The 72089-nt window shown below is 42.2% G+C and overlaps 1 protein-coding gene across 1 annotated transcript; it reads left to right on the top strand.

Annotated features, from left to right (window-relative positions):
- Positions 1–49662: 49662 nt before the first annotated feature.
- On the top strand, positions 49663–50559 carry LOC308290146 (nudC domain-containing protein 3-like; the record flags this gene model as incomplete). Its single annotated transcript, XM_080731921.1, has 1 exon — positions 49663–50559. One exon carries the CDS (start codon positions 49663–49665, stop codon positions 50557–50559), a length of 897 nt encoding a protein of 298 aa, XP_080588047.1.
- Between the last annotated feature and the right edge of the window lie 21530 nt (positions 50560–72089).

The raw sequence follows: 72089 nt of genomic DNA, 5'->3' as shown, positions 1-72089 counted from the left end.
CGCAACGAAAAACATAGCAGTGTGCAAAGACCTTTAGTCAAGGAACAAATGCCACACTGTTAAAGCGCCACCAGCAGGTCGACCTTTGCCAAACTAATTTTTGGAAGAAAATGCCTCAAATCATGCATGCAGCGTCACAATGGCTTTAAAGGCCAAAGAAGACATGGCACCCTTTTCACATTTAGCGCCACCAGGACCTACCTGACCCGGTGGAGACCTGTGCTCGGAAGAGCACTGCTTCTAGTTGTTTCTGGTTTGAAAAAAAGAAATACAGTAACAAAGTTACTGACCACCACCAATAAAGAACCCCAAAGATATTTCTGTCCTGTGCCACTCCCTATAAGCCAGGTTACACACATATTAGGAGGTTAGTATGAGTCACCAGAATAAATAATGGGTGTAATTGATTAATCAGTCTAATGTAGACTAATTAGCACAAAATTACCATTCTATCTCCCCAAGGCCTCCGACTAATAGGTTTTTTGGGCGGATTAGGTTATGGCATTTACCTGTTTTTTAAGCCTTCTGGCTTGTTTTTCAAGTTTCCCAAGGTAGGTTTTGAGGTCATTGTTGAAACATTTGGTGAATCTAGACCTAATTTCTTACATTCTGATTCATTCTTGAAATACCTTTCAGTATTTGGACTATTTGGACTATCCAAGATAGCGCCGCCCATGGCTGCTGTGGTGACTACGTGTGTTACGTTCTGTCGGTGTCGTTTTTGTGTTTGTTTGTTTTTGTTTTTGTTTGTTATATGTGGAAAAAATTGATTTGAATGCAAACATGTAGTATGCCAAAGCAAATTCCTATGTGTATTACACAATGGTTAATAAAGTAATCTGAATCTGAATCTGAATTTCCTTAATGCAAAAAGATTTCCTGCGGTTTGAAAAGGAGCTCTAACCCCATCATGCCAAGCCAAGCCCTTTATCACAGTATCCCTCAAAACCAATAACAATTTCACTCACTCTTTAAAGGAGCTATAGTCAACTTTTTCTTGAAAAACGGATGCTAAAATAAAAATAATGTTTCGAACATATTTTATTAAAAAAAAGCTTCATATATCTGTTTCTATTCCAAAATGACCACAAAAAGCGTAAAATAATGATAAAATAATCATTTTGGCCATTGTCAGACCGACACTTTGTTTACATTCTAGTCTATAGCCTAGGATGTAAACAAAGTGTCGGCCCTACAATGAAAAAGTTGACTATAGCTCCTTTAATTCTTTCTTACCAGTAAACATGTCACATGATATGAGAATACATTTGAAGTTGAATAAAAAGTATATAAGCCTAGAAAGGTAAAATAGTAGTTGTTATTTGATGAAAGGGACAGTATACAGCCTATATATACAGGTGTATTCTGTGTTCGTGTGCCATGTGATACAATTATAACACCAAATACATTACGACCGAGGGCTACAGAATTTGCCACCTTTTTTGTACAGGGGGTTTACTCTTGCTAATTTGGATTTACTCATGGCATGTGGCCTTGTGTTGTTGTAGGTGCTGCGGGCGCTAAATGTTTTAAACACCTCATCACCATGGCGAGTTTAAAATCATCTTTGCGTTCACCTATATTACTGTAGAACGCTTTTATGTGCTCTTTACTAAAAATCCCAGATTGAGAAGTTTGTTAACCAGTGTTGTAGATATGGTGTAAAAAAGATGTTAAAGTGATTAGCCACATAAAGCTTGTCTGTAATAAGAGTGTTGTCCGAAATAATGTTGATGTTATTAGTTATAGAATAGTTTCTGACTGCAGCCCAGTTGGTTGTTAAATCGAGATATAGCCGGAGGCCTTAGGGATATTTCACAAAATTACCATTCTATCTCCCTAAGGCCTCCGACTAATAGGTTTTTTGGGCGGATTAGGTTATGGCATTTACCCGGTTTTTAAGCCTTCTGGCTTGTTTTTCAAGTTTCCAAAGGTAGGTTTTGAGGTCATTGTTGAAACATTTGGTGAATCTAGACCTAATTTCTTACATTCTGATTCATTCTTTAAAGGTCCTACACCATGCATTTAAAAATAATTTATATAACACTGTTTGTGTCCCAAAAACGTTTTTGAAAAGGTTTGAGGCTAAATTACCACTCCTGAATACAGAGCCCCTGTTATTTCTGCCTAGCTTTCAGAGCATTTTCAGCTGCAGTACCACCTTGTCCTGAGTGGGAGGACTGCGCTATTGAGCCAGTTTTGGCCCCACACTCCTCCCCACCTCCTGCTCAGCAGGCCTGCCCACCCCTCCCCAACCCTCTCCCAGCTCCTCCTGCCTCCTTCTCAGGCCTGCCCACCCCTCCCCAACCCTCTCCCAGCTCCTCCTGCCTCCTTCTCAGGCCTGCCCACCCCTCCCCAACCCTCTCCCAGCTCCTCCTGCCTCCTTCTCAGGCCTTGTGACATCACAAATCTGACATTTCACAATCAGGACCGTTCTGAGACATGCTAACATAGATCTGCCCATAAACTGAGAAAGACACAATGGTCAGAAATAGGACTTTGTGAGGATAGAAGTTGCTTGTGGGACACCAAGAAAATACATAAAAATTGGAAAAATGAAAATTCATGGTGTAGTCCCTTTAAATACCTTTCTGTATTTGGACTATTTGGACTATCCAAGATAGCGCCGCCCATGGCTGCTGTGGTGACTACGTGTGTTACGTTCTGTCGGTGTCGTTTTTGTGTTTGTTTGTTTTTGTTTTTGTTTGTTATATGTGGAAAAAATGTATTTGAATGCAAAAATGTAGTATGCCAAAGCAAATTCCTATGTGTATTACACAATGGTTAATAAAGTAATCTGAATCTGAATCTGAATTTCCTTAATGCAAAAAGATTTCCTGCGGTTTGAAAAGGAGCTCTAACCCCATCATGCCAAGCCAAGCCCTTTATCACAGTATCCCTCAAGACCAATAATAATTTCACTCACTCTTTAATTCTTTCTTACCAGTAAACATGTCACATGATATGAGAATACAGTTGAGTAAAAAGTAAATAAGCCTAGAAAGGTAAAATAGTAGTTGCTATTCGATGAAAGGGACAGTATACAGCCTATATATACAGGTGTATTCTGTGTTCATGTGCCATGTGATACAATTATAACACCAAATACATTACGACCATGTTCCTGTTAACTACTTGTTATGGTCCAAGTGATTAACAAATATTTAGTTCACTGGCTCCCTTTAAAATAGCCCTGAAAATTCAGCGTGGGGGAGGCCTTGGGGAAAGTAAGAGGCCGTGGGGAATGTAAGTAATAATTACCTCCCCCAGGGAGAAGTGATCTGCATAACTACCTGGAGCATAAAGAATTGTCTACATCAAAGTTTTAAAGCCATTTGTACATGGTTGATTGTCAGTTTGTGTGTCTGCATCAGTGACAGCAACAGCCTTTGCGTCAGAGGAGTACAGGTAAAAATAAACACATTTTATATGTATTACATTTCTTACATAATATGTTGTTGTATCTTCAGAATGACATGTAAGCCCTGAATATGATGTTGTTTGAGTGAACTATTGAATATGATGTTTGAATGAACTATTGAATATGATGCGAACTATCACAGGCAGATTTGTACTGCGTTATTACTATTTGATGACACTTTTAATAACAGTTGCAGGAAATCGTCAATTGAAGTCGGGTATTTATGTAAACAGTGCATCTGATGGATCTGCAATGGACTGCCGATCTCTGGAATCGAACTCAGGACTTACCGTCAGGCTGCATCAGAGCCAATACGGATCCATCTAAAAAAAAAAATACTGTGTAAAAGTAAATTTTCTTCTGTAATATTTACTATTTTTAAACTTTCATATATTCTAGATTCATTGTGCATCTAGTGAAATATTCAAAACCTTTTTTTATTTAGAATTTTATGGCATACAGCTCATGAAGATCATATCTCAAAATATTAGAATACTACACGCAACCAAGGATTTATAATACAGAAATGTCAAACTTCTGAAAGGTTATGTTAATTTATGCACTCAGTACTTAGCCTGGAATACTTTTGAATAAATGTCTTCGTCAATGGGGCATGGAATGAAGTTGGTCAGCCTGTGGTGCTGAGGTGTTATGGAACCTCAGGTTTGCTTTGATAGAGGCCTTAAGCTCATTTACTGCCACCATAAATCGACTTTGAGGGTTCCCTGCCACGATTTTCTTACCTTTTGACGTGGGCACGTGCATGTCCATCTTGCACAATCCTTATGCACACCACGGTCAGTTCGCAGCGCGCATACTTCATTTTTGCTACAATGCTTGTCTTTGGGCATTGCACATAGGAGTAAGCGACTCATTGCGCTGAATTATTGTTATATACCTGTAGTCCTGGAAATTGGGTTAAATATTCTGGAAAAGTTTTGGAAATTCATTGGTAAAAAATGTGTGGGAACCCTGATTGTTGTTGTTGTTGTTATCGTTACTGTTCTTGTTGATGGTGCTGATATTCAATATCAGCTATGCCACATACTGTAGATAGTTGTTAATCATTGATAGCGCTGTCAAATAAAACTATGAAGCCATCAAAGCTGCTGCAGCATCACTTGGAGGCAACCCATTGGCACAAAGGTGGTATAAGGGATATTTTGCGGTTAAAACAAAAGTTTTTTGTTAAAACGTCAGAGCTCTATAATCTGATTGCATTGCAGCGTCTTTGTTCAGTCTTTTCAGGAGAGGCTACCCATTTATCAGCTTAAATTTTATACAGTTCCAGTTCCAATTTTGTCTGCTTATTTCTTTGTATCATCACTTCCATTTTCTATTGTTAGTCCTGTATCTCGTTTGAGTTCTCTCTCCTGATTGGAAGAATGAGTATCCCAAATTGCCAAAATGCATTTTCTGTTTACTAAAGAGCTACAGAGGGGTTTGTGAACAAACAACTCTGTATGATTATTAACAAAATATATAGTATGTAACAATTACTTTAACAAAAATAAAATCTCTTGCACCTAACTTTAAAAGAAAAAGAAAAACTGAATACTTTAAAGATAGTCTCAAATCTCTCAATGTCAGCAGACACTGATGAAACAATTACCTAAATATGGTGTGCTAGAAAGCCTGAGAGATAGAGAGAGAATGTCTTTGGCCTGAGAAACGTTGAAGACCCCTGAACTAGACAATAAGATCTATAATAACAAAAATATATATTCAAATAATTTGACCACTTATTATGTTCTGAACAGGCTGGTGAATAGGCTGGAATTCTACCATTCTATGATGTTGCCTGTGTTGCTTTTTGGGATAATAAGTAAGTACATTATTGACTATTCTCTAAATGTAAACCGTATAACTAAATTCTGTGGTTAGTGGTGTGTATATTATTTTCATTTATTAATTTGTTTCTTTACTTTGCAGGTATGGTGGCCGCTGGTAAGTTGAAATGTATACAGCCGAACTATGTGGGATAACATGGCTAAAAATGTATTAAAGAAATAGACATGCAGGGAATCAAACAGTAACGTTACGAAACATTATGGAAAGGCCTTTCGATAAGATAGTTAGATCAAAATAGAGGTATTGTGTATTGTGTGTGTGTGTGTGTGTGTGTGTGTGTGTGTGTGTGTGTGTGTGTGTGTGTGTGTGTGTGTGTGTGTGTGTGTGTGTGTGTGTGTGTGTGTGTGTGTGTGTGTGTGTGTGTGTGCGCGATAGGTATTGTGTGCATTCTGTGACCAATAAAATAGATTATAAATAAAAATAAACTTAAAGACGTAAAGACTGACATGGCTGTCTGCACTTCGAGTCTTCGACTGACATGAGGTTTGGATTATATGGTACAGTTTTTGCAGATATAAATATATGCACACATATCATGTGCAATATATCAAGTTTAAAGTACTTTTTTTTTTACATCAAGGGTTCGTATTTTAGATTGTAATTAGAGAAAAGCCCCCATGCACCCACTGAAATTAAAAATGCTAAAACAACAGATACGGTACAACTATAAGACATCTTTTCTTTTCTCTAAGTACAATCTATATGTACCCTTGTTGTAAAAAAAACAAAGTTGTCCTTTAATGTCTTCTACACAAAACAACCACCAATTTACATCCCATCACAGAGCTAGCTTACATCACCAATATATTGAGTTTGTTTTAAGATGTGACCAAAAAGACTTTAAGCTTGAATTATTAAACTAAGAATTATTAAGCTTGATGAGCTCCTCAGACAGGTTATTCCAGAGCAGAGGAGCCCTGACCGCACTGTCTAATTATTGGTATTCAGCTTCGACCAGTAACAACCAGCAGGATACTGCCTCAAGCTGGACCTCTGGCTGCACATACTATTAAGTATAGTTAATTACGTAAAAGTGTAATTAAGGCTGGGGTGTTAAGTAAGGCTAGTTGTGGGCTCGCCTGTAATGACCTTATAAAGAGAAAAGACAACTCCCTGTCATTGTAGCAATTATGCATAGAAATGCAGTGGAACAATAAAGCTAAAGATATGTTTAGAAATGTTGACAGGCATATATTCATTGTAGCCTTCTTCAAACCAAGTTGTGCACTTATAGTAGTGCTGTGCAACACTGACTAGTTCTCTGAAGGCAACAGACTCAAAGGTTGCGATGGAAAGCATCATTGATCAAGCATGTTTCATATCTAGCTAGCACTTGCATTACATAGCTTGGCAATCAATAAAATAAAAGTCCATATATGGTCATTCCCAGAAAAAGATTTAAAAAAATGATGTGTGACATGACTTCCTGTACTGACAGTGAGACAAGCTACGAGATTTCTCAGGGTATAAAAGTCCATATATGGTCATTCCCAGAAAAAGAAAAAACTTTTATGCCCATACATGGAGAGTCTAGTGGACTCTGATTGGTCCGTGAAAACTGTCATGGCGGAGTCAGACTTGACTCGTATTATTTTAATAAACTATGAAATAGTGCCGTTTCTTCACGTTTTAATACCATTTTGCACTAACGTAAACATGCAGACATATAATATGTTATGAGAAATAACGTATTTTTGCAATGTCACGCCACGTCGCCGTCGCGTGTGTGTGTGTGTGTGTGCAGTGTGTGTGTGTGTGTGTGACGTCAATAGGCTTTAGCCCCCCCCCGCCGAAATAGATTGTCTGCCCGGAATTTCAGACTCTCTCCCCCCACGTAGTGTGGTGTGAGATGTCTGGCGCAGTCAGGCAATTCTAGCGCCACCTTGAGGCAGATGTTTGCAAAACACATTTCTGTACACTACTCCTACAGATTTTGACCAAAAATCACGCAAATCGGTAGACAGTGTCTCTACAGTCATGTGATCGACACAGATCTGTCTGATTGTCCATATTCCATCCTGATTGGCTGATATTGGCTTTCAAAGTTTGTAAGATTGGTCCATTTTGGACAAAATGCCTCAAATCACAAACGCAGAGTGCAATTAACATGAAATCGCGCACACACGTTCCCACTAGGCCGAGGAAGAAATACCACTTCAAATTTCTTAAATCAGCCTCATGGTGGCGCAATAACTATTCGTGGTTTTACCTATAACTCCACCGATCAGTTTCAAACTTTGTAAGCGCACTCCCTATAGGGCCAGGCCAAGGAAAAACCCTTTCCTTGTATTTTTCACATCAGCCTTTTATAGCGCCACCAGGAGGCCGACTTATGTAAGACACATTTTTGGATATTACTCCCTTCAGATTTTACCCAAAATTAACACAAATCAGTACACAGTATCGCTACAGTCATATGATCAAGACGGATCTGTCCCGTAATAAATATTCAATCCTGATTGGCTAAGATTGGCCTCCAAACTTTGCAAGATTGATCCGTTTCGAACAAAATGCCTCAAATCAAACACAGCGTGCAATTGTAATGAAATTGTGCACGCACAATCGCAAAAGGCCAAGGAAGAAATTACACTACAAAATGTTCAAATCAGCCTCATGGTGGCGCCATGAAAGGTCTAAGATTGGTGAAGAACACATGCCACCCTTTTTACATTGGCCTATTATAGCACCACCAGGACGCGTGGCTGGTGGAGACCTGTGCTCGGAAGAGCAGTTCTTCTAGTTTTATTTTTTTCTTCTTAAAAATGCTAAATATAATGCACAAGTAGGCAGTATCGATACAATCGATTATTTGCACTACCGACTCGATACGATACAAAATGAAACGATACGATTCGATTTTAGCTGTTTTCATTTCGATATACTTCGATTTGTAGCCTTTAACCTCTAGTTCCTGTCCTACCTCAACCCTTCCCTCTATCATTCTCTCTCTTTGACTGAAACCCGTTGGATCGCGACAACTCTATCCCCCTCCATTTTCCACCCCCCTCCCTCTGTCTCTACCCCTTTCTCACTCTCTCTCTTTCTGTATCTCAACATGGATCTGTCCCATTTAGCACCACCATCAGGCCGATTTTTGCAAGACACATTTTTGGACACTGCTCCTACAGATTTTGCCCTAAAATCACATAAAGCGCTACACAGTATGTCTAGAGTCCTGTCATCAACATGGTTCTGCCTATGTGTGTATATGTCACGGTTAGATAGAGAAACTGTTAGATCGAGAAACGGAGCGCTCGTCATGCGGCGCGGGGCGGAACAAGCGGTCGCTTTAAGCCACAACAACGTAGCGTCAGCAGGAATGATAACGCCTTACCCCACGGAGGTTCGGGTTAGGGTTAGGGTTAGGGTTAGGCATAGTTTTACTGAGGTTAAGGTTAGGGTTAGGATTAGAGTAAGGCATAGTAAGCTAATGGCTAAACACTGCCGAGCTAGGCTAGTAAATAAACGAAAGAGAGTCGCAAACGAGTGACGTCAGCGACTATACTAGTGAATGCAAGTGAATGGCTGTTGTCGCCATCTGGTGGTGATTGGTGTGTGGTGAACGACAAAACAAGTGCTCTTACCATGATTTAACTGAGTTACCCAATCTAACTGTAACATATACATGTGACCTGACGGTCGCTTATCTCCCGTCGGGAGTCTTACTGGTTATGTTGTCTTGAGACCAGCTTCGGCCGAGATCAAGCTTTCATCCCATCATATGAAACCTAAAGGTCTTTAAACACCCAGGACAAATAGTCAAAATGTGTCAGCCAATAATGGGCACTAATGAGATTGATGCAGGCCTAATGCTTTGTGTGTATAGTTGCACGCTGTGTGTGTGTGTGTGTGTGTGTGTGTGTGTGTGTGTGTGTGTGTGTGTGTGTGTGTGTGTGTGTGTGTGTGTGTGTGTGTGTGTGTGTGTGTTTTCTTTACATTTTGTAATGTCATGAGAGGTATAGAGCGGGCCAATGTGAGGCAGTGCAGAACAAACAAACAAACTCCAGGATTCCAATGCATAAAGTTTACTTGAATAAATCAGGTCAGGCCAACATCAGGCAACTTCATAATAGAACATAAAGCTTTCCCAAAGGGAGAATAATGTCTTTCAAGTCCCAAAAGCAAAGTCCGTAATAATACTCAACAAAATTATAATCTTGACCGCTTTGAGGCCTGGGGTCCAATCCCTTCCTTCCAGTTCCTCTTTGTCCTCTCTTCTCTGTGTCCTCTGTCTGTTTGTTCTCTCATGTAATCTCCCAGCTCTGCCTCAATTAGGTGCCTCACACACCTGCACCTGTCTGTGTGCTGAGGCACCCTGGGAGATGTAGTCTTCATTTCGGCCATTTTGTGAGAGGGAATATAGCACCCATCTACAACCTGTCCCCTCGTGATGCCACAATTTGTACATAAAAAGATGGAAGTCAGGTTTAATGTGGCTAATCAACACTAACGTGTAGTGAACTGTTCATACTGACTGAAATGTTTCTTGTGCCACAGATGCAGAGCCCACAGTCCCCACACCCACCCCGGAAACAACTATGATACTGCCAATTACCATGTCGCCTGAACCAGGTGAGCATAAGTGTGCGTGCGTGTGCGTCTGTGCGTTTTAGTGGCCAAGCCCAAAGGGCTATCCACTATTGTATTGCTATCTTTTATTATTATTCTGCCACTTTCGCAGTTCTGGCTTGACCGTGCAGTCGCTTTTCACAAAACTGGTCAGTACTCTATGGTAGAGGGTAATACCAAACGGTGAAAACACAAAACTCACAACCATTGGCCAAACCTTTTACACATGAACTTTGGACCAATATAAACAGTTTATATAAACAGTTTTATGCTTTTTTCAATATAAACAGTTTTATGCTTTTTTCTTTTTCATTCTGTCTGTTAAGTTTCAAACCGAAACAAACACTCTGAAAGTAGGCCATAGGCAACACACTATAGTACCTGTCCGACTTTATTGTGGGCTCGCTGAAAGCTCCTCCTGGGATTTTTGGCGTTACGCGCACAAAACTTTTTTTACATGAACTTTGGACCAATGCGGTCAAACTCCAGATTTCATCTCCAGACATCAACCAGATTTTTTTTTAAAGTGAAACAATATTTTTTAATAATTAAATGAATATTGCAGTTTTATGCAAATTATTCTTTTGCCTCTAAATCATACATGCAAAGTTACACGTTCACGGCATTTGGCAAAGATGTAGAGGGTTAGTCAAAATATCACTGACACCAATCTTGTTACAATTGGCCAAAGGGGGGCGCTATACAAAGCGTTTGAAAATTCAAACTTTAAACGGGCATAATTCATGACTCGTTTCGTTTGAAGACATGCAACTTGGTTACATGCGTGCTTTGACTCAAGCGGAAGACATCTGTGTCTTCGTTAAAGGTCCTACACCATGCATTTAAAAATAATTTATATAACTCTGTTTGTGTCCCAAAAACGTTTTTGAAAAGGTTTGAGGCTAAATTACCACTCCTGAATACAGAGCCCCTGTCATTTCTGCCTGGCTTTCAGAGCATTTTCAGCTGCAGTACCACCTTGTCCTGAGTGGGAGGACTGCGCTATTGAGCCAGTTTTGGCCCCACACTCCTCCCCACCTCCTGCTCAGCAGGCCTGCCCACCCCTCCCCAACCCTCTCCCAGCTCCTCCTGCCTCCTTCTCAGGCCTGCCCACCCCTCCCCAACCCTCTCCCAGCTCCTCCTGCCTCCTTCTCAGGCCTTGTGACATCACAAATCTGACATTTCACAATCAGGACCGTTCTGAGACATGCTAACATAGATCTGCCCATAAACTGAGAAAGACACAATGGTCAGAAATATGACTTTGTGAGGATAGAAGTTGCTGGTGGGACACCAAGAAAATACATAAAATGAAAATTCATGGTGTAGTTCCTTTAAGTTAGCTCCGCCCTTAGATTTTCCGCCATTTTGAGCAGTTCGTAAAACGCTTAAACCCGCTTTTATTCTGGAATATTCACGTCACGTGCAGAACACCTTTTTTACATGAACTTTGGACCGATATCTAAAGATCTGGCAAATCGGATTTTTTTAAAATTGAAATGTGCTTTTTTTAATAATTCAATGAATTTTACAGTTTTATGCAAATTATTCTTCTGCCTTTAAATCATACATGCAAAGTAACATGTTCATGGCATTTGGCAAAGATGTAGAGTGTTAGTCCAAATATCACTAAAACCAATCTTACCCCAATTGGCCAAAGGGGGGCGCTAGATCATTTTGAGCAGTTTGTGAAACGCTTAAACCCGTTTTTATTCTGGGATTTGTTTTAGCAATTTGCATGAAACATTCTACACACAATCTAAGGACCTTTATCTAACATGCCTATGAAGTGCACACAAAAAATAATGAAATAATAATAATAAATATAGCTGCAAGCAGCGATAAAGTGGCCAAAAACACCTCAAATCATGAACACAGCCTGCGATGTGTGTGAAATCTTGTAAGCACATTCCCACTAGGTCAAGGAACAGATGCCACCCTTCTCACATTGGCCTGTTACAGCGCCACCAGCGAGTCAACTTTTGCATAACACATTTTTGGAACAAAATGCCTCAAATCATGCATGCAGATTCCAATTGTGTCAGTAACGTCAAAGAGAGCACTGCCTGCGATCTTGACATTTTGTACTTTTATAGCCATTGTTTTCTGGCTTGAAGCGAGCCCACAATTGTTTCGAAGGAACAATATTTTCTAGTTTTTCTTTGATTTCTTCTTTGCTTTCCCTTGTTGCTTTTTTGCTTTCCTGCTTTTTATGGCTTGGCCACTTTATCGCTGCTTGCAGCTATATTTTATTATTAACTTCAAGGCACCGAGTGCACACACACACACACACACACACACACACACACACACACACACACACACACACACACACACACACACACACACAGACCTGGCCTTGCGGCCTGGCCGAGATAGCAAAGAGGCAACAGACAGAGATTGATACAAAAAAGTGACACAGATTCTGAGTGGCTTTCAAACAAAACATGAATGCATGCTAACCATTTGAATTGGTCGTGGTCGTTGACAGGTTGCGGTGGGGAGCTGTCCGGCCCCAGCGGCTCCTTCAACAGCCCGGGTTACCCTAACAGGTACCCAGACAACAGAGAGTGCCTCTGGCACATCACCACAGCCAACGGCAGCAGTATCACCATCACCATCCATGAGTTCAACGTGGAGTATCACCCGGACTGCAACTTTGACGTGCTGGAGGTGAGACCCAGTGGTGGAAAGTAACTAAGTACATTTTCTCAAACACTGTACTTAAAGGTATGATGACAGCCAAAGAAGATTAACATTATGATACAGTAGGTCACATGGTCTTTCTTCAAACGATCTGAAAAGGAGGCGGGCCGTATCAGTTAGTAGTGAATGTATACTTCGTCCGTTGTGCGGTGCTGCGCACAACGTGATGCGTTGTTTTTAGCTTGTAGCCCGGCTAGCGCCGCACCGCACGGCTATTTTCGAGAGATATTGTGTGTGTACACACACACACGCGCGCACGAACGCACACACACACTGGCTACACACACAGAGTTTATGAGCCACGGACCTCAGTCCTCCGCTGTGCTCCGGTGAGACAGCAGGAGCTCTGGTCGGTCTGGTGCTCCAGTCAGGTTTAGGGGAAGAGACAGCAGGGTATGGCCGACAAAACCGTCTCAGGGACGGGGAGAAGTGTGTTGACCCTCGTAACTAATCTCTGACACCTTTTTTGAAGAAGACTTGTACTTTTTTACCGGTATAACCATTGATTTTATAGCGAATGCTATATAATTTTTCCCCCTAGAACTGATAGTTTTAAAGTTGGTTTAGAAAGTCGGAAACACACCTCGGACAGCTTTTTTTGGGGCAGTTTCAAAAGATAATGATATGGATGCTCGACTCCGCACCTCCCCCCATATTAGCCCAATCAAATTAATGTATTGCCGTTACTGTACAGAAAGTACTATTTTCAGTACAGTAACTACAATAAATTAATTTGATTGGGTAATTTAACAATTTTGCTGCCATTTTAAACATAGCTGTAGTAAGCAGCTGCCAAATTGTCCTTACCTTTTAACGTGGGCACGCGCACGATTGTGCACGACTCATCTAGTAGACGTGTAGACTCGGTTACAGCTTTCGATTAAAAAAACCCCATTGAAATAGTGATATCCGTTGCCACGCGGTATCCCTGCTTATCCGTCAGTGTTTACATGAAAAAACAATGAAAAAAGCCAGCTGTGCGCTATGGTAACACGTGGACACGTTCGCGCACAAAACGCACGATATGTGCGGGGATCATAATCCAGGCGTGTAGAGACTGGATCAAAGTTTCCAAACGCAAAAATCTGATTGAAAAACGAGCTTTCCATCGCCGAGTAGCTTCCTCTGCTGTTACAATGTAAACCAATGGAGGCGGGACTATGGCCCAGGCTCAGACTGGATACGGAAAGCTAGATCCGGTCCAGACCGGAAATACGGCAGGATACAGTTAGGGGGCGGGCCTAAGACTCCGAAGCGGCCATATACAGCGATCATACTTTTAATTGTTTCATAATGATTAAAGCTAATTACATTTCCGGGAACGACGGGCATCGCAGAGAGGTACAGCGGGAAATCAACGGTTTCGACGGGGATCGCAGAGTATGAGTTAACATGGGGGTACATGACATCATTAAAAAATTGGCTAATTTGATAGCCATAATTAGCTGTTTTGGCCATGTCACCCGACCTTCAAGTACAATTTTGAGGTACTTTTTCTTTAATGGAGTATTTCCAATTTTCAATACTTTTCCTTATACCCCTGCTCCCAAATACCCCTCACTATGGGACACATTGGGAGCTCAAAGACTGGCATTCTCACTACTTTGGCGTGACGCTCTTGTATGAAGTAGGGCATTAAAAAAACTAAAGATGGAGAAATTAGGTTTCAGCCCAAAAGTGACGATTTACATAACCCATATCAAAATGGCTTAATGTGAGACGTGAAGTTATCGTTTTCCATCGCTAGTCTGCGCCTGCACTAAAGCGGCATCCTCAGTTTGTGTCACCAACAAAACACCCACAAACACCCTGTCTCTCTTGACCTTTGCCCTCTAGGTATTCGGTGGCCCTGACGTGACGGCCCCGCGGCTGGCCCAGCTGTGCACCACCACCACCAGCCCCATGCAGGTGTCCAGCACCGCCAACATGGTGACGGTGCGCTTCAAGTCCGACGCCTCCATCAGTGGAGAAGGGTTCAATGCCAGCTGGGCCGAGGCCCAGGGAGGTGTGTGGCTGGACCTCGCACACACGCGCGCGCACACACACACACACACACACACACACACACACACACACACACACACACACACACACACACACACACACACACACACACTCACACTCACAAGCGCGCACGTACACACACACACACACACACACACACACACACACACACACACACACACACATACTCACACTCACACTCACACTCACACTCACAAGCGCGCACGTACACACACACACACACACACACACACACACACACACACACACACACACACACACACACACACACACACACAAAACACCTGGATTGTTGCTCAGTGACATGCACTGTTTGTGTCTAGACATTTTGTGAGAAAAGAGAAAATCATTCCTCTCCTCTCCTCTCCTCTCCTCTCCTCTCCTCTCCTCTCCTCTCCTCTCCTCTCCTCTCCTCTCCTCTCCTCTCCTCTCCTCTCCAGGCTGTGGGGGGCCAGTAACTGCTCATTACGGGGAGATCCACTCCCCCTTGTACCCCAACAACTATCCCCACAACGTGTACTGTTCCTGGGTCATCAGCGTGGACCCCGGCCAACGAGTGCTTTTTAACTTCACTGACCTGGATCTCGAGCCTCACTCCAGCTGCAACTCGGACTATGTGGCCGTAAGTGAAGCTTTTCTTTTTGTCGACTTTCATACTTAGTCAAGAAAGTTTTTTCCTTTTCTTCTGGTCACGATAAAGACTCACAGACAGAGTGTGAAGGGCTTCTGTGATGCATAACAAACCAGTACTGTCTTCAACCGTGTCCTCATCTCAGAGTGACATGACTCATGGCTCAGACATGGCTCACACACGCGCGCGCGCACGAACGCACACACACACAGGCTACACACACAGAGTGTATGAGCCACGGACCTCAGTCCTCCACTGTGCTCCGGTGAGACAGCAGGAGCTCCGGTCGATCTGGTGCTCCAGTCAGGTTTAGGGGAAGAGATAGCAGGGTATGGCCGACAAAACCGTCTAAGGGACGGGGAGAAGCGTGTTGACCCTCGTAACTAATCTCTGACACCTTTTTTGAAGAAGACTTGTACTTTTTTACCAGTATAACCATTGATTTTATAGCGAATGCTATATAATTTTTACCCCTAGAACTGATAGTTTTAAAGTTGGTTTAGAAAGTCGGAAACACACCTCGGACAGCTTTTTTTGGGGCAGTTTCAAAAGATAATGATATGTTTCTGTATACTACAATTTTTATTTCTCAATAATGTAAATGGTCTGCAATGGTCTACTGTACTGTACTGAAGTGTATAATGCCTTTTATCAAAGTGCGTTACATTCAACCAGACAGGACAGGCTGCAAGACACCAACTTGGTCATCAGGAGCAGTTATCAGTCCAGGGTCTTGCTCAAGGGCACTTAAGTTTGAAGCCAGGAGGAGCTGGCTGTGGAATCGGGCGGGAACCTTCAGACTTCCGCACTACGCTTTGAACAATTGCCACCCAATTATGTTAGAAATGGGGAACGTGATTTCAATGGGTCTATATAAAGAATTTTAAATTGCCCTCTCTCACAGAACGTTACTTTTATTTTCCATTATGACAATACTTACTTTGTCTCTCTTTTCATGCCTCTCCCTCTCTCTCTCTCTCTCTCTCTCTCTCTCTCTCTCTCTCTCTCTCTCTCTCTCTCTCTCTCTCTCTCTCTCTGTAGATCTATGACGGTCCAACATTGTCATCTCCTCTGCTGGCAAGTGTGTGTGGCTCCACCATCCCCCCTGCCATCAACTCCACCCAGAGCACCATCTACGTGCGCTTCCGTTCAGACTCCAGCAACGCTCACCGGGGCTTCAGCGCTCGCTTCTCTGAGAGTGGGTCTCCTCCAATATCGATCATATATAAAATGTGTATTGAATGTATCAAAATCCATCTCTGCATAATATAACACAACTAGCAGTAAACAGTGAAACATGAATATATCACAGATGATTAGCACACGTGTGTCCACATTGCTCACAGCTTTCAAACAAAAAAATCCGAATGGAAATGAGATAGCAGCCATTATGTTTTCCTAAAATGTAAACAAAGATGGCTGCCATGTTTGAAAGATGGGGTTGCTATGGGGGTTAAACATGCAATTTCGCGATTGCTATCATGCCAACTACATTTCAATTCTTTTTTTTTTTTTTCAAAAACGGGACATTCTCGGGACTATCGGGCCTGGCAGGTAAAGACATTGAAATATTCTCGAGACTATCGGGCCTGGCATGAAATGAGTTAAACCCGTTTTTATTCTGGGATTTTTTTTTAGCAATTTGCATGAAACATTCTACACACAATCTAAGGACCTTTATCTAACATGCCTATGAAGTGCACACAAAAAAATAATGAAATAATAATAATAAATATAGCTGCAAGCAGCGATAAAGTGGCCAAAAACACCTCAAATCATGAACACAGCCTGCGATGTGTGTGAAATCTTGTAAGCACATTCCCACTAGTTCAAGGAACAGATGCCACCCTTCTCACATTGGCCTGTTACAGCTCCACCAGCGAGTCAACTTTTGCATAACACATTTTTGGAACAAAATGCCTCAAATCATGCATGCAGATTCCAATTGCGTCAGTAAAGTCAAAGAGAGCACTGCCTGCGATCTTGACATTTTGTACTTTTATAGCCATTGTTTTCTGGCTTGAAGCGAGCCCACAATTGTTTCGAAGGAACAATTTTCTAGTTTGTCTTTGATTTCTTCTTTGCTTTCCCTTGATGCTTTTTTGCTTTCCTGCTTTTTATGGCTTGGCCACTTTATCGCTGCTTGCAGCTATATTTTATTATTAACTTCAAGGCACCGAGTGTACACACACACACACACGCGCGCACACACACACACGCACGCACGCACGCACGCACGCACACACACACACACACACACACACACACACACACACACACACACACACACACACACACACACACACACACACACACACACACACAGACCTGGCCTTGCGGCCTGGCTGAGATAGCAAAGAGGCAACAGACAGAGATTGATACAAAAAAGTGACACAGATTCTGATTGGCTTTCAAACTCTGAATGCATGCTAACCATTTGACTTGGTCGTGGTCGTTGACAGGTTGCGGTGGGGAGCTGTCCGGCCCCAGCGGCTCCTTCAACAGCCCGGGTTACCCTAACAGGTACCCAGACAACAGAGAGTGCCTCTGGCACATCACCACAGCCAACGGCAGCAGTATCACCATCACCATCCATGAGTTCAACGTGGAGTATCACCCGGACTGCAACTTTGACGTGCTGGAGGTGAGACCCAGTGGTGGAAAGTAACTAAGTACATTTTCTCAAACACTGTACTTAAAGGTATGATGACAGCCAAAGAAGATTAACAATGATACAGTAGGTCACGTGGTCTTTCTTCAAACGGTCTGATAGGAAGGTGGGGCCGTATCAGTTAGTAGTGAATGTATACTTCGTCCGTTGTGCGGTGCCGCGCACAACGTGATGCGTTGTTTTTAGCTTGTAGCCCGGCTAGCGCCGCACCACACGGCTATTTTCGAGAGATATTGTGTGTGTACACACACACACACACACACGCGCGCACGAACGCACACACACACAGGCTACACATCGAGTGTATGAGCCACGGACCTCAGTCCTCCGCTGTGCTCTGGTGAGACAGCAGGAGCTCCGGTCGGTCTGGTGCTCCAGTCAGGTTTAGGGGAAGAGACAGCAGGGTATGGCCGACAAAACCGTCTCAGGGACAGGGAGAAGCGTGTTGACCCTCGTAACTAATCTCTGACACCTTTTTTGAAGAAGACTTGTACTTTTTTAACGGTATAACCATTGATTTTTATAGCGAATGCTATATAATTTTTACCCCTTAGTAAAAAAGGTTTAGAAAGTCGGAAACACACCTCGGACAGCTTTTTTTGGGGCAGTTTCAAAAGATAATGATATGGATGCTCGACTCCGCCCCTCCCCCCATATTAGCCCAATCAAATTAATGTATTGCCGTTACTGTACAGAAAGTACTATTTTCAGTACAGTAACTACAATAAATTAATTTGATTGGGTAATTTAACAATTTTGCTGCCATTTTAAACATAGCTGTAGTAAGCAGCCTCCAAATTGTCCTTACCTTTTAACGTGGGCACGCGCACGATTGTGCACGACTCATCTAGTAGACGTGTAGACTCGGTTACAGCTTTCGAATAAGAAAACCCCCATTGAAATATACATATCCGTTGCCACGCTGTATCCCTGCTTATCCGCCAGTGTTTACATGAAAAAACATTGAAAAAAGCCAGCTGTGCGCTATGGTAACACGTGGACACGTTCGCGCACAAAACGCACGATATGTGCGGGGATCATAATCCAGGCGTATAGAGACTGGATCAAAGTTTCCAAACGCAAAAATCTGATTGAAAAACGAGCTTTCCATCGCCGAGTAGCTTCCTCTGCTGTTACAATGTAAACCAATGGAGGCGGGACTATGGCCCAGGCTCAGACTGGATACGGAAATCTAGATCCGGTCCAGACCGGAAATACGGCAGGATACAGTTAGGGGGCGGGCCTAAGACTCCGAAGCGGCCATATATAGCGATCATACTTTAATTGTTTCATAATGATTAAAGCTAATTAAATTTCCGGGAACGACGGGCATCGCAGAGAGGTACAGCGGGAAATCAACGGTTTTCGGCGGGGGATCGCAGAGTATGAGTTAACATGGGGGTACATGACATCATTAAAAAAATTGCTAATTTGATAGCCATAATTAGCTGTTTTGGCCATGTCACCCGACCTTCAAGTACAATTTTGAGGTACTTTTTCTTTAATGGAGTATTTCCAATTTTCAATACTTTTCCTTATACCCCTGCTCCCCAAATACCCCTCACTATGGACACATTGGGAGCTCAAAGACTGGCATTCTCACTACTTTGGCGTGACGCTCTTGTATGAAGTAGGGCATTAAAAAAACTAAAGATGAGGAAATTAGGTTTCAGCCCAAAAGTGACGATTTACATAACCCATATCAAAATGGCTTAATGTGAGACGTGAAGTTATCGTTTTCCATCGCTAGTCTGCGCCTGCACTAAAGCGGCATCCTCAGTTTGTGTCACCAACAAAACACACCACAAACACCCTGTCTCTCTTGACCTTTGCCTCTAGGTATTCGGTGGCCCTGACGTGACGGCCCCGCGGCTGCCCAGCTGTGCACCACCACCACCAGCCCATGCAGGTGTCCAGCACCGCCAACATGGTGACGGTGCGCTTCAAGTCCGACGGCTCTGTCAGTGGAGGCGGGTTCAATGCCAGCTGGGCCGAGGCCCAGGGAGGTGTGTGGCTGGACCTCGCACGCACACGCACAACGCGCACACACACACACACACACACACACACACACACACACACACACACACACACACCACACACACACACACACACACATCACACATACTCACACTCACAATCACACTCACACTCACAAGCGCGCACGTACACACACACACACACAAACACACACACACACACACACACACACGCCGCAACGCACGCACGCACGCACGCACGCACGCACGCAAGCACACACGCACACACACACAAACACCTGGATTGTTGTAGAGAAAATCATTCCTCTCCTCTCCTCCTCCTCTCCTCTCCTCTCCTCTCCTCTCCTCTCCTCTCCAGGCTGTGGGGGGCCAGTAACTGCTCATTACGGGGAGATCCACTCCCCCTTGTACCCCAACAACTATCCCCACAACGTGTACTGTTCCTGGGTCATCAGCGTGGACCCCGGCCACCGAGTGCTTTTTAACTTCACTGACCTGGATCTCGAGCCTCACTCCAGCTGCAACTCGGACTATGTGGCCGTAAGTGAAGCTTTTCTTTTTGTCGACTTTCATACTTAGTCAAGAATGTTTTTTCCTTTTCTTCTGGTCACGATAAAGACTCACAGACAGAGTGTGAAGGGCTTCTGTGATGCATAACAAAACCAGTACTGTCTTCAACCGTGTCCTCATCTCAGAGTGACATGACTCATGGCTCAGGGATAGAACTGCTTTTCAAAAAGAATCATGTCACATTGTTTTATCTTGCATTGGCACTAGTTCATTATTATCAAGTCCAAATACAACAACATCACTTATAGCCCTGTGGCCGATACATCGCTTTCTTCCAAAACTAGCGGTTCGGGACACTACTCGGCCCTCACATCATGTCACCAATGACGCACTGTCGATCTGACCGATATGTTTGAGTACTAGCGTCAGGGGCTTTGTCTGAGTACCCGTTGTACCTGTATCTTATCTGTCCTAATTGTGCCCATATATGGAGAACAATTCAATTCAAAGGAGCCTTATTGGCATGAGAAAACATACGTTTACATTGCCAAAGTTAGTGTCAAAATACAGTATAATAACACTATAAAAAAAATAGGGTTGAGTCTGAGTGAGATGGCCGTGGTCGCTGGCCTGCAGCCAGTCCTCCCTTAAAGGAGTAGTTCACCCCCAAAATGATTTTTTTTTTCTATTGATTAGTCATGCCATGGATACTAGAGTTCAATATTTTTGTTTTGTTTTTTGTTGCATTCCTAAGACAACAATGTGATAACAATAAATTTACCCCCATTCATTCCGGATGGTGAGCCGTTTCAAAACGGGTCACCATCCGGAATCAATGGGGGTAAATTTACTCGAATCAAATTTTTTGTCTTAGGAATGTGACAAAAACCAAAAAATATTATTGAACTCTACTCTCCATGGCATGACTAATCAATAGAAAAAAAGTCATTTGGGGGTGAACTACTCCTTTAAGCCTTATTTTAATATGGAAAAATATGATCCCTTTCCAGTAACTTTTAAACCCAATGTTTGTGTTCATTCTTATTGTTTCACAAGAGCCTGTATGTGTCACTTCTCGGCACAGACACACAACAGTTTGATAAGGTGGAATTCCACTGAAATTGCAGACACAGATGGTTCTGTGGACACCCAGTTATTTACTTGACCTTGGCTGAATAAACAAGAGTTAATCGATTGGGTTACACATTGCAGCAGAGAAAAGTTTTGCCAACAGAGAGAGAGAGAGAGAGAGAGAGAGAGAGAAGAGGAGAGAGAGAGAGAGAGAGAGAGAATGTATTAGCTGTTTCTGTATACTACAATTTTTATTTCTCAATAATGTGGTCTGCAATGGTCTACTGTACTGTACTGAAGTGTATAATGCCTTTTATCAAAGTGCGTTACATTCAACCAGACAGGACAGGCTGCAAGACACCAACTTGGTCATCAGGAGCAGTTATCAGTCCAGGGTCTTGCTCAAGGGCACTTAAGTTTGAAGCCAGGAGGAGCTGGCTGTGGAACCGGGCGGGAACCTTCAGACTTCCGCACTACGCTTTGAACAATTGCCGCCCAATTATGTTAGAAATGGGGAACGTGATTTCAATGGGTCTACATGAAGAATTTTAAATTGCCCTCACTCACAGAACTTTACTTTTATTTTCCATTATGACAATACTTACTTTGTCTCTCTTTTCATGCCTCTCTCTCTCTCTCTCTCTCTCTCTCTCTCTCTCTCTCTCTCTCTCTCTCTCTCTCTCTGTAGATCTATGACGGTCCAACATTCTCATCTCCTCTGCTGGCAAGTGTGTGTGGCTCCACCATCCCCCCTGCCATCAACTCCACCCAGAGCACCATCTACGTGCGCTTCCGTTCAGACTCCAGCAACGCTCACCGGGGCTTCAGCGCTCGCTTCTCTGAGAGTGGGTCTCCTCCAGTATCGATCATATATAAAATGTGTATTGAATGTATCAAAATCCATCTCTGCATAATAAGAGAAAATCATTCCTCTCCTCTCCTCTCCTCTCCTCTCCTCTCCTCTCCTCTCCTCTCCTCTCCTCTCCAGGCTGTGGGGGGCCAGTAACTGCTCATTACGGGGAGATCCACTCCCCCTTGTACCCCAACAACTATCCCCACAACGTGTACTGTTCCTGGGTCATCAGCGTGGACCCCGGCCACCGAGTGCTTTTTAACTTCACTGACCTGGATCTCGAGCCTCACTCCAGCTGCAACTCGGACTATGTGGCCGTAAGTGAAGCTTTTCTTTTTGTCGACTTTCATACTTAGTCAAGAATGTTTTTTCCTTTTCTTCTGGTCACGATAAAGACTCACAGACAGAGTGTGAAGGGCTTCTGTGATGCATAACAAACCAGTACTGTCTTCAACCGTGTCCTCATCTCAGAGTGACATGACTCATGGCTCAGGGATAGAACTGCTTTTCAAAAATAATCATGTCACATTGTTTATCTTGCATTGGAACTAGTTCATTATTATCAAGTCCAAATACAACAACATCACTTATAGCCCTGTGGCCGATACATCGCTTTCTTCCAAAACTAGCGGTTCGGGACACTACTCGGCCCTCACATCATGTCACCAATGACGCACTGTCGATCTGACCTTTTATTTTCCATTATGACAATACTTACTTTGTCTCTCTTTTCATGCCTCTCTCTCTCTCTCTCTCTCTCTCTCTCTCTCTCTCTCTCTCTCTCTCTCTCTCTCTCTCTCTCTCTGTAGATCTATGACGGTCCAACATTCTCATCTCCTCTGCTGGCAAGTGTGTGTGGCTCCACCATCCCCCCTGGCCATCAACTCCACCCAGAGCACCATCTACGTGCGCTTCCGTTCAGACTCCAGCAACGCTCACCGGGGCTTCAGCGCTCGCTTCTCTGAGAGTGGGTCTCCTCCAGTATCGATCATATATAAAATGTGTATTGAATGTATCAAAATCCATCTCTGCATAATATAACACAACTAGCAGTAAACAGTGAAACATGAATATATCACAGATGAATTAGCATCTTCCCTGTAAAAAATAAAAAATAAATACAATAATTTTATTAGGGTAGTGTAGGGCCGCCTTCAGACATAGTGGCCTCCTCTGCCTCTGGAACGTCTGTAAAAAAGTCCAGGCGGAATTCAGAAGTATACCTCTGTGTGCGTCACAGAAACAGAAGTTTGGGTCTTTTTGACTGCAGCTCTCAAGAACAGCTGAGCCACGCATGATCAAGGACGCTTGCTTTGGCAATGTAAACATTCCAATAAAGCTCCTCACTTTGAGCAGGAGCGTGCCTTCCACACTTCCGCCTGGACCTTTTTATAGGTCGCTCCAATAACTGCAGCAGCCAATGAGGTATCTAGCTTTCAATATCTATGAGGTTATTATCATATGGCCACCAACTGGCAACATTCTTTAATGTAAGGTTAACTTCTTATATGATTCATTCATACTTTTAGTAAAATGTCACTTGCTGGCTTTTTAGACAGATTATTAATTTGTGTTCTTTACTGTTAAATAAAAACTTCAGATAACTTCATGACCTCTACAAGGCCTCCATCCACAGCCTTGCCTGCAACTGAAGGTAAATGTCTTGCCATCTGTAAACATATTTTTCCATGATTCTCATTAGTGTGGTTGCCCACAGGGCAACACACTATAGTGATGGGGAAACTTTATTTCTTTATTTGGCGATAAACCTTTTTTCTGTGCATTTCACCGCCCACAGTTTTTGCGCCACACACTCGCGCCATATGTCAAATCGACCGGCTTCATTGGGAATCTTGTGCTTATATTTTGCTAAGAGAAAGGTTGTATCGTTTAATTGATATTAATGTATTAGTTAATTAATTTTCCCCATTGACTTATAATGGGAATCGCAAAAACTCACATTCAAGTATTTTGACCATAGGGGCTACCGTTTCAAAACTTGGACAGATGATTCATAATAATTTCAATAATTTATTGAAAAATAATTACATAGTCCATACCGTTCATCCGTAACAGGCTTCCAAAGTTAGCGGGAGGGGCCCGTTTTGCACAAAATTGCCATAAAGCACGAACAAAACGTCCAGTCAACACAATTTTAACCACAAGTCGTGGGTGGTATACTCAACAAATCCTCAAAAGTATTTCTACTTCGACCCAGGGCACCACAAACGCGCAAAACGTAACCGTTTCATGCCAAAGCGCGTTTTTCAGGGGGAACGACCCTCTCAAAACGAAACACAAACGAACTCGGGAGTGACGTGACAACGTAATCGGCTTGCGAAATTGGTGGGAGGAGCCTATTTCTTAAAAACAATCCTTACATCATGAACGCAGGATCTGACAGGCACCTTTTCGAATTGTGCGCCCTGACGTCGTCTCCCTCAGGCCCCGGCGGCGCATCCCTGCAACTCGTGGCGGGCAACCACACTCGCAATTTCTCAAATTGCAAATTTTCTAGTTAATTGAGGATAGGAGTCTAACGGCATGGTTGTAGTTACATTTCCATATTTTGCTGAAAACGCTCAAATCTGTACCAAACTTCACGACAACATTTATGTGCCAATATTTTGCCACCTATGGAAAACATGAATCATGGATATAGCGCCATGTAATAGAAGTTTCTGCAGTCCTGGCAGTTGCTTTTTACAAAATGTTGCAGAACGGTGTAGTGTCATGCCAAACAGCATTAAATGACTAGACCTAGACACTTTCTGTATTTGTCTTATTTTTTTCTATTTTCTAATTTTAATGTTTTTGTTCTTTACTGTTAAATGAAAACTTCAGATGGCTCCATGAGCTCTACAAGGCCTCCGTCCACAGCCTTACCTGCAACTGAAGGTAAGTCATAGACATAGAAAGGTAGACGCCTCCTCTGGAGCGCCTGTAAAAAAGGCCAGGTGAACCCTACCTTTAACGTGGGCGCGCGCAGCGAATCCATTGCGCGATGGTTCACCGATTCCATTCACAATACGATCCAGTCAGTGTAAGCTACAAAACCCAACAGCCTGCCATTTCCCAAAGCGAAACCGATTGAGCCCAGCGTGGGTGTTGCATAACATTAAACAGGATGGGATTTCGGCAGACAGGATACAGGCGTCGTTGTCCCGCCCCCCCATTTCCGTTTTGGAAGATTTGGATCCGGTTTTTGTGAATAGGGCCCTTCCATAGAGCGATATGGACGGCGAATCGGCGATCATACTTTTTTGTTTTATAGTTATTAAAACCGATTTAGTGCCATTCCCGAGATATCTCGCGAAATGTACTCGAGTATCTGTAGTGCCATTCCCGAGATATCTCGCGAAAAGTAATATATTACTGTAACGGCGGGTACATTACCGAGAAGAATGGCCGGAGGTCCGGAGCCGAAATCCGTCGCTGATTTGTCATCATCACGGCTCCACGAGCACAAAATAGTCATCCCATAACATTGAGGTGGACGGGGGATCTCATCTTTAATGTCCATTATCTCAAAACTACACTTTAGAAGCGAAGATGGAGGCAGATGCTCGCTTATAAAGCACATGTTAAAAAGGATCGATCCGAGCCGCCATGACACCACGTAAACAATGATCGATTCCGGCGCAGGACGCGATGACGTCAGACCGGAAGTGTTTATGCTATGGACTTCTGGCCTTCAAAATAAGACAACGGGAGTGAATGGGACCTGAAGGAGGCACTTTGGACATTATAATCCGTTAATGTCTGGGGCTCAGAATGAGTTAAAGCTAATTGATAACTCGTCATACTCGTCATAAGCAGAGTGGACCCATAAATATAGCTCGTCAAACTCGTCCTATGCAGTGGGTGAGTTAATAGGGGCTATGCACTTCTTGCTTGGCCCCTAACAATTGCACAACACCACCTTATAACCAAAATGTCTGTTGGAACATTGATAGTGATAAACAATTAGCTGATGTAAATTTAACCAGTGTTCAATCTAAGACTAATTATATGTAGTCAGTTGACTTGGTTATAGTAACATTATCATCATCTTCTGGAAACCTCTCATTTCAGTTAAAGCCAACGTGATTTGCAATGAGACCGCCATGACAGTAGAGATGGACAAATCCTCATTGGGGGGACTTGCAGGACATCTGCGACTCAATGACCCAAGCAACGTAGCCTGTAGTCTGGAAAGACGACAAAACAGCACTCACTTCATAGCAGTTGTCCCCCTCAGTGGCTGTGGTACTCAGATTGAGGTAAAGAAGTCATTTGTGGATGCTAGTTGGTCAGTTCAGGACCGCTGCTACATATACGTATTATGAACCAATATTTATATAAAATATATATTTTGAAAAGCATGGTGGGGCCCCTTTAATAACTACTGGGTTAGACTAAACTCTTATCTTCATAGCTACTGGATTAGACTAAACTCTTAACTTCATAGCTACTGGATTAGACTAAACTCTTAACTTCATAGCAACTGGATTAGACTAAACTCTTAAATTCATAGCTACTGGATTAGACTACTCTTATGTCCTGCACACAGGAGGATGACGAGAACCTCATCTTCAGAAATGCAATCACCACCATTGACGACGTCAGTGACGTCATCACCCGCAAGCACCTGTTGCAGGTGGAGATCTACTGCCAATACCCCAAGACTGGCAACGTGACCCTGAGTTACACCGTACACAGAAACAACGTCACAATCCAGGAGAAGGGCTTCGGTACGTTCACCTACCAGTTTGAGTTCTTTCACAGCCGGCGCTTCACCTCCATGATTGACCCCAGCTCCTATCCGCTGGAGTACGACGTAGGGGACAAGATTTACATGGAGATAGAGGTCTTGTCTTCAGTCAACAACACTGAACTCTTTGTGGAGTCCTGCAGAGCTGCGCCGTATGACAACCCCAGCTACCGACCAGCCTACTCCATCATAGAACATGGGTGAGTGCAGTTACAACACAGTGTGTGTGTGTGTGTGTGTGTGTGTGTGTGTGTGTGTGTGTGTGTGTGTGTGTGTGTGTGTGTGTGTGTGTGTGTGTGTGTGTGTGTGTGTGTGTGTGCGTGCGTGCGTGCGTGCGTGCGTGCGTGCGTGCGTGCGTGCGTGCGTGCGTTAATTTGTGCTTTAAATAGTTTCTCTCAATTGCTTCAAAACTGCATAAAAAGTTATATTTAATTATGATATTCGTTTTAGTGTCGCAAAATGCTATAGAACGCTATCTTTGCATTGATAAATAGGTGTTTTGTTCTTGGTTCCAACCAGGTGTACAGTGGACCACACTGTTGAAGTTCTTTCATCACGCCATGAAAAGCATTTCCAGTTCTCAATCGAGGCCTTCAAATTCATAGGATTGCACGATCAGGTAAACAGGGAACTGTTTAGCTCCAGCGATGGTACAATTATTTCCACAAATAAAATCAAGCAGGGGCGTCACATGGGGGGGGGGGGGGGGGGGAGGAGGTTGGACTGAGTTACAAGGGCACAAGGTGGAGGGGCCTTAATTAATTATTGCCACGCTACGACAGGGGCGGACTGGCCATCTGGCATACTGGGCAAATTGGTGGGCCGCTAGGCTAGGGGGCCGCCTAGTGGTCTAGCCTAGCGGCCCCTGCAACAGTTGTTTAGAATGGACATATCAAACTCAATGTCCAACAGATTGCTTTCAGCTGAGTTTCTAGCAGGGCCGGCTGCAGGATGAAATGACTAAGGGGGCTTTGGAAAATTGTGAGGGGGCACATATTTCTTTATATAGGCTAGTAATAATGAACATTAATTTTATTATCTATAATACCTACAACAGATGCCAGTTTTATTATAATAAAATATAATAATAATAATATTCAGACAATATTTGTGTTGTTTTTGATATTTTCTTGACTTAACATATATAAACTGAGGGGGCACAACTTGCAACTAAGGGTGCAATGCCCCCCCAGGCCCCCCTGTAGCGCCGGGCCTGGTTTCTAGTGTCAATCTCCCTCTGGAAGAGATTACACTGACTCACTGAGACCTCACTGCAGTCTGTGTGTTATGCCTTGAAGAGGACATTACATTATGTTTGTAGTGTTTTCTCACTGTAAACAAAAAAATATTCACATTAGCTAAGCTAAGCTAACATTGCTGTCTGTAATGACTGGTTGCACTTGAAGGGAGCTGAGGAAACATTTGGTGGATACTAGGCTAGTATGCACAACTAAAAGAACTGATGCACTATTGTGTTGGAGCGCCTCAGTGCGGCTGCAGAGTTAAGGTGCTATCTATTCCTGATTGATTGATTGATTGATTGATTGATTGAAGCCTATTTGAAGTTTGCATAGGAAAAGGTACAGTTTCACTATGGTTGAGGGCTATTTTATGGATGGAGAGTGTCTGGTTGCTTTATTTTAGGTGATTATAGAATTTAAGTGCTCTCTTTTTTACTTTTATAATGAGTGGGTATCGTCCTAATTCTGCCCTGCAAGCATTGTTTGTTGTTTTCCGTTGGGTGTGGAGTATAGATTTGCAGAGTTCTGCGTGCAGTCTCAGTTTGGTGTCTGTGTCATGCTCTAGTATATAATATACAGTAGCCTATTAGCCTACTGCATATTGAACAATACAATACAACTTGTTTGTCCAATTCTCAGATCAATATGCTTATTTTCCATTCATTAGCTAACTTGCCAAAGTTCTGACACATTTTGGCACTAATCATGTTCATACTCCGCTTGTTGGTGGTGTAAAAGTTGTGGTATTAAAAGCTTAATTGTGTATTTATATGTGCTGCCCTCGACTCGACGAGTCGGTAGAGTATTTGCGCGCGCGCTGGTTGTGGGGGCTGGTTTAGTCAAGATGCCAGGGCTGAATTTTAGTCCCAGTCCGTCCCTGCGCTACGAGCTTGTAGATCTGCTATTTTTGAAAAAGTTGTGAAAATGTGTGCAAATCTTTGAATATATGTATTTTTTTAAGCGAACATTTGTAACTCAATTTTTTTCTTCTGGGGGGTCCCTGGAACTAAATCTTTTGAGATGGGGGTCCGTGGCCAAATACATATTTTGGGGGTCCTTCACATGAAAAAAAGTTTGAGCACCACTGACATTATAGAAACATAGGTTTTTCAAAAAAAAACTCAAAAAAGATTTTCAACATTTTCCAAAAATAGCAGATCTACGAGCTTGCAGCACGGCTCTCAGTGCCACACTGTGAGCTTGTAGATCTGCTATTTTTCAATAGTTAAAGCACAAAATAATGTGTATAATGCTTTCCCAGTTAAATGGATTAAACCCCCTCCCCCTATGAAGAACATTCATGGGGGGCCCGCAGTGAATCCTTGTACCCACCAGGACCCAGAATTTGGTGCGATGCCCCTGCTAACGAGGTTAAAACTGGTTTTGTTCTCACTGATGTTTCAGGTTTACATCAGCTGTTCTGTTATCCTGTGTGAAGCTGGGAACCCAAATGCCAGATGCTCCCAGGGTTGCATCAACTCCACTCAGTCTAGACCTAACTATCGGCAGAAGAGAGAGGCTGTCATTCAAACTGCAAGGCACCACATTTCCCAGGGTCCCCTGCGCCTGAGAAGATCGTCTGAGATCACAGGTGACTCTGAAACCTTTCTCAAGTCTAGGATGAATAGTTGTGTGCTAGTATGTGACTGAATGGTGTGCAATTTCCAGTTTGATTCCAGCTGGAGTACTGTGTGTGTAGCATGTCATGTCTTTCTCTCTACACTGTCCTCCATAAAATACATATTCATTTAGGGGTCCTTGACATGAAAACATTTGAAGAAGAAAGAAAGTGAAATTGACGTCTCCCCGGGACTCAAACTAGTGAAAACAGCAGATCTACAAGCTCACAACACGTCGCCATGCAACGTGTTGTGAGCTTGTAGATCGGCTATTTTCACTACTTCTTAAAACTATTTTCTATATGGGATTATTCATAAAATAGAAATAAAAAAACCTAACAATTTTGGATTTTTGGGGGGGACCTTTTTGAAAATCTACTAAAATAAACAAAATGTAGGACTTAGAAACTAAAGGGGTATTTACTCAACGACCTATACAAATTGGTCCGCGACCCACATATGGGTCCTGACCCACTGTTGTTCTATTATGCATGATCTCACAGTGTTGTTGTTGTTTTCCCTCAGCTACCAACCTATATCTGAACCTGAACCTGGTCTTCGTGGCTGGATGTTTTCTCACAGCTATTGCCATGATCTGTGCAGTGGCCATCTACAAGGTCCAGAAGACAAGGGTGAAATATGAGCTGCTGCCAGCACTATAGGGCTGCTGGGCAATTAACCCAACATAATATGTTCGGTTAATGTTCAATATATTATGTCGAAACAGATATATTGAACCAATTTATTTAGCACCAATTTATAACCACTTATAAACCATTAATCAAGGTGATGGGAAGATTGCTTTCTTTTGTTATCTCTGTATACTAGACCAGTCGTTCCCAAAATAAGTGTCATTAGGATTTCAGAAAAGAATAGAAATAATTACAAACAAATTCATTTTTTTCTATAGAATTTCATAAAAAATAAATAAATCCAAGATATTCCATACATCTGAAAAAAGAAAAAGAAAAACACAGATCTTGAGTTTGTTTGTTTTGGGGGGAAAAAACGTGTTGAGGGTTAATGTGTAAAAATACACATTAACATGAATCCAACATATTCATAGAAAAGATAATGATAATAAGAACACTGATTGATAGGTATTTTGTTATGGTTCATATAATCTTTTTATCAATACATATTGATGACCACCTGAAGTTTAAGGCACAGTGACTGTGTCATAAAAATGTCATGTACAGTACACACACAAGGTCTCCGTCTGGTAGAAATCAGGCCTTATATCTACTGCCATGGAGCCTGTTCCTAAAACAATGAGAATTGTTTTGGTCTAAGGCTCGGCCTGGGACATTTGGTGTCATCCAGACACCAGCAAGGACACATCTCCCCCCAGGAACCCTGTATATGGACTCTTTGTCTTTTGATTTGTGGACAAGAAACATATCCTATTAACTGTTGAAACGTCATCCATTGACTGATGAAATGACCATACTTATACTCATGTCAAAACATAATTTGTCAGAGAGAGCACGAACCATTGATTATTCTGTTGTACCTTTGTCTTGAATACTCTCTCTCCATAGTAAACATTCCATTCTCACTCTGATCACTCTCCTGTCTTATTTCTGTGTGATGGATTATTGTATCTCATATGGGAATAAGAAGGTGTTGTTGTTTTTTATTTTGGCCGGTTTTCTCTGTCCTCCTTTGTTGGGAAAGGGGCACCATGTCCGGTGGAGCCGTTCTTTTTGTTTTGCTTCCCGAGGGGCTGGTGTCCATTTAATTATATTTTATTTATTTTGTTATTATTATTATCTTTCATTTTTATTTAAACCTTCTGTCTGTGTTCTGATGTCAAAGGGCCCCTGTTTATACGGTGCCTATGTTACAGAAGGGGCTCAGACACTTTACTCCCTCTCGGCCTGTGCGTGCGTGAGCGTGTGTGACTGTGCCATGGCCATGGCGGTTATGTGTGAGAAAGTGTTAGATGTTTTGTCCTCCTTTCAACTGATTTCATCAACATTCTGATTGTTTACTGTCTAAAGTATTTTGTTGATGTTCCATTCTGGTACTGTTATGAAACATTTTAAAAAGACTCGATTACCCACAATCCTTGTTTGGAACTTCCTGTTCCCTGGTTGCCATAACAACCTTGTCATGTCATCCCATTCCTGAGAAGGATGGCGGATTAAGCCAAGGTCCTCTTTGGGTGTCTTACTGGTAGGCCTACTAAGAAACATTTGACACTGACTGAAGATGTAACTATCTTATGATTATAAGTCATTTTTGATTTGTTTGTTTTTTTGAACATCTATACTATAATTTAGCAAATGTCTGAGTGAGTGTCTGTCTGAGTGAGTGAGTGTCTGTCTGTCTCAGCGTTTCTCCTCGGTGGCTGGAGCAATTGATCTGAAATCGCATCACCATCAGCATATGAACACACCTGACATAATTGTGAAGCCCGTTTGTCACTTTCACAAATCGTATGCTGTATAATAGCATTTTTATGGTGTATCTATATCTATTTAGCCTACAGTACCTTTTGTGACCACACATGTTAAGGGAGGGGCGCTGTTGTTCAGGCCATAAACAATCACACACAAACCCACACACACACACACACACACACACGGGGGGGGGGGGGAGTGTGTGTGTGTGCAGGCGGGCGGGCGGGCGGGTGGGCGGGGGGGGTTCTGGCCCTGTTACAGATGTTGTCCAAAATCATGCAGATCGGTACACAGTATCTCTGTAGCCGTTAAATGGAACGGGTATTTCTTACATTGATGCTCCTACATACTTTCCATCCCTCATATACTGTGTGCACAGTGCACATCCCATAATCCACACACTGCACATCATTTCGGAGCTCATATCTTTGAACGGGTAAGGGCTAGTTTTGAATAATTGAAGAACTGTGAACAGATTATAAATCTGTGGTTTGGAAATTTATTTTTATTTTTTATTATTTTATCCATTTAGCCCCAAACATCAACAACATTTTTTCTTGCCACACCTTGTGTCAAGAGGGGGGAATATGCTTGATTGTTTGGAATATGCTTTGAATTTTCCTGTATGCTTATGCTTTGATTTTCATTGTTTAACGTTTAATTTTGATTTTGAAACTTTTGATTTTAAAACTTAGTATGTTTTGTATGTTTGTGTTGTGTGCATTAATCCTTCTGTTGTGCCACACAAGCCCAACACAAACAGACTATCAGAATGGCTTACTGTGTATGACGCACAAGAGACGTTGACCAACTGGCCACTCAACACCTAAGGGCTATCCATGACAACACCACAGCGGAGACAAAAAGACAGAGGGCGGAGAGTGAAAAGGGCACCACCAACAGACGATGGGCCACCAGTGCATGAGCCAATCAACCGCAGGACCAGAGCTATGCTCTGGTTGTCGGTGAGTAACGGAAATGCACTGTGAAGAGAAACATCTAGGTGGAGAAATTATGACTGTAAATTGTTGAAATACAAGTGACCTGCCGCCAAGCCCTGTCATCCTCTAGGCCCGACGGACGACAGCCGGTGCCGAGGAACCACCAGAGGCCAAAGGGCACGAACGCGCCATCATCACAGCGGGAGGCCATTGCCTCCCGGGCCTGTGAGTAGTCTGAAATCGCGCTGTTGGAGGAATTGCCGCTATAATTATGACTGAAGAATCCATTGTACCGATATTAGTGAACTGCCGCAAGCTTCTGTCCGTAGGAGCTGTCTGAACCCCACCTAAAGAACCCCACTTCCACTCTCCGACCCGTCTCCGCCCATCTCCGACCCGTCTCCGCCCATCTCCAACAAGACCTCAACTCGATCCTTGGACTTTGCTGCTTATAGGCTGGCACGGCCTATGTGCTCTGTCTCTAGCCCTCATCATATCAAGGACTTATGGACCCCTTTTTTTTTTTTTTTTTTTTTACTTTGTTTTTATTTAAGACTGCACATCAACAATAATTATAGATCAATCATGCAAAATAATATAAAATAAAATAAAAACAAATACAAAAGCAAACAAGGGGTTACTGGGGTTCACATTTACATTGTCAAAGTTGCAATTCTCCTCTTTTGAATTTATACATCAACCATTTATCCCATCTTTTGTTAAACAGATCTTCTTTTATCCTCAGTTTGTGTGTTAACTGTTCCATGTCCTGAATATTGTCCATTATCGTCCTCCATTGTTCATAGTCTGGGGCTTCAGTGTTAAGCCAGTTCATGGTAATTGCCTTTTTCGCAGCAACTAGAAGGATTTTGGTTAGGTAATGATCCTCTGTGAGTACAGATTCCTCCATGTGACCCATATAGAGTACCAAACATGAATTAGGTATGTTATAACCCAAAACCTCACATACAGTTGAGTGTACGACTTCCCAGAAGGGCTGAATATTTTTACAGGACCAAAATATATGGGAGTGATTCGAATCGTTTTGATCACATTTCCTCCAACAGATCTGCTGAGCTTTCATTTGTTTACTTTTAATTTGGGGTGTGATAAAATACCGAATTAAATTTTTCCAAGCGAATTCTCTCCATCCTAATGATTGAGTTGTTGTTTGTTGTGTTCGCCACATATCATTCCAAACCTCCTCTGAGATGTCCTCACCCAACTCTTTTTCCCATTTATTTTTAACATACATTGTTGAATCTCCTCTGGAACCCATTAAGCAAGAATATATTAATGAAATTGTCCTGGGTATGACTTCACCATATGCTCTTGTTATCATTTTTATTATAGGATGAATTTCCATTTCCTTCTTTTTAATGTCTTTATCATAATAATCTCTCAGTTGAAGGTATCTAAATAAATCCTTATTAACCAAATTATATTTGTTTTTAATTTCTTCGAAACTCTTCATCTCTCCTTTTTCTATTAATAAACACATGGCAGTCACACCCATTCGATTCCACTGCCTAAACGTTGGATCCATCTTCCCTGGTTTAAACTCTTGATCAAATGCAATCCATTTCAACAAACCAAGCTCTTTACCCAATTTCAACTTTTTAACAATGGAGTACCAGATATTCAGAGTGTAGGTTGTTATTGGGTCGATTTCATTTCTAAGGTTTACTGGGACTTCTTTTCCTCCTATAAGTGTCTGTATCGGGAATGCAAACCCAGGTGCTTCTATATCCTTCCATCGAGCAACATAGTCATCACTACACCAGTACAGAAGTGGGCGCAATTGAGCTGCATGATAATATTCTTTTAAATTAGGGAGCGCCAAACCTCCTTTTTCTTTAGTTAGCTGCAATGTACAGTATCTTATTCGTGGCCGTTTTCCTTCCCATATAAATCTTGATATTAGTTTATCCCATTTAGCAAATTGTTCTGGTGGGACAGTCACCGGTAAAGATTGAAAAAGGTATAAGAGGCGTGGTAAGACATTAATCTTAACGGCATTTATCCTATCACAAAGTCCCATCGGATACGTTGACCATCTTTCTATGTCTGCTCTTATGTTATTATCAATCAGACCATAGTTACTTTTATAGAGTTTTGATAAGTTTTTAGTTATGTTTATACCCAAGTATCTAATGGACTTTGCTTCCCAGTTCAATCCCGTCTCCTTGAGCCTTTGGTTAGGTACACAGTTGAGCATAAGAACTTGGGTTTTAGACTTATTCAATTTATAGCCAGAGTACTGACCAAATCGATCCAAGGTTTTCATAAGTGACTCATATGATTCCAATGGATTTTTTAAATAGACCAATACGTCGTCTGCAAATAAGCTTATTACATGTTCCCGATTGTTGATTTCTATACCTTTAATTGCTTCATTTTGTCTTATCATCTGAGCCAGCGGTTCTATGAAAATCGCGAACAAGGAAGGGCTCAGGTTACAACCTTGGCGGGTCCCTTGTCCCAGCTCAAATCTGTCTGTTAATGACCCATTTACTTTTATCCTGGCTGTAGGTTTAGTGTAAAGTGCTTTAATACACTCAATTGCCTTCTTTTGAAATCCAAATTTCTCCAGTGTTAGAAACAGGAACTGCCAGGAGACGCGATCGAACGCAGCCGACGCATCACAACTTATTAGTGCCGTTGGTGTCTTATTTTTATTTACTTTATGTATGACATGTAATGTCCTTCTGATGTTATCCTGGGTCATCCTAGATGAGACAAATCCACACTGGTCCTCGTCTACCAGATGGGGTATAACTGATTGCAATCTATTCGACAATATGGAGGTATATAGCTTGTAGTCTACATTTAGCATTGATATTGGCCTGAAGTTCTGACAATATTGTTTGTCTTTCAGTGGTTTAGGGATAACTGTTATTACAGCTTCCTTCCAGGAGGGGGGAGTAGAGTTCTTCTTTTTGACCCAGTTAAATGTTGTGTGGAGTAAAGGAGTTAGTTCTTCATCCAATTTCTTATAGAGTTCGCTCGGGATTCCATCACTACCTGGAGCCTTATTTGTTTTAGACCTCCCTATTGCAGCACTTATTTCCTCAATAGTTATATTTCTAGTTATTTCCTTATTTTGTAGATCGCCTATAGAGGGTAGGTCTAGCGTATCAAGGAATGTTCTGATGTCTTCCTCATTGGAGGTGGATGACTGGGTATACAATTCTTTATAATATTCACTGAATATATTTTCAATTTCTCCAGGTTTATATTTTATTTGATTCGTTCTGGGGTCAATCAATTTATGAACTGTCCTATCTGCTTGTTGTTTACGTAAACGTCTAGCTAATAACCTTGCAGCTTTAGGACCTGCTTCATAATAATTCTGTTTTAGATATCTTGCTTTAATTTCCACCTCCTTCTGTAATAAATCACCAATTTTCTTCCTTACTTCAGTCATTTGTTTATGAATTTTGTGATCAGCTTTTGTTTTATGTTTTTGTTCCAAAGTTTTTAACTCAGAGATTAGTTGTTTGTATTTTGCTATTCTTTCCCTTTTTAATGTACTTGAGATTGCAATCAGTTTTCCCCTAAGAACAGCTTTCAAACAATCCCATAATATTGCTGGATTAGTTTCACCATTATCGTTATTAACAAGATATTCCTCTATTTCTTTTTTAATTTGTTCCACCACTTGTTCATTATTTAACAGACTAACGTTCAACCTCCATAACGTATTCCTCCTTCTGTCTGATAGACTTATCTTCATGTAAACAGCACTGTGGTCTGACACATCAGCAACTCCAATATGACAGTCCTGTATTAGTTCTCTGTTTTCTTTCTGTGTATAAAAATAATCCAGTCTACTATACACCTGATGAGATTGTGAGTAGTGACTATAGTCTCTTCTAAGGGGATGGAAGTCTCTCCAAACATCAATATAACCCATTTCTTCCCATGAATTCTTAACCAGTTTTGATATAGATTTCTTACTTCTATTGGTACTGGTGGTATCAAGGTCATGGTCAATAGCCACATTTAAATCTCCGGTGCACCAACATACCCCTTCCGTTTCCATAGTTATGGTATCAAACAGTTTTTTAAAGAATTGTTTATCGCTCTCCGGTGGGGCATATATGTTCACTAAAGTCACTTTTGTCTCATCAATGGTCCCTTTGATAATAACAAATCTCCCTTCCTTGTCATTTATTTCCTTTTGACATTCAAAGTTTACTTGGTTAGAAATTAGAATTGCTACTCCCCTTTTACGGGTATTAGTAGTGTTTGAACTGTAGTATGTATGTTTGTATCCAAATTTCTTTAGCTTTTCATGTTCCGTTTGTGAAAGATGAGTCTCCTGTAGGAAGTTAATTTGTGTCTTTTCTTTTTTCAATTTAGTCATGATCTTAGCTCTTTTGACTGGGTTTCCCAGACCATTTACATTCAAGGACATAAACTTAAGTTCAGGTTTTGTGTTCATATTCAGTTATATCTACAACTAATAGAAAATAAACATGTGAACCCCATAGAACTCTAATGCAGTCATATACAAATACAATCAACAAATGAAATAAACATATAAACCAAAAAAATGACTTCCAAAAAGAGATGTCAACCTTCCCCCTCCCCTGTTGACCCTCTCGTGGTTTTGTGGGGGGAATCCCTACGCATGGTTGGGGCCCCCGACTCGTATAGAAGCTAACCCCTAAAGGTGTTTCCATACCAGCGTTAAGAGCAATTGTGCCCCTTTCCCTCAACTCACATTATATTTATTCTATATAATCCAATGATTTAGAAACCTTCATATATTAATAAGATCTTGTTTCTTCTTTCCTCCGAAACACAGCCGAGTTTCATGTGTAGGCACACACATCCAAAGCAAAATGTCAAATCAATACTAAGCCTACTTGGTCCTGTCCCCATCCCTTCATAAAGTACTGACAATACAAATACCCTCATAGTTAAACACAAGTGGACACGCACACACGTATTTACACATAAGACAAATGTGCATACATTGCCAGCGAGCGCACAAACCTACGTTCGCGCGCACACGCAACGCATGCACACATAGACAGACATAAACACGCACGCCCCCAGTGCGCGCACGCCCTTCCGTTCGTGCACCCATGTGGGCGCGCGCGTCACACACAACAATACAAAAGACGAAGACAAATGTGCATGTCCCGTTAGCGCCCGTACAAGCCTCCGTTCGCACGGACAAACTGCACATACACAAACAAAAAAGGACATACAAGTCGCGCACGCACATGTGTGGCATGTACAAACACTAATATAACCTGGCAATTGTTAAACCGACCTACATACATTATGAGCTACTTGTTAGTGGTTCAATTGTAATATTGCCGTTTCTAAAGTCAGTTCTTTCCCATTACTGTTATATTCAATAAACAGGATAATGCATCTGCTGGACACTTAGCGTTTGTAGGGTCGCAGCCGTTTCCTTGCTCTGATGCCTGTCTCCTCTGTCCGACGTCCTTTCTTCTCCACCCGCTTCCAGGCGGATAATCCTGCCGTCTGGAGCCCCTGAAGAAGACCTGAAGGAGTCGCCTCACTGCCTCCTCCCGCCGATCCGTCACCCTCTGCGGCATCCCCTCCAGCGAGGTCCCCCTTCTCGCTCTCCGTCTGCTCCGCCTCTCCAAGATCCAGGCCTCTTTTGCGCAACTCTCTGGCGGCTGCTGCGGCGTTGTTGTTGTAGACGATTTTCCCATCTTCCCAGTGAATGCGTATCTTGGTGTAGGGCGTGTTGAATTTAATTTTCTTTGCCAATAAGACTTCTTTGATTTTTGCGTACTCCCTTCTTAGTTTCAGTACGTGCTTAGAATAGTCATTGTCAAAATAAAGCCTAGTATCACCTTGCTTTACAGGTGGTTTCATTGCCCATGCTTTAGACAAGACCATCTCTTTCACGTCATATCGCTGGAAGTTGATGACCACTGACCTCGGTGGCTGATCTGGACCCCTCCTTGGACCCAGTGCTCTGTGGGCTCGCTGAATAGACAGATCGGTGTCTATGGACAGTTCCTTTTTCAGCCATTCATCCATAAATTGGACCATCGTTTCACTGTCTGATTCTGCGCCCTCCTTGAGCTGAAACACTCTTATGCTATTTCTTCTCGATCTTTGGTCAAGGTCGTCGAGTTTATCAATCATCATTTGTCTTTCATCTAGCAGTTCCTTTAACATTTGGTTTACTTGTGTGCCCCACTGCTCAATCTCCTCCGTGCGTGCCAAAGCCCCCTTCATCCCGGTTTTCTGCTCCTCCATTTCCCCGTCAATCTTAACAAACCTCCGGTCAATGTCCTCATTCAAAGCAGCCCATTTAGCGTCCATTTGGTTAGTGATTTCTTCTTTGAACGCTCTCAGGTCGCTCTTTACCTCTTTCCGTAGGGCCTCGAGTTGTTTGCTGTTCTCCCGGAGTTGTTTGGAGTTTTTATCTAACTGTTTGCTGATAGCATCCAGGCTAGTTTGCAGAGCATCCATGTTAAGCACGCTGTCTTCAAACTTTTGTTCACTCCTTTCTTTGTCGATTTCCTCGTGTGTTTCGTCTCTTTTATCCTGGCTTCTAGTAGTCCTTCTTGCGCTCATATCCCATTGATGAAACTTTCAATCTTTCGATATTTTCATGTTTTGAGCGCAACCTAGGTAGGTTGAATCAGGGAGCTCTTGCTCTAAGCGACTGTTGCTCTCGTCGCCATGACAGGAAGTCTTATGGACCCCTTTTTATTTTTATTCTGTCTTATATTCTTCTATTTGTTTTGTTATACCTTGTTTTCTTTTGAACAGGTTGCAGGGGAAGACTGATCAACTAATCTTGTGACTTATCAATCTGATTACAAGGGGTTATTTCATGTGTTTCATGTGTAAACATGATAACATTTTGTCATTTAAGGTCATGCTTTTCATGTCAACTCTAACCCTAACGATAATTACAGTTCCTTTTGCTATTGAAGCTATTGAAGAAATGTTTTAACCCTAACCCTAACCATTTTTCATCCCACTGTTTGCCTATTTTGTTTTCTTTTGTTGATCTATTTGATAAAAAGATCAATATTAACCAGCCGGTGGATATTGATAGGTATTTTGTTATGGTTCATATCATCTTTTTATCAATACATATTGATGACCACCTGAAGTTTAAGGCACAGTGACTGTGTCATAAAAATGTCATGTACAGTACACACACAAGGTTTCCGTCTGGTAGAAATCAGGCCTTATCTACTGCCATGGAGCCTGTTCCTAAAACAATGAGAATTGTTTTGGTATTCTAAGGCTCGGCCTGGGACATTTGGTGTCATCCAGACACCAGCAAGGACACATCTCCCCCCAGGAACCCTGTATATGGACTCTTTGTCTTTTGATTTGTGGACAAGAAACATATCCTATTAACTGTTGAAACGTCATGCATTGACTGATGAAATGACCATACTTATACTCATGTCAAAACATAATTTATCAGAGAGAGCACGAACCATTGATTATTCTGTTGTACCTTTGTCTTGAATACTCTCTCTCCATAGTAAACATTCACTCTCCTGTCTTATTTCTGTGTGATGGATTATTGTATCTCATATGGGAATAAGAAGGTGTTGTTTACAAATAATATATTCATCACTGATGATAGTGTTGTTAAACAAGTCCATGAAACTATCTATGAAATCTTGGAAAATGTGTAATCTGCACATTTATACAATATGTAGTAAATAAATAAAGTGTGTGTGTGTGTGTGTGTGTGTGTGTGTGTGTGTGTGTGCGTGTGCGTGTGCGTGTGCGCGTGTGTGTGCGTGTGTGTGTGAATCAAGACCCCTGATAAAGAGCATCTTAATGCGGGAAGTGAACCCTAATTGACTGGCCTGTGAACCTGAGTGACACCTGACAATTATATATACTGTCTCTTTTTTACTAACTGATGATTTAATAAAAAGTGCTGAGCCCTCGTGGCGTGGCTCAGGTCAATGTTCAACTAAATCTCCAAAATGTGCTTTTCTGTTTGTGACACTTTATTGGTATGTTATACAATACATTCATATGCTGTGTGACAAGTGAATTCATGTTATAAGCATAACATTACATTCCAATATATACTGCTGAACATAGAGAAAATGTGTCCGTAAGGGGCTTCTCTGTGACATTTCTTACGTACCCCCTCTCCCTCTGGTTCATGAATACCTAGTATGTGACAAATAGACTGTACTATAACTAAGGCGTTTCAGGTATTTTTGAGCGGTGCTAACCGCTCCTATAGACCGCTTAAAAAAAATGATGTCACAAATGATGTCACAAATGATGATGACATGAGTCCGCTAGACCAATGAAACACTTCGATTCTGTTGATCTGTCCATGATGTCATAGTCACATAGGCACCCGATTGGTTAACTCTGATTTAGAACGCGTTTAGGCCGCCTAAATTACGTCATAAAAAATTATTGAGCGGTGCTAACATTGAATTTCAAAATAGTTCATTTGAATTTCTCAATTGTATGAGTCATGTATTATCTATAATACATGAAAACAAACCACACTTTTAGACAGAGTGCTTTAATCACAGGGCCCTGTCCCTGTCTAAAAGTGTGGTTTGTTTTCATGTATTATAGAGATATCCAGCTCAAGACAATTTTGAAATTCAAAGAATATAAATAAACAGCTTATCACAAATGATGATGACATGAGTCCACTAGACCAATGAAACACTTCGATTCTGTTGATCTGTCCATGATGTCATTGTCACATAGGCACCCGATTGGTTAACTCTGATTTAGAACGCGTTTAGGCCTCCTAAATTACGTCATAAAAAATTATTGAGCGGTGCTAACCTTGAATTTCAAAATAGTTCATTTGAATTTCTCAATTGTATGAGTCATGTATTATCTATAATACATGAAAACAAACCACACTTTTAGACAGAGCGCTTTAATCACAGGGCCCTGTCTAAAAGTGTGGTTTGTTTTCATGTATTATAGAGATATCCAGCTCAAGACAATTTTGAAATTCAAAGAATATAAATATTCTTGTACTTCAAGAAAGCTTGTACTTCATGTAGATCGAAGTACAAGCTTTACCACGCCTAACCAACTCCATATCCTGGACACTTCATGGGAGCGAAAATACAGTAGAACCTCCTTCTCCTCTTTGGATCTGCAACTACTGTTGAATTTTGTACAATCGGTCTCTCATCTTGCCGGCCTTCTGGCTAAACTGGGACAGTGATCATGAAGGTGATACCTATAATAATGTCATGTTTGGCAGATCCTTGCGGATGTCAGCACTGAGTGACAGAGAGAATGTTTGCAAGATGTCTAGAATGTCTAGAACCACTCCACAGCAGATGTGGGAAAGTCTCGACCAAACAAGTCCAGTATTTGTCTGCAACTCTACAGATCCTTTTGTCATTGTGGTTAAAGTAAAGCAATAGAAACTGTGCATGACATTCCAGCTGCTCTTCATGCTCTTTGGTCTTGGGCTTCTCAGCCATCATTTGCAAGAAGACATCAAATATCGTCCCAACAGAAATAACACATGCCAGACTTGTCTTTTCGAATGACTTCAAAGTATCTTAACATGACCTTTCAGGGTCATTAGAATGCACTATCCTCATGTATTCTAATATTTAGGTACCGGTATGTAGACATGGCAAAGTCCAGCTTATGGTCCTTATAGTACCAGTACTCATCCAGACACCACAGCTCCACACAGAACACCTGGAACACAAAGAAGGGGGCGGTGGCTCTCTCCCTGAAGAGCTCCAGGAAATCAGGCACCATCAACAGTTGGGTCTCTCCTTAGGTCCTCTGTACAGGTGGGTCTCTCCTTAGGTCCTCTTCCTCAGGTGGGTCTCTCCTTAGGTCCTTAGGTCCCACTTCTCCAGGTATTCTTTGTCTTTCTTCAGGTGATGAATAACACCGGTAGGTTTCCCCCGCACAGTCCTTTCCAAAGTTTCCTCTGCCTTCTGGATGCCGAGTCTGAAGTCGGCCACATTTGGACGCAGCTTCCGTCCCCTATGGTAAACAGCCAGTGCAGACTCAAAATCCCCCATGGTGCACAGTGCATCTGCCTTACAGTACAATCCCTTGTAAAATGTCTTGTCATGTTTAAGAGATGCCTCAGCGTCCTTTAAAGCATTTTCTGGATCCCCCATCTTCAGGAAACATTTAGATCGCTCAGCGAGGCAGTCCTTGTCTTCCACCTTGAGCATTAATCCCATGTTATAGCTTTCTATAGCTTTGATATAGTGCCCCTTTTGGTACAACTGATCTCCCATTGCCAAATAACTTTGAAATGTCGGGAAGAAGGGGATGACCTTTGGTGGGACGACCTTTGGCGCTGGGGCTCCTTCCGTGTCAATCATGGTGGCGGCCATTTCAGCCTTTATGTGGTGCTCGCTGCTCGTGCAATACCAGACAATTGTGATCCGCTTTTGGAGAAATTACCTGTGTTGGTTTGACTGCTGCTTTTATATCCGTTACGCTGACGACAGATCTACCCATGACGTCATCCATTGCTTTGTGGAGTTCAGTTTTGAAGCCTTGATTTCGGCAAATTGGATGTACTGTAGCCTACATGTAGGATGCTGTCATCATGCCATAACTTGTGACCATATACTGTAGGCCTATTTGTTGTTGTTGGGTGGGAGAGGAACTGGGGAGACACATCTTTGCGATCCCCCATCTTCAAGAAAAATTTATTTTAGATCATCCGACATAATGTTCAAGTGCCACGTTCCTTTCCCTACAGAGAGAAAGACAGCGAGAGGGACATGGAGTAAATAAATGTCCCTCCGTGAGTGACACGTCACACGTCACACTTTTGCCTTGCTCATATCTCCACAACCGTTGCCCCCATCCATGCCACATTTTGCACACACACTCCTTACCTGGCAAACTACAACCTCCAAGGACCCCTGGTGTAAAAAATGACCACATGTGCAAAAATGACCAAATGACCACCCCAACGGGGCTGCTCACGGGGAATTCCTGGGGACCACCCACTCCTGGTGCTCCAGAACGGATGCAAAAGTGGTGGCGCCCCCAGTGGAGGACCCCCTCCACTGCAGCTCACATAAAATGCCGTAACTCGGGCTAGGAGCGTCCGGGAGAGCCGGGGCCGGTACCTATTCGTCCGCCAAGGCAACGCGGAGACCCCACCCCTCATTTCTCACATGGCCCTCTTCTAGCGCCACCTGCAGGCCGATTTTTAAAACACATTTTTGGACACTGCTCCTACAGTTTTTGCCCTAAAATCACGAAAAAAGCGCTACACAGTATGTCTACACTCATCCCATCAACATTAATCTGTCCCATATAGCGCCACCTTCAGGCCGATTTTTTAAAAACACATTTTTGGACACTGCTCCTACAGATTTTGCCCTAAAATCACGGAAATCACTACATAGCATGTCTACACTCATGTCATCAACATGGATCAGGAAGATTTTGGAAAAACCCATTTTTGCCCTATTTGTGGAGATAAGCGACCATCTCCCGATTAGGGAGTCTTACTGGTACTCCCTAAATATTTCTGCACCGCTCACTTCGCACGGGTGCGATTTCAGGTTCAGATTTCAGATTGTGAATACTAAACTGCTCATGTTGAATTCGGCTAATTCATGGTTAGAACAGTTATTGATCGATCACGGCCATTTGATTGAAGACACACAAAGCATTATTATTATTATTATTGCCAGACCCATGAAATGGGTAGGCCTACATAAGCAAATGTCGGTCTGTCCCTTTTCTATATAAAGGGTATATATGATGATGACATGATGATGACATGCCTATAAAAGGCATGATGTCATAAATGATGATGACAGACAGGGGGTCTGGCACAACCAGGTTGACCTGGTCTAGTTATTATAGATTATTTAAAGAAAAACAAGGCTTGAAAATTGTCCACAATGTATCTCCCTAAATATATTTGCACCGCTCACTTCGCACTGGTGCGATTTTTTACTACACATAATAAAAGTCCTGCTCAGCCGGAAACATCGCGAAAAAATGGTATGGCCATTTGTATCACTGTCCTTATTGACTTAACTATACAGGAAAATAATACACAAAATAAATCTGCTTTAAGTAGCATGTGAGGGGTCAAACTAGGGTTTTTTCATGATTCTGAATCCATTGCAAGCATTTGTTTTGCATGAAAAACATTCCTTGGGCTAAAAACACCCCACAAAACTGTGGTTTAGTGGTGAATCATCACCTTTCAGTGAATATACAAATGGCCATAACTTTTGTTTGCGATGTTTCTGGCAGAGCAGAGTACCTATAATGACCAAATGAATAGAACAAATAAATAAGTGTCATGACATCACAGATTCAACCCTTTTTCTTTGTGCTTTTGAGCCTGTGGCTCCCCGACTAATAACTAATGTAGATTATGAGCGGTGCAAACTCCATATCAGGTGGCCGACACCTATGAGGTTAGAGGCTCTAATTCTTGCAGGTGGTTAGTGAGGTTAGAGGCTCTAATTCTTGCAGGTGGTTATTGGTGGTGGTCATCATTTGCCTAACTTAATAAATTATAATGAACACTTGCATTTCTGTACTTGTAGATAACCGATGGGAAGGTGGAGGGCTTGATTAAGAAGGGGTGATGGACTGAAGGAGCAGGGGGAGGTGTTAAAAAAGGTCATCCACAACATGCAAAAGTCCCAGGATAAGTTCCGTAAGCACAAACTTTTGCATGGTGTGGATGACCTTTTCAGGGTTGGGGATTATGTCCTTCTCAAAAACATCCAAGAAGAGCAGCGCAAGGGAGGGAAGATGGAGAGTGACATGCTGGGTCCAATGCAAATAGCATCAATTGAAGGGAAGAGTGTTAAACTGGTCGACAAACTGGGCACCAGAGTTGCCAACTTTGACCAGATGACACGTTCCATCGAGCCAGAGGAAAGGATTCCAGCCATGTTGCAGATGCTTGGTTGCCCTTCTCCTCTGGCTTCATGTTCCCCTTCTGCCCATTCACCTTCATCTTTAATTCCTGCCAAATCCCCACCCTCTGCCCCCCCCCTGCTCCCTCACCAGTACCCTCACCACACCACCTCCTTCAGACCATCAACCCCTCTGAGCCCCCAGCCATGCAAATAGCAGGTCAAATGATGGACCCCATCCGGACAATTGGTATTTACATTCCAGTATGTGACATTAAGAGTAGAGTAATAGAGTAACAAGGGGCGATCGGGCCTTCGCAGCGGTAGCTCCTAGGCTCTGGAACAAATTGCCCATATATATCAGAGCCGCCCAATCAATAGCCATTTTTAAATCCCTGTTAAAAACATATTTTTTCTCCCTGGCTTTTAGTGACACTTGATTTCCTTTATTGCTGCTAAATGATTGATTATAATTTTTCTACTGTATGCTATTGTCTTGTTGTCTTGTTTGCTACTGTAATGTTGCTTTTTTGTTTTTTAACCTGTACAGCACTTTGGTTGACTTGTCATGTAAATGTGCTGTATAAATAAAGTTGAGTTGAGTTGAGAATTAAATATTCTGTTGTTAGATTCTATTCTGTACAAATGACTAAATTCAGAATCAATTCACTTGATGATCCAGCACTTATGTATATTTAATGCAATAATTTTAAGTGCTAGGAATGGTTTGCTTACAGTATATAGGTATTGTCTTGTCTTGTAAGTATAGATGGATTTAGTTGCAAAACAAATCTATGTGAAAAGTAGATCAACACATACTTTTCTCATGCTTTAGGCTTCATGAGGCACAAATCTCCATGTGTCGAGGTGGGAGTGCATGACACCTGAGCAGCATCCTCGCCAGCAGGACACATTTTCGTGTGGGGTGTTTGTCTGCAGAGTAAGGTTTTTACAATTTCCAATTTAGGCATTCAGCAGATGTCTAAATAACATTCTTATACTTTATGCTCAAGAACAACACAAACACAACACTAAATACCATAAATCAACTTTATTGTTAAGGTATGTGTTCACTTGTAAGTTTGAAGTGCCCTGAAATAAGCAATTCTTTGTTCAAGGCCGCAGAGCTGCTTATCCTTCAGGGAGAGACAATGTACCTAGACCTCCCTGATAACCTGTAGGACAGAAACTGAGAAAAAATAGCCACTGAGCTAATTAATAGCTCTGGTAGGTTAATGCAAGGTAACTTTGTATCAGCCTAACCAAACAATTAAATGTACTGTATTAAAAACACATATCTTCAATATCACCACTGTGGCAACAGGAACAGACAGACAACAACTTAGAGGAAGTTGAACATGATGACTGGGTATGAGGACTTTGAATGTTTTACATGGGGAGCACATCATCTTTCATGCAAATATATAAGCGTTTTAAAATATTAAATTACTTTTATGAAAAGGTTTCATTGAAATTGCATTATTTTAATGTTTTGTCTTGTTGCAATAAATTTGTTAAATGAAATTCATGATTTCTTACAGATTGAATGCACAAGCTGTGCTAGATGGTACCATCTGGCTTATGTGGGTAATCCTCCTGCAGAGGAGGACTACTTCTGCCCTGCCCTTTTAAAACCTGTTTAATACCTCAAGAAATAAAATAAAATAGACCATTACAGCATATTATTATCAACAAACTATATAAAAACTGGTAAAACATTGGCCAATTTTAAAATATTATAAGAAAGATGCAAGCATTTTGAAAATAGCCACACATGCCATATATCTAGGTGTGCACTGGGATCTTTTGGCTATGAAAAGTGTGCCCTGGCAGAAAAAAGTTGACAGTGCAGAGACATAATTGCCTTCCTTTGATCCATTAACAAGGTGTTAACAAGGCTGTTACTACTTATTGGCATCAGCTGCCAGCTGGACACAGAGTCTGACACAATCACCTTCCCTCTGCAGGGCTCTGTGTCTGTCTCATTTCTCCAAAAGCCCTTGTCCCCAGCAAAATTGGTTAACGCAATCATTTTCTCCACTTATTTTGGATGTTGGCTATACAAAAATGCTCACAACGTGTGAGCTTGTACATCTTGTTTTGATCTTAGATATTTCTTACACCATCTCCAGGGGGTCCCTGAAACAAAAAATTCAGATGTGGTTCCGTGGCCAAATCTTTACAACATGCATTTATAGAAATGATTTGTAAATTTGGGTCCGGGGGGGTCCGCCCCCTCCCTGACACGAAAAAGGGCTTGACCACCCATTTTCAATATTGAACTAGGCCTATGTCATTAACTCTTATTCTGCTTTGAACGTTCCTGTTCGCCCCAATTTTAACGAGTGAGGACGGCCAATACGGCGCTCGTTCGTTTACCTCGTCTGATGACTGTAAGCTGATGAGGGGTCGTGCCGCCGTGTACTGTAATCACATCGCGAGCAGTGATGTTCTTAAAAATCCATTATGCGTTGACATCAACGGAGACCATTTTGCTTCCGTGTTGATTATCTCAGGCCCTGGGGCTTTGTGTGCTCTTCCTCTTCCCATTGTATGGGAAGAGGAAGCGGCCACATTCACATTAATGGCATTACGCCCCCCTCTGCTGGCTGGCCTGCGAAAGCGCAGCCTACCAGGCAATATAAGGCAAAAAAAAAAAGAAAAAAAAAGTCTCTAAATCTACTATTTTTGATGGCGCCAGACCCAATAAATAAATAAATAATCTGGCAGTAGTAGAGTTAACTCATTGACTGCCATGACGAGTTTGACAAGCCAGAACTGCCAATTCGACCGTTATGCACCTATATGGGCATAGTTGGAGATCTGGTTGCCTTCTTCTTTCATGTATCATCGTCCTTGATGATTGGTTGGCGTCATTTTATTTCACAAGATTTCTTAATCGCTGATCTGACCGATATGCCCATATATGGAGATGTCTGTATCCGTCTTTGTATCTGTGTTCCTTTCATGCCCATATATGGAGATCTCCAATGTCATCAATATCACGTCATACAAGTTATAGACTGGCCTCCAAGTATATGAAAAAAGGGTACAGCACTCTGACAACAGGTACAACGGGTATTGTATAACAACAGAGGCATGCGTTCCCAAATCTGTACATTTTTGGACATAATTCTGGCAATGTCATATTATTACATTCTGACATCACGTGAGGTCAGAACGTTATAACCATACAAGGAATAGAAAAATTACAAAGGGGGCGTCCACATGTTTTGGGCATGTGTCTGGCTTTCCCCTTCTACACTTTGACGTGGATCACAGGTTTGTGTAAACTACCATATCACAGGCCACGCCCCCCTCGGTGACGACACGTTGTTATTCCCTATATGGCTTTGGCTGAGAAGACTGTCACGCCTTGGTGGCATCCTGACTGGTACTTAAACTGTAAAGTGGTTGGATTGTTGTCATTCTGTTCAAACTACTGACTAGAAGGAAGTTTGTAGCTCTTTTCTGCATTATTATTTAACAAAACCTGCTTGTCATAAAACAAGCATTTCTTTACTTCCAACTTGCAATGGCGCCGCCCCTGGGAAAGACAGATATGTACGACAATGCTTTGTTCGGCATCTTGCAGAATGTTGGAAACGTACAGGACTTTCTACAGATCTACTTTGGCTTTCTGTATCGCAAGACAGAGTTCTACCGGACTTCAAGTCCCAACGCTGCGCCAGAGAAAATGGCCCTCAAGAAATTCAAGTTATTTGAAAAGATTGCAGAGAAGGACAGAAATAAAGGGATGAAGACAACCATGGAGTCCTCCACAGTGTCAAGCAGCGGTCCTGCCCAGCCGTCACTAGAGGGAGACCAGGCGACTGCAGCCAGCACCAGCTCAGCAGAAATGGATGAGCAGATGAAATATCAGTCTAACCCAGAGAGTTATAATGGGGCCGTGAGGGACAACTACTGCTGGTCTCAAGACCTTGCGGACATCGAAGTACGTGTAAATGTTCCTGAAACGGTCGTGAGGGGCAGACAGGTGGCTGTTAGCATCCAAACCGGCAGCGTGCGTGTCTGCGTGAGAGACGGAGCAGAGGAGAAGGTCATGATGGAGGGAGAGTTAACGGAGAAGATTAACGCTGAAGACTCACTGTGGAACCTCGAACCTGGACGTTGCGTCGTTCTAACGCTCAGTAAGTGCGGTGAGATGTGGTGGAAAGCAGTACTGAAAGGAGAGCCAGAGATTGATATCACCAAGATTAACTGTGAGCGCCCCCTGGACAAAGTTGATGAAGAGACGCTTGCTACTATGGACAAACCTAAATATGACAAGAAGCAGAAGCCGCTAACGAGCGAGCAAATGAAGGTTCACGAGATGCTGCAAATGGGCTGGGATGCCAAAGATTCACCATTCAAAGGACAGCAGTTCGACCCCTCGATGTTTAACATCCAAAATACAAAAACACTGGAATAATCTACAGAAAGCAGATCTTGTAAAACTGACCTCAGTTACAACCGGACATGGACCGCACCACATCTCTGGCAATAATAACCGTTCTACAAACATTGTGAGTTTGTAGCTGGCGAATTCCCCCCATTCCTCCCATAATAAGCATGCTGGGGTTAACGTAGATAGGAATGGTAGCCTGTCCTGTTTGGATGGATCACTCCTTCCTCTTCATCACTCCTTTCCCTATACTAGGTTAATGATCATCGTGTATGCATTAACCTAGTAGGGAAAGGAGTGATGAAGAGGAAGTAGGGGTTGAACTTGAAAGTAAAAAAAAAGAAACAAAATGTTTTTCCTGCTTTTTACATGTATAGGTTTAATTTTTTTGTATAGTGATGCATATTCACGGATTAACAACATGGAAGAGATGTAATAGATTTTTTTTTTTAATGGTTATGTGCTGGATGCTCCCTGATATCCTCAAATGCTGCCTTTCTGGCTGTTCTATTTATTTATTTATTTATTTATTTATTTATTTATTTATTTATTTATTAAATTATTAATAATTAAAATTATTATTTTTTAAACAAAGATGGGGTGTATGGAAAAACTCTTGGTGATTGGCTTCACACACCAAATTGCTGGACCTCAAATTTCGGCGGTTGCTGTGGCTTTCAGCATTGATCTGATATGTAAACTTTGAGCTGTTAGCTGCAGACTGTGGCCAGCCCTCTCCAGCCCATGCCAGAAGCCTCAAGACTCTGTCACCAACCAGGAACAACTGGCCGTGCAAGTGATAACAGGGAGAGAGAAGGAAGGGAGGGATGGCTGTGGGAATGGATAGACATGGATGGAAATTCAGGCAGGGCTTAAATGGATTACCAGCAATGTGTGTTTGTGGGAGTGGGAGTTTGAAATATTGCTTCCTACATCACACTGGGATACTCCAATCAGAGCTCACGCTCAGTAAGGGAGGCTCCTTTAAATATGCTTTGCATTCACTATTGCTCTGCTCTGCTCTGCCTCCTCCACCCCAGCCTCCACCATTTGAATAGAGTCTGACTTATAGGCACAAATACTTGTAATTGTATGTCTGCTGATTCAAGCTAATATGTCAATGTATTGCTAATGTACTGCTATTGTATCCCTATGGGGATTGCTTAGCGTTCCCTGATTTTGCATAGCAGCTGCTTGAACAAAATTCAGGGCACATCTCCGAACACGGAGCCCTTTAACTGTGTTCCGTTTGTTGCAATAAATGGTTAAATCTACTTTGACGTGAGTGTTCTGACTAAAATTAGCATAATAGGGACAGGTGGGTCAAATGGGTACAGCGTCGGAAGTTCGGAACCAATATTGAATTTATCCGGTGTAAAGTTTAGCATTTATTGTCAATATTGACCATATACATACATACATACATACATACATACATACATACATACATAAAAAAGTAACCTGATCTGTTGTAGGCCTATCCATGTTTTCATCTTCGTAATTAAACTCACTCATGTGAGGTGATACTCAGCTGTAGGCTACTTAAATTGTAGATCAAACTAGGTCATCTTGCCTTTCTCGTGTTTGGCTGATATTAGATGTATACAGTAGGCTGTATGTAACTTCTCTAGCTTTCTCTCTGTAAACTCTCTGTAGGGTTTTATTTTTGTATTTCAATGTACATAAATAACCAAACCTGTTCTTTCTGTTGCCACAAAGGGGGTCCTTCAAGCCGTTCCAGGTGGTCCTCGGCAAAATGAGTAACAGTTATCCATTTTAACCATATTTTATACTTCAATTATTCAAAAACAGCCGATCTGCAAATGCAAATTTTCCTGAGTCGTGGAGTGCACACCTCACAAAGTATGAAATGCGAATAAAATATATACATCAGATTTAGTCCTGTACCTGAGTCATCAGTAGCCTAAAGCCATTCCATCGCTATAACGGTGCCGCTTGCTTAAAATAGCTGATTTTGAAATTAGATGAAATGAACCAAATGAAGTATAAGTTAAACTTAATAATGCTATCCCTCATGGTTTGTGTATTGTGACAGAATACTACCACAGCATTCATGCAGCAGTCATGCCTTAGCACTGGGAGCACACACACACACACACACACACACACACACACACACACACACACACACACACACACACTCTCTCTCTCTCTCTCTCTCTCTCTCTCTCTCTCTCTCTCTCTCTCTCTCTCTCTCTCTCTCTCTCTCTCACACACACACACCACTATCAAGTCTAACATCACTGTAGGCAGTGTTGCCAGGTATTGCTTGTTCAGCGATACATTTTGGCATGTATTCATAGACCTGGTTGCTTCTTTCACTCGCATATAACCTGGCAACACTGTTCTTAGCAGTGTTGCTAGGTCTTGCTTGTTAAGCGATACATTTGGGAATGTATTCATAGACCTGGTTGCTTTTGGCTGCCAGACAGCAGGAAGGGTCGGTGGGATGTCGACGTGCGGTTTTCGAGCGAGCCAAGGCGAAAAGTTTGGGACTGAGATGGAATCGGCAGAGGAAGATTGCGAAGGGGATGAGAATAGATCAATAAATCAAAAGAAAAGGAAGAAGGAAGGAAACAGAACAAGTTCTGAAAGCGATGAGCAGGAAGAGAAGTATTTCTATGGAATGAGAGCAGAGGGTAAAGCTGACGGCATTTTCAGTGACCAACATGCAGTAGGAAAGTTTCTTGTGAAGCAAGTAGGACCCATAAAGTCATTGAGGGCCATGAATATATACAAGTTTGGGGAGTGCCCAGTGGAGGTCTTTCGGCTTGGAGTCAGACAGTACTGCAAGGGAGTAGTAAGTGGAGTGCCACTGCGCGTGAAGCCAGAGGCATTTGTGGAGCTTGCTGAGGAAGTGTGTAGTGCAAAAAGATTGACTAGGTTTAAAGACGGGAAACGGGAGGAGAGCACATCAATTTGTTTGACGTTTTTAGGGAAGGTTGTACCACAGAGAGTGTTCTTAGATTACCTATGTTATCGTGTCAGGCCCTATGAAAGCGCACCACTAAGGTGCTTTTGTTGCTAATTATACGGGCATGTAGCGTCAGTCTGCAGGGAAAAAAGGAGATGTGGGAGGTGTGGGGAAGAAAAATGCAAGGGGGACTGCGAGGAAAAGCAAGAAAAAGCCAGGTGTATCCATTGTGATGGGGAGCATTATGCGGGATCAGCCCAGTGTCCGAGGAGAGAAAAGGAGAAGAAGGTGTGCAGAATTCGGGCAGAGAAGAAGGGTTTATCATACGCTGAAGCGGCAAAAAGAGTGGAGAGGAACAACACAAACAGGAACAGCGATCTGGAAGTACAGCAAGAAGCAGAGAAAAGCAAGGTCACAGAGACAAACATCTGTATGGATAAGACACGGTTCTTGGCGTTCATTTCTATGGTCATTAATTGTGCAGTGGAAATTCAGTCAAAATCAGAAAGGATCAAAATGGTGCTGAAAGCGGCTAGGCGATTCCTAGATGTTCTGGATGTCACTGGAGAGGACTTGGATAGGCCTACTATGCTAAGGGAAGGGTTCATGCCACCTCAGGCCTTAGGGGCTGGGGTGTTGTAGGAATGGACACGGGGAATGGACTATATTCTTAGAGGGGGATCATGTTGGGTGGATTTTTAAATAAATTAGTGAACTTTTAAGTAGAAATAATTTACTACAACAAAGAGTCAAGTTTACACTACAGTCCAGTTGGTGGCGGTAATGCACCCTCCAAGGGTTGCCAACCGCCATAAAACTCGAAAGAAGAAGAAGAAGACCTGGTTGCTTGTTTCTCTCACATGTAATCTGGCAACACTGTTCTTGCTCAGCAGTGTTCCTGTTCTGTTCCTGAAACACAAAATAACATGTTGAATTGGTCAAATCAGATTGTCCAACTTTAGGATGCATTTTGTAATTTGTAGCCTTGATACAAGACTGTCATATACTAATAATTTAAAGTTTCCATGGCTTTAATTACAACTAATTAAAAACTCTGGACAATGGATAAACTGTAATCAGGATTATGATGTTGTTTGGACGTTGGACTGTTGGTGGTGACTGAATCTGTTGGTGAGTTATGACTTTTAAGCCAGCTTAATCTTTTATTGCGACCGTCAGGGAGCAGTTTACTATGAAAACCTCCACCGTCCGTCCGTCCGTCCGTCCGTCCGTCCGTCCGTCCGTCCGTCCGTCCGTCCGTCACACGTCACACGTCACACCTTTGTTTGTGTACGGTGTGATGTCATATATCTTCAGTATGACATCACACCACATGTGTACACAAACCTTTGTGTACGTTGCTGTGGCAACAGTCTGTTGTTGCTGGTCTGTTAGTGTATGTTAGCAACCACCTTAGCAACCATGGTTTTACCCTAGCAACCAACTGTTTACCCTAGCAACCAACTGTTTACCATAGCAACCATGTTTTTTTACCCTAGCAACCAACTGGGCATAAAAGGGATTCTGTTAGGGATCTCCATATATGGGCATAAAAGGGATTCTGTTAGTGATCTCCATATATGGGCATAAAAGGGATGCTGTTAGGGATCTCCATATATGGGCATAAAAGGGATTCTGTTAGGGATCTCCATATATGGGCATAAAAGGGATTCTGTTAGGGATCTCCATATATGGGCATAAAAGGGATTCTGTTAGCTGTTAGTGATCTCCATATATGGGCATAAAAGGGATGCTGTTAGGGATCTCCATATATGGGCATAAAAGGGATTCTGTTAGGGATCTCCATATATGGGCATGAAAGGGATTATGTTAGGGATCTCCATATATGGGCATAAAAGGGATTGTATCCCAGATGATGCCCTGTTAGGAGATCCACACTAACAGAATCCATATATGGTCAGAGATGGGCAGTATTTGAAATACATGTATTTGAAATACGTATTTGAAATACTTTTTTGTATTTTGTAATTTGTATTTGGCTGCGATAGGAAAATTTGGATGTAATTTGTATCAAAATACTTTCAGGTCTAGTATTTTCTGTATTTGAAATACAAAATACATTTTAATTTGTATTTTATTCTCAAATGGACACATTTTAAACATTCACAAGGGTAAACTCTTGTGGCAGTTCAGGTAGTCGGGGCCGTTAGGGATATTTTGTGCTATATTAGTCTAAAAGCACCACATTTTGCACAGATGTAGCCCAGGGCATGCTCTAATGATTTGGCAAGGGCGCCTGAGTCGGCGACCTTCGGGGTCGCCACAGCGGACAAGTCAAGTCGGGCTCCCATCGACTTTCTATACAGGAGGAAAATACCCAGAAAAAAATCTGCTTTAAGTAGGATGTGAGGGGTCTAACTAGGGGTTTGTCATGATGCTGAATCCATTGCAAGCATTTTTTTGGCAAAAAAAATAAATGGCCCCAGAAAATGCCCACAAAACGGTTAAAAGTGATGACTCATGAGTCATCACAAAAGTGATGACTCATCACTTTTCATCACTAAAAAAATCATTTTCTGGGGGCATTTATAGCCCAAGGAATGTTTATTTGTGCAAAACAAATGCTTGCAATGGATTCAGCATCATGACAACCCCCTAGTTAGACCTCTCACATCCTACTTAAAGTTTTTCTGGGTATTTTTTCCTCCTGTATAGAAAGTCGATGGGAGCCCAACATGACCCCGAAGGTCGCCGACTCTGGCGCCCTAGCTAAATTATTATAGCATGCCCTGGGCTACATCTGTGCAAAATGTGGCGCTTTTAGACTAATATAGCACGAAATGGCCATGTTATCTCCCTAACGCCCCCGACTAAGGTGTGTGTGTGTGTGTGTGTGATACAGCCATGGCACTTAACTTTGATTTGTTTCAAATGTAACATGCGTTATTGATTACAATTACGAATTACTTGTGCCAGCAGAGCGTGCAAGTACTGTGTTCATCTGCATATGTACGGTATGTAAGTAGGTAGGTAGCTGTGTGTGTTTAAGCCCGTAGCCTAATCAGGGACCAGCATTTCTGGCACTGTCATAATTAACAGCCAATGAGGGACCAGCATTCCGGGTGATGTCAGTGGTGATATCACTGGCATCGCCAGTGGTGCCAGTGGTGAGAGCACCTCATGGCGCGCTCTGCTGATGCACAAGTAGGCCATACATGGCCTACTTTTGCACCAGACGCAAGTTGGCACCTCGACAGAGCGTAGTTTTTATTATAAGGCCGGTAGAGCAGTTTTGCATTGTGCATTCAATCTCATGCCATAGTTCCTTTCGAAGATAACAGTAACTCTGGCCTGCGCTCTCACACACTGACACAAAGTGGTAAACATTTAGGCTGCCTGCTCAAGACAAACACCATAGTATAGACCCGTTTCTTGTTTACAAACATTGAGACTAAATGCATAGGTGACTGTATCAAATCAATTCCCAACAATCCCCAAACCTGTTGTTTTGGGGAGCGCTGGTTTCATTGGCTCATTTGGTACCGACCTGCACGCGCATCTAGGTTTTTATCAGTGTAACGTGGACCAGAAATGCATATATGGTCAATTTATTCTTAGATATTCTGACAGGCAATTAATGTAATACTTGCAATCAATCTATAAAATTCTATTTTTTTAAATGTATTTATGTATTTTCAAAATACAAAATACGCATTTGTATCTCAAATACATTTCTCTGGCCTGTATTTATATTTTGTATTTTGATACATTTTTTGACCCAGTATTTGTATTTTGTATCAAAATACTTTTCAATGTATTTTCGCCCATCTCTGTATATGGTCCTACCGACAGCTGCTATAAGCCAACCCTGGCGATAAGGTCTGAGTCGAAGAAATGCTTCTTTCCTGGCAAGAATTGCCCCTTTATACTGTAGGGCTCGTTTGTGTATTGTATGACATCATGCCACATCATCGGCTGAGGACTGTGTGATGTCATCATATCTCCATATATGGAGACATAAGTTGCTCATGCCCAAATATGGGCTGGTGAGGTCAGACTTAGTGTGATGCGTAGGTTATCTCCATATATGGAGATTCAACTTCAATGAGTAACCATGGCAAACTGTCAACTGCCCGTATGTCTTGATAATTGGTAAAACAAACTTTTGGCCTATTTGTGGAGATAAGCGACCAACGGTCGCTTATCTCCCGATTAGGGAGTCTTACTGGTATACAGTATTACCTGCCTGGCCGCCGTGCCAATTGAATTAATGTTATCATTTTAAGATGAGATATGGCTAGCATTGGTTGCTATTATGTGGGTTCAACTTCAGAATCAGAAGCACGCCGGTCAGTGTAGTTTGTTGAGATTTGATTTGATGTGTGTCTACCTGGCAGGCAGGCTGTCTGTCTGTGCATCATCTGTATGTTTTGCTATGATTTTCTCAAATTATTTTAATTTATGATGTGAATGTACAGTAGCCTATTAATGCTTGAAAGCCCTGCAGTTAACCATGTGGCACGTGAAGCCCGAAAACTGTCTCCCCCTACCGGTGGTGACAAAGTTAGGCGTCCCTGACACACACACACACACACACGCACGCACGCACGCACGCTCGCTCGCATGCACGCACGCACGCTCTCTCTCTCTCAATTCAATGGGCTTTAATGGCATGAGAAAACATGCATTTACATTGCCAAAGCAGAGGTGTACACAATATAATACAATACAATCAGAACAAAATATGTTGTATAACAGTTTTCATGTATCAAGGTTGCAGGCAGTGCAGGGATATGATACAAAATGATCAGTAGTCTTTAAGGTGGTTGTGTTCCATTTGATATCCTTCTCCTATCACAGCAGCTCACATCTTGCTGCTGTGTTTGCACTTTGTTGTACTTTACCCAGCAGATAAGGGAGTTTTTATTTTAATTTATCATTGGTCATTTTTTTTTTTTTTATCATTGGTCATGTTTTCAAACTCTCCTTGGGTGGTTTATGATCTGTGGGAAGTATGTGTCTTGGTACAGTGGGCAGGTGGTTAGGAAGTGTAGCTCAGTTTCCACTTCATCTCTCAGGCCTAGGCCAGACGGAGCTTGATATTTCATGTATCCCGGTTCAGATATCCACATAGAAAAATATCTAGGTCCACACGACAAAGATATCTAGGTCTAAAATAATCCAGTTTTGTGGCCGAAATATCAAGCTTTGTGTGGCTGCAAGCCCCAACCGCACCAAGAAATGTCTAGCTTCAGAAATATCCAGCTCTGTGTAGCCGGCACCTCACTCTCACTGCTCTCTCTCTCTCTCTCTCTCTCTCTCTCTCTCTCTCTCTCTCTCTCTCTCTCTCTCTCTCTCTCTCTGTGACTAGTTCAGTGTCAGTGTGTGCAGTATTGATGCAGCTCTAAAGCAATTGGTGCCTAGGTGCTAAACTGACATATGGGGGCATTAAAGGGGGCAATGGAGATCAATATACAATCATTATCTCTGCCAGACTGAAAGGCCCGGAGACTGACATAATGTTTTCCTTCCTGTGTGTATGTAGGGCCCTATCTTGGGCAGCGCAGTATCCCTTATGCCTCGTTTTATTTGGCATTTTTCATTATATTGAAAATCATTTTAAAACAGTGAAAATAGCTTATTTACTTTTTTGTGAGTGACTATATTTTCACTATTTTAAAATGATTTTCAAAATAATAAGAATGCCTAATTATTAGAAGGTTAGGCAAAAGGCAAGACAGCGCCCGTGGTGTATATACTGTACTGTACATGAATAGGCTACAAGTACTATAAAAGTTGACAGTGTAAGCCCCCCCCCCCCCCCCCCCATACAATATTGTAATATTGGTTACAACTCATATATGCAGTGGTGGAAAAAGTACCCACATTTTCTACTAAGTAAAAGTTTCAATACTGCATTGTAGAAGTACTTTCAGATACTGCATTGTAGAAGTTACTTTCAGAGCCGAAACATAGCTTATGTTATCCCACTTCTAAATAACACATTCTTTCACTTCTTCTGATAGCACTCTTAAATCTTGCCACTCAAACAAACAGGTGGGTGAGCTAACTGTGTTAGCAGGAGTTTGAATCTGACTGGGTCTATTAAAGCCATCCGTCATCATGTCACCCACTGTACAATTCGGAAACGCAGTGGAATAGGAAAATGGCAGCCACTTGTGTTATCTGGCTGCTTGGGCCGGGACAGTAGTGTTGGCATTGATAGATATATTGACATTGTTATTAACTCTTATACTGCTTTGGACGTTCCTGTTCGCCCCAATTCTAGAGAGTGAGGCGCGCCAATACGGCGCTCGTTCGTTTACCTTGTTGATGTCCTTAAGCTGATGAGGGGTCGCGCCGCCGTGTACTGTAATCACATCGCGAGCAGTGTTGGTCATAAAAATCCATTATGCGTTAACATCAACGGAGACCAATTCTCTTCCGTGTTGATTTCTCTGGCTCTGAGAGTCTCTATGGCCAGAGTGCTCTGAATGTACGGTATGCCAGAACAGCCAATTCACATTAATTCTTGCATGACGCCGCCCTCTGCTGGGCGAAAAGCGAAAGCGCAGACTAGGCACTTCAAAAAAAAGAAAAAAAAAAGTCTATCAATCTGCTATAACGTTGCAAAGGTAAGCCGCTTTTTGATGGCACCAGACCCAATAAATAAATAAATAATCTGGCAGGATAAGAGTTAACGAAATACATAATGTATTAATGAACACATATTTCTTATGTCAAAAGGATACAAAACTTATAATAACTAGAAACACTGTTCCTACGAAACAGTGTGGGCTTGCATGGAACACCATGTATGGGCACAAATATCTACCCTTTGGCTGCTCCTCATTGGCTAAGTGCCTTTAATGTCAGTCATTTTTTTGAGGAGAATAACCTTGGTCTATAAAGTTTTGGTATAACATACTGATATAACATACTGGTCTCGAGCCTGCTCCTCATTGGCTAAAGGCCCCGCCTTTGTATTTAGGAGAATAAACTTGACCTATAAAGTTTTGGTATAACATACTGGTCTCGCCTTCAGCGAGCCCTGCACAATAATGCTCAAGAGCTTATTTCCATTATGGTCTTTTGAGTTTGTAAGTGTGTTAACTGAGTGACAATAAGCGCTGTGTCCATGACATGTGCATGCAGGAGTAAGGAATATGCAAAGCTCATGCATTCATGTCTGCAGGCGTGATTGTGGTGCTACTTCTCCTTCTTCATTTGCTGTTTTTGATTCTGAAATGAATAGATGTTTAATAAGTACCATCCATAACAGTTCCACAAGTACTCCAAAAGATGGCAGTCACTCTCCACATAGAAGCCTCATCATTGGGACAAGAGGCAGGCCTTTTCTGTTGACTCTAGTAAAGCTTCAATCTGAAAATTGTTAGTTGTTAAAATGCGGGGTCTTCAGCAGGGGGTCCGGGACCCCTAGGGGGTCCTCAGAGTTACTACAGGGGGTCCTTCAAATCTTTGTGTGATAGAAACCTTTTTTCTCTTTTATATTAACCACTTGAACTAGTGTCCATATTCTGAGAACTTTAGCCAAAAATAGCAGATCTACAAGCTCACAACACCTCGCGCTGCGACTGCGAGGTGTTGTGAGCTTGTAGATCAACTATTTTCGGCAAAGAGGTTTTTGTGTAGAGGGGGAAAAAAGCACACTAAGTACAGCGTGAAAGGTCAAGTTTATTAAGTATTGACGGTTCAAGTGGTTACATATCTGATACACCACAGCATTTAGCAGGGTGGACAGTGGACCATTGCTATGCATCCAGGGTCATTCTAATGTAAATTCCCGCTGTTAGTTGGCAGCTTTTGTAAGCTTTTGGTGTGAAGGGTTGTTTTTGATAGATACGCCGAGGCAGATGCACTCTCACACGTACGTACGCACGTGCATGCGCTCCTGCTCAAAAGGCTGGCCATTTGTCGCTCCAGTGCAGCAGCAGCAGCAGCCAAAGCAATATCTTGTGTGAACTGTACAGTATATCTATGTACAGTAATCACATTAGGCAATCCATCCATGCGGGTAGGTATGCACAGGATATGTACAGCATTGGTTCTCAAAGTGGGGTCCCCAGGGGTCCTTGAGGGAGTTCCAGGGGGTCCCCAGCTAAATTATAGTTAGAAACCAAATGGGACCCTTATGGGTCTGTAACTCGGAGAGTGTACGGGTCCATTTGGTTCCATTTGTACACTGTCAGGGTATAAATTGGGGCCTCAGAGATAGAAATGCCATTAAATGGAGGTCCATAACCCAATGCATGTTAAGCTGCGTCTTCTCTTATGGGGGTCCCTGGCACATGTTTTCAAATGGGGGTCCGTGGGCTAATAAGTGTCAATTTGGGGGTCCTCCACACACAAAAGTTTGAGAATCACTGATGTATCTATCTGTCACAGCTACACTAGTTCTCCAAAAGGTGGCAGTCACGCTCTGCCGCCAACCAAGCAAGTTCCCTTTCCAGGCTGCTGCAAACTGTCAAGAGACCAGGGGCTCTATTATGATCCAGGTCTTATGCCTTATGCCTTAACTTCTTTGCCTTTTTTGGAGCCGTGTGCAGAGCACATGGGCTCCCTCTGAGTGGCAATGTGTGTCCTGTCTCACCAGTGAGAACTGTCCCGTTGAGTTCGAACAGTACCTTTTATGACCACACATGTTAAGGGAGGGGCGCTGTTTTCAGGCCAGGCACACACATGCACACACACACACAGGGGGGAACACATAGAATCAAAAACATAGATCTGGAAGTGCTCAATTTCACGGCTCCACTTCGAACCAAGGTTTGATTTTTTACTATATAGACATATTCTTTTTAATATTTCAAATAGCTGATCTGCAAGCTCACAACGTGCAGATGTAGATCAGCATTTGAAGTATTTAAAAATGTTTTTCAAAATAGTAAAAAAAAAAAAGGCAAAGAAGTTAAGGCATAAGGCATAAGACCTGGATCATAATAGAGCCCCTGATGTAGAATAACAGAGCAGGCTTTAACCTTTAAGGGAGGCCGTCCTAACTTGCCGCCCTTGCCAAATTGTAGTTCTGCATGGCAGCTCAAAAGTTAAAGTAGTTAAAGTGGATTTAATAGTAAGTGTCGGTGCAGATTCAGACATGGGTCCGTGTGTAATTGCCGCGCCTCGATAAGTGTGTGTGTGTGTGTGTGTGTGTGTGTGTGTGTGTGTGTGTGTGCGTGTGTGCGTGTGTGTGCGTGCGTGTGTGTGTGCGCGTGCGTTCGGTGTGCATGTGTGCGTGCGTGGCTCTTGTAATAGCAGTTCACTTGCTCACACGTAATCACACGAGGATATGAAAGGGCTTATTATGTGAGCCTTGTGTATTTACATGTTGACCTCTGAGGAGTTGAGCTGGTGTTCTCATCTAGAGTGACTTGCACTGGGTGAACGGCTGGGTGTTCAATGCCTTTGCTCAAGGACACTTTGGCTGGATGGCCTGAGCGATGATACGCATCATCTCGCCGTAACGGTTTGTGATGTAACCGTAATGACTCGACTAGACCAACCAAGCACATCACTTCACTGACAGCGGAGGTGGAGGCCGGGTTGGTACAGTATCAGCAGAATGTAGAATCTAGTACAGGAATTAACAATTGATTTCATAATCGATCTATCTTTTTGTGATTATTCAATTAATTATTCAATTAGTTTAATTAATGTAAGATAACAATAAGGAATGATACACTTTATTTGCACAACACTTTTCAAAAACAAGTTCATTACGTGCTGTACAGACTTAAAAAACACAGACAAGCAAAGTGTGGCAGAACAGAAAAATCTAGCTGGTTCAATCAAACAATATGAACATTGAAGGAGCAATACAAATATAATTTAAGAATGAACAAAGATTCTAGTCGTCCATTCCATTGGGGGCTAATTGCTCCCTTTGTGCAGGTTGGTGCCTTGCATGGTTTCCTCCGCCATCAGTGTAGGAATGGGTGATTGTAATGCACAATCTATGTAATGTGCTTTGGATAAAGTGCTATATAAATGCACCATTTACCATTAATCTAAAAGCCATTTTCTAGAAATTAGATGAGTCTTTAAGGGGTTTAAAAAATGTCCACTAATGTAGCCTAGCCTGTCTAACTTCCAACAGGAGAGTGTTTTTTGCAGGCCTTTAAGTCTGAGTGTATCAAAAAGGCAACTGGGTTAAGGCAGCGGACACTTGTGATTGGCTGACGGATATACACCTAAACCTAACCTTAACCCTAACCATAACCTCAGTATAACTAATGCTGGTGAATACTAACCTGGTGAAATGCTAACCTGCCGACACTGGTGAACTGGTCGGACCAACGGTGCTTAACCCAGTTGCTTTTTTGATACATACTCGGACTGAAAGACCTGCAAAAAACACTCTCCCAACTTCCAATGACAGTTTTGTCTGCAAGTGACATAGAAGAACAAAGACAAAGCATTCACACTTTGTTTGAAGAGCCTGCAAAGGAGATTCAATGATTTGTTTCCAAAGACATGTTTCAACAGGGGTCTTCAACAGGGGGTCCTCAGAGTTACTACAGATGGGGCAGACAATATATATATATATATCTATGGGGCTCGACCCAAAGGCAGTGCGTGTTTATTCACCCGTTCCTCTCAACAGACAGGGTGGCAAAACTGACAACAAACACATGTGGCAGAAACGGAGGATCATTCTGAAACACTCAAAGACAATCAACCCAGAGATTGGCTGGAGCAAACTGGACACAGGTGATATCAAATGAGCAATCACAGGGTAGGTGAAACAAGACAGACGACAGCTACAAAGGCAACTGGAAACACTAGGGAAGTAATACTAAGAACACCACAGAAAACAGGAAACAATATCACAGCGGATCCTGACACAATCTACAAGCCAACAACATGCTTGTAGAACGTTTACTTTTATTTTTGCAACACAACACCGGCATGGAACATGGCACTACTGCACAAAGGAAATCAAGGAGGAAAGTATAGTGTTGTGTCGGTCATGACCAATTTGTTTAAACATAGTTCTTTTTGGTGAACAAAATCAACTAGGCCACTTCCTGAATAAATCTGTTCAGTCAGTTCAGTTACAAATTCCTATATTCAAATATCAACATAAACAACAAAATAAATACTTCCTGTGCCCCCAAGTTCATCTCTGGAAATCAACATAGAGATCTTCGGCGTTCACGGCAGAGAGGGCAGACAGACTTGACAATCGTGCCTGGTTGGTAAATAACACAATTATTCTGTGGTATGAAAAACTGAGAATACATATTACTACTGCTTTACAGGGTTCTGCACTACTTATATTTTAGACATTTTCTGTCGATTGATTCATGGATTATCCTATTAATCGTCCTTTGTGTGTGTTGTATATAGGGCTGTCACGATTAGGAATTTCTGGAGACGATTAATTGTCAGACAAATAATTAAGATTGACGAATAGGCCTATATTGTCTTTTTTCTTTTATATATTTATTTTATTTTATGCCACTATGATAGTAGCCTATGAGCTTTGATAATACTTAATGAAGAAGAAGAGCAATTTAATTGCTTTTTGAACATCAGTTCAGTGGTGTAAAGTAACTATTAAGTACATTTCCTTTTTTTATATACCATAGCTATTTGAAAATAACCGATATACAAGCTCACAACGTGTGTAAAATAGCCGAAAACTGCAAAAATAGCCGACAACTGAAAATAGCGACAATAGCCGACAATGTTTATCACGATCCAACATCTATACTCTAGTCTAGTCACCGTCTGTGTGTGATCCTCATCATTCCCGGCCCCTCCACAGCAGAGTAGCAGCGCTAAGCTAAGCTGCAGTATTGACTCCACTCCAGTCCTCTGTGTTGAAACGAAAGTCAAAGGCTTTTTCTGTATCGTATCAAAAGGAATTTAATCCCGGGATGTGTATGGTACATGTGTCTGTAGTTACGACCGTCTGGAAAAAGTAATTGATCGGTTGAAACACACTTTTTAAGCATGTTTATAGTTGCCTGCCTGCCTGTGTGACTGCAGTGCGTGCTGCTGTTGATTGACTGAGGACGAGCATTCAGCGTTCACGGGGACGAACATGCGTAATTCAAGAATGCAAGTGTTGACGCGAGGTTTAAGAATGGTTTTATTGTCACTACCGACTACTTTTTTAAATTAAATTGGATAATTGACGATAATCGCAAATATAATAAATAATCCTGAATATGAAAAATAATCACGAATGCCCTAGTTGTAGTGCGCAATGTGATTCCTTTCAATTTTCAAGGGTGAATCTTCCTCTAAAAGGTTCTAAAGTCAACCATTATGACTTATACAGTATAGTTCACTAAGTTCGGTATAACTTTGAACGTTTCTCCTCGTAAATCTTGAAGCAAGAGGCCACTATGCTTAGAATTCTGGAGGTGAGCTGACACACTGATAACGGTCAAGGTGGATCTGACAGGAAAACAGCCACATGTTCTGGTTGAGAACTTGCAGCAGTGCATTGAGATGAAGCTCATTTGGGTGCAAACGTCCAAAACAAATGGTTCCGTTCCAGCCTCGTCCCGGGTTCTGTGATCATGGCAGATGATATGCAGCTGTGATAAGTGAGGATGATGGTGATGATGGTGATGGTGATGATGATGATGATGATGATGATGACGAGGGGTACAAAGATGAAGGCTGGGTGTGTGAAAGATAGGACGAGTCTATTAACCCCATGTGACAGGCTCACTAGCCGTGATGTATTGCCCTGTCACTGTTTCACCAAACCCATGGTGTGTGTGTGTGTGTGTGTGTGTGTGTGTGTGTGTGTGTGTGTGTGTGTGTGTGTGTGTGTGTGTGTGTGTGTGTGTGTGTGTGTGTGTGTGTGTGTGTGTGTGTGTGTGTGTGTAGTCATGTGCATGAATGAATCTAGGTTTTCTGCCTTTCAGTAGACTGCATTATGCCTCATTGACCTATGTGTTGATCGGCTCTTGCTATTAAAGTGTTTGTATTCAACATAGGCTTTCCTACCGATCCACTCGTGACACTCACCACAAAAAACAATTATAAAAAAGAAAAGAAAAAGAGCTGCACATTGTACTTTTCTACAAACATCCAGTCAGCACCATGGACAGTGACACTCTCTCTCGCTCTCAGGGGGCCAGTTGTCCGGATTTAAAATGAAGCAAACACAGAACTAAAAGTTACTATGATTGGCCGCTAGTTGCGCTGTTCAGATCTGGTACCAAAAGCAACATGTTCTCCATAGGATTCCATTAATTTCCCCCGAACTTTTGATTTTCTTTGTCATAAATACTTTATGGTTCCTGTCGCTAATTTAAAGCCTCGTTTCAATCACCATGATATGCGTTTTGTGAAAATATGGTCCAATTTATGTTATAATTGATTTTAAAGCAGTTCATGCTATGCTTGTGATCATAGGCTTGTGATGCTTCTTCTTTGTGTGCTTTATTTTCGGCAAGCTCAAGACAATGTCCATGTATCCCTGCAGTTGCACGTGACCGTTGGCAGCCAATAGCATTCCTTGGGTACCATTAAAACAATGATGGCGACACCCATACAAGGGCAAAAAAAGCTTAATTTCTGCAGCATAGAAACCAATGTTTTCCCACCATCTATATTTTGTACATCTCTCTCTCTCTCTCTCTCTCTCTATATATATATATATATCTCTCTCTCTCTCTCTCTCTCTCTCTCTCTCTCTCTCTCTCTCTCTCTCTCTCACCTTCGCACACCTAGAATTAAAGCTGAAGAGCAGGTGCGTAGGCAAACAAGTTGAACAAGAATATGGCCGCACACTGCCAAACTGCACGGTACAGAAGCACATTTATAGAAGGAGAGGCAACGTTTCTGTCATCAATGACCAAAGCGTTGCCTCTCCTTCAATAAATGTGCTCCTGTACAGTCTCTTTCTCAGTTGAATTGAATTCTGTTCAACTGAATTCAAAGGAGCTTTATTGGCATGAGAAAGCACACGTTCATATTGCAAAAGCAAGTGTAAAGTAAACACAATCAAAAACAAAGAAATCTAGGCCTATATACAAATAAAGGGAATACTTAAATGTGTAAACAGAGCAACTTGTGAGATTTCAACTTGGAAAAACTCGCTTACAAAAAACACGTGTTCATTTTGAAATAGTTATGCATATTACACATCTAGGCAGGGGTAGCTTGGTGTAAAGCTTTTTGCGAGTATTGTTTTGAGGATTTTGCAGTCACTTTTTATAAAAACACTTGTTCAAAAGTGTATTGTGGTTGCTCTGTTCAAGTATAGTTCTATGTCCGAGGTCAAATCGGTACAGATAGTGGTAGTGTAAATTCTCATAATGATCCTTCTTCTGCCACAAATAAAAATCTTGCTGTTTTGTTTGCACATTGTTGTACTTCACCAAGCAGATATGAATTTGTCCTGGACATGTTTTTAAACTCTCTTTGGGTGTTAGTAATCTGTGGGAAGTTTGTGTCTCTGATGTCTTAATATCGCAGTTAAGAAGTGTCGTAGGCCTACAGTAACTCAGTAACTACAGTTTCCATCACATTTTGAGTGGGTGCACAGACAAAGTCCGTCTTCTTTTGGAAGCCAGGTCTGCCTATGGCAGCCTTTCTGTATTGTGAATCAGTCTGTACATATTCAAGGCTTTCCTTAGTTTTTAGATTAGTCACAGTGGTCAGGTATTCTGTCGAGTACACGTCCATAACGTTATGAGACTGCAGTCACGAGAGGCTGGGATTTTAGCAGCTTAGTTCGAAATGCCTCTTCTAGGCTGCTACACACACATGTGCACACATGCACACACGCACGCAGTTATAGGAGAAGGGGTCAAGGAGGACGGGGATCTAACAGAAGTGTGAACGACGTGATTTAGGATAGACACCTGGAGAAGAGAGGAGACTGAGAAGATGAATAGAAGCGGCTGCCGATGAAAGACTGATTGAAAACAGTATTATTTCTTTCCGCAAATTTTGATTTAGTCTTAGTCTTAATCTTTTGAATAACACACCATTTAGTCTTAGTCCTGTCTTAGTCTTCTGAAATTGTTTTAGTCTAGTCTAGTCTTAGTCGACTAAATATCTAAATATTTTGGGATTAGTCTTAGTCTTTTAGTCGTCGTCTTTTAGGCTAAGTCTTTTGTGCTAAATATCTTCAGGCGGTAACCATCGTTCGTCGGGTGTTTCGACCCTGAACCGCTACGCTCTCCCGATGGCAGGGTCGGCAGTGGTGGCCAAATCACTGCCCCTCCCCTCCTCCTGGCCAAGGCTAAACTCTTCTCTCCTGCTCTATAACCAACAAGAGGCTCCTCAGGGGAGGTATTGGGTCTTGAGGTGACACAGGTGTGTATATCTCCAGTATCGTGGTGTTGTTCCTGCCTAACACCACAGTAATTGCTAAGAAAACTAGACTGCACTCTGTCGAGGTGCCAACTTGCGTTGTGGCCACGTATGGCTTACTTCTGCACCAGCAGAGTGTGCAAGTACTGCGATCGGTGCTGGGTATGTGGGTACAACTTGTTGGTTGGTCGTGACGTCTCGGTGACCGCACATCTAAAGTGTGGGTTATTTATATCAGGTCGCACTTGTTGGTGGTGACGTCACAGAGAATGCTGCTCTCACATTTGCTAAAGGCCCTGCCTTTGTACTGTTGGCCGGAAACAGATGGCCGGAAACATACGGCACCAAACGCAGTACTTGTGCGCTCTGCTGGTGCATAATAATCACTCTTTGCAGCCCTAAATGGCAGGGATGATGGGACATTGTCTCAACCCCATAATCATACAATACATGTTGTTGAACTCATGCTGAATCACTGCATAGAAATTGTGCACGCAAAATGGGTATGAGTATGTCATGACAGGTTTCTTTTGATTAGAATCTGTACTAGGCTTAGGCATAATGTGTTGAAAATGTGTTTTTAGATTGGTTGTTGTAATGGTGGAGTTGGCGATATGAATGCAAATGTTTGTTGGGGCCACATTGGATGGCACAACATTATATTATTGCATTTAACCATGTCACACAATGCTCTTCACAGCATCATCAAGTATACCAAATGGAGAGGTACAACGATGCAGGGGGATACAGAGAGATGGATGGAGATAGAGATGAAGAGATAGAGGGATGGGGGAGAGTGCGCAGAGGCCTTGTTAGCTATTGATCCCATTTAATAATCCTTAACAACTCCCCTGAGAGGAACACTCCCTCTCTTTCTCTATCTCTCCCTCTCTCTCTCTCTCTCTCTCTCTCTCTCTCTGTCTCTCTCTCTCCCCCGTCCCCGTCCCTCTCCTTCAACAGGATCTTAATGGAAACAAGCTAGCCCTGAGGGCTTATCTGGGTCATCCTCTTAGCCTTTCTTTCGTATGAGAAACAAAGTCTTACGCACACCTGATCGGCTCAGAGACGGGTGCATATACAGTAGCAGGGATCAACGTAAGAAAACACAATGAACCACACACTGCCTGCACTTGCACAATAGGAACCAACATTTCGGTCACATAGACCTTCTTCAGGCATTATTTTGTATAAATCTGTGCCTTGTTTTTGCAAACTGTTAATAAAGAATTCAATCAATCTCTATCTATCTATCTATCTATCTATCTATCTATCTATCTATCTATCTATCTATCTATCTATATAGGCCTATCTATCTACACACACACACACACACACACACACACACACACACACACACACACACACACACACACACACACACACACACACACACACACACACATGTTATTATATATTCTTACATATATCAACAACACAACCATAGACTGTAAAGAAATATGGACGGTGCGAAGCCATTGGTTTCTATGTGGCGAAAATGACACTTTTTTGTTCCTTGTATGGGTGTCGCCATCATTGTTTGAATGGTACCCCAGGAATCATAAGGAATGCTATTGGCTGCCAACGGTCACGTGCAACTGCAGGGATACATGGGAGAATGTGGTCGGAGCCTCCCGAAATACAGCACACGCACACTAGGCTAACGCGGATCAGTTCGTGTAGGCAGATGGGCGGGCGCAGCGAGTCTCACCGCAACTCTCCGACCAATAGCATTTGTTCTCCTCCCCCCTCCCCCCTCTGCTGCTCTGCTCAGCGCAGAGAACGCTGCTGCGTCATGACGTCAACACATTCGGTGTGACGTTCTCAGGCTTCATTTTCTTCCGATCGCCAAATGAAGCCTGGGTTTCCGAGGCTACAGCACACGAAGAAGAACACAGCCGGCTGGTATCAGTTTAGTTGTCCACGCCTCCCGCAACTTTATCATCAATTTGAACATAAATGGGACCATATTTGCACAAAACGCATATCATGGTAATTGAAAGGCAGTTTTCACTAGCAACAGGAACCATAAAGCATTTATGACGATGTTTATCAAGGTTAGATAAATCAAAGAGGAAAATGAATGGGTTCCAGTGGAGAAAAAATCTTTTTGGTACCTCGCGGGGGGAAAACAGCGCAACTAGTGGCCAATCATGGGATCTTTCTCTTCCGGGAAAGCTTCATGAATAATCCAGCCAACACCCCTGAACACAACTAGGCAATAGAATAAAATGTGTGAACATTAAGCATGGAATAAACAGGCTGATATTAAAGGAGAGAATGAGGGATAAACGTCAGATGGGTAGTGGGTAGTGAATGCGCGCTCCTAGAGGGAAGACGCAACTCAGCTACGCTCTGCAGTTATTTTCCTACTTTTTTCTTTCTTTTTTTCCTGTCTTCTTTTTTTCTGTGGTGACTCATTACATTGGCCAAGCTGGGCATGTTCTAAAGTACTTTGTTTTATTTGTGTATATAATAGTTTAGTCTGGGTTTTTTTTCTCGTGTTTTTGTGTTTTTTTTTTGTTTTTGTTTTTTTATCGGCTGGTGGAAAAGTGGGGGTAGGGCCTTCTGTGCCTTGCGTGGAACAAAGCAAACAGCGGCCTACCTCGATCTGTCTAGCCTGTCTTAAGCGTGTGGCGTGTGGCCCTTGGTGTTTTTATGGAGACACTAGTCTGTTGTGCTGTAGGCATGGAGACGTTTACGTGGACCTTGTTTTGGATGCATGCAAATATGGCGGCAGGAGTCAGATCTGGAGTAAACGCTGCATCTGTGCGACGCTCAACGCATGAGAGGAGGCCCAGACCCGCTGTCGCCGTGAAAGCCCGTAACTTCCATCCTGTGCCATTCAAATGACTTTCCACCATCCTTCTTGGGATTGCTGAGAGGGGTATCCATCTGCGTTTTTTCTTTTCTCTGTTGTGACTCGACACTGGTCACTTCTTTTTTGTACAGACTTTTGGACACTTTTGTTTTTGTCTCTGCACTTTTATTTTTTATTTTTTTAGGCTAAGCATTATTATTATTGTCTTGGTGCAGACACTTATGTATAGGCCTACTGTATTATGTGTATATTTTTTTGGCACTGTGTTGATAAGTAGTTCCTAATGTTTGAATGAATGGACCATTGTAAGTTCTTTGAGTTTGCAATATGCTTAGAAAACTCCCTTAAAATTGCAATCCATTATAGAAACGTTAAGTACTACTATTTTATTGTTGTATTGTGTTTTTTAACTATTCTTGACACTCTCTCCCATGTCTGTGGCATGGACTTTGTGGGGAGGATATACAGTATACTCCATAAGCCTAATACGTCGTTATATTAGCCATTGTGCACACTCACTTATAATGTGAACATCAA

Source organism: Nannobrachium achirus (genome assembly GCF_963921795.1).
Source record: "Nannobrachium achirus genome assembly, chromosome: 8".
Lineage (NCBI taxonomy): Eukaryota > Metazoa > Chordata > Actinopteri > Myctophiformes > Myctophidae > Nannobrachium > Nannobrachium achirus.
This window is presented reverse-complemented; position numbering and strand designations above follow the sequence as displayed.